A 71,083-nucleotide genomic window follows, 5' to 3' on the forward strand; every position below is an offset into this window, starting at 1 on the left:
TTCCAATTCCAGACTAATTTGCACTGGCTGGTTTTGGTATATGAACAGGTGGTGGCGAGTGGAGAAGGCAGTGCTGTATCTCTTGCTGTATCTGACCAACTTGGGCTCTTCCACCTTCCTGAAACGGTTGAGGTGAGGGCACTGCAGCTATTGGCCAGTTCAAGGCTTTGCAGGTAGGTCTATGCCCAGGGGAAGCACAGACCCATGTCACCTCTGGCCCCCTCTTGCAAAATGCCCCTTGTTCTGGCCTGGGCTGGCTGCCGTCCTCAGCAGCCATCGTGGGGCTTCTGGGGGACCGGGGGCAGCACGTGTGCCTTTGAGAAGTGATGCCACCCTCAATGCTCTTCTTTGTACTTTTAAACAACAACAAAAAAAAAAAAAAAAAACAAAAAGAAACCAACCAAAACCAACAAAACCACACCAAAAAAGCAAACAAACAAAAAGAAAACAAGAAACCCCCAAAGAACTTTTTTTTTTTTTTTTTTAAAAAAAAAAGGGGGGGGGGAAATTATGCCATTTGAATAGTTTTGTTCTGTTTCTTCTGTCGGGAGCTCTTAAGGATGCCCTCTAAGAACCAGGGTGAAGTGGAGGGGCAGAACGGATGCGTTTCCAGCCTTGTCGGCATCTTTAGAGCAGGAGGTTCCACCTCCCGCGTCCCCCGTCGCCCCGGCGGTGACCGGAGGCGGCGCGGCGGGGCCGCAGTACCCTCTGGCGGCCGAGGCCCGAACCCACACTCGCACGTCGCCTTTTTAACGAAAGGCTCTTTCCCTCGCCCCGGGTGGCGGAGCCCCCGCCGCCCCCCCGCGCTGTGCCCAGCCCGCCTGCGGCGGGGACCGGAGATGCTCCCGCTCTGCCCGGGAGAGGAGGAGGAGGCTGCTGCTTTCCCAGCTGTTTTGGGAGGACCTCTTCCTCCTCCCTGCGAGCTCAGAGCAGGGCTCGGTCACCCCGAGGTGATCGCTGCCTTCTCCTCTCTTCTTTGGGCAGAGAGCCAAAACCTCACTGCCAAAAATTGGCGTGAGCTAAGCAGGTCAGGTTTAAAAAGCAGAGGAATAGGTATGGACACGTCTGCAGCTTGAGCAAGGGCTGGGATCCCCCGGGAAAGCCTGAGCTCTCCCTGCTCCCGCACGATGCAGCACTGTGGGCAACGTTGCCCTTCCCTGGTGCTTGTGGCCGCTGTCACTGCCTTGCCACCCGTGTTGGTCCCCTGCGGTGTGATGCGGCACATAGGGGCAGCTGATTGTGGAGGGTTCCTTTACCTTCCCATCTCGTTTTGAGGGACGCCTGATGTTGTGCTAATTGTGCCTGGCTTAACTAGGAAAGCTGTGGAGCCATAACCTGGCTGATGGCTCTTTGCCTGCTAAAATGGGCTGGAAAGTAGAGTCTTCTCCTCTTCCTCACAACAGGGGCCGGTACAGAGGGTACACTGGCAAAGAATTGCCCAGGTAAGGTGTGCTCCTGCTAAAGGCAAAGGAGATGAAATGCGCTGTGCCATGTTCCTCCAGAGAAGCAGAAGCAGGAGGAGGAGCAAGGGCCAGCACAGATAAAGAGCAATACTAAATGGTTTTTATTGACAATAGACCAGCTTTTACTGGATTTCTGTTGTGGGAGAAGAGCCGACGTGATCCAGCCCAAGAAACAGGTCTGCACGGCACCTTTCCAAGTGTTGTGAACACAAAGGGCAATGTTGCTGTTTCAGTGCAAGGTTCCACCTGGCTGTGGTGTTATTTGCCTTCAAACTAGAGTGACCGTCACGGCATGCTATGGCATGAGTGATTTGTGGGAGCACAGGAAGGAGGGGAGAAATGAGAGCACTGTATTTTGTGACTGTATGGGAGGCAATAGGAGGCAAGCTGGAGAAAGGGAGGAGGAAGGGTTTCACAAAGAGGATCTGGTAGGTTGTGATTCTGAAGGCGGAAAAAACGAGGTATTTTCGTATCCCCTGCTCCTGCAAAGGAGCTCAGAAGGAGGCGGAAGAGCTGGTGGAAGGGTGTACCTCTGAGCCAAAATGCATTTCCACCACAATTCCACGTCAAGGTCAGTAGGATGATGAGTACCAGATGATGAGGCCAGAGGGAATGTCTTATGTGATACGAAAGGAAGGTTAAAAAAACCTCATAACCACTAGTCATCAAATAAAGTTTTCAGTTGTTCTTGAAAACGTTTCCCTGTGGATATGTTGCACGTTCCTACAGAGCCCCTGCTGTGAAGTCCCTGTACGAGGGGAGTGCTGCCTTCCCCTCTCTTCTTTGGGCAGAGAGCCAGAATCTCACTTCTAAAAACTGGCATGAGCTAAGCAGCTCAGTTTTAAAAAGCAGATGAATAAGTATGGACAAATCTGAGCAAAAAAAAAAAAAAAGAGCGAGCACTGGGCAGCAAGGTGCCTTTTGGTGGCTGCTTGGATTATGAGAGAATTCTTAGTTCCGAGTATAGGCATGGCCGCTGGGCACCTTGTGCAGCAAATGTGGTCTCAATGCCCGAAAAACTGTTTGCTGGATTTTAGATCCAGCTGTGCCGTGTATTTCCCTTACGTGGACATTGCCTGTGGTCTGTACTGGGCCGAATTGTTAGAACAGACCTGGAGTAACGTTCTCGTCCTCGGTGACCAAGTCAGACTGCCACACGCCAGCTCCCCCTTACGAGTGGGATTCGGGCCAGATTCTCACAGCTCGCTAGACCAGCATGTCACCCCATCAACTATTAAGCTTACCTGTGGGGCTTCTGGTAAAGGTGGTCCTGGTATGAGGAACTGGTAAATGGTTGCAGGTGCTCCTGCCCAAGCCTGTCCGTACACAGGCAGCATCCCTGAGTGCAGTGGGCTGAGCGACCAGCTCTGCTGGCTGCTGGAGCGGGTATTGAGCAATGAAGCACCAGGAGAAACCCTAAAGGTCCCCACAGGGTACAGCAAGCGTAAGGTCTGTAGATGTGGACACTGAGAGCCTCAGGAGAGAGATGTTTAACTCCCATACATTCAAAGGGGATTCAGGCACCTGCATCCCCCTGAGGGTCTGGGCTGGGCTCTTGGGGTAGCCCTGCACAGAGAGTCACCTGTTTCGGAAAGACCTATTTCCTCCACACGTCCTCCTATGACCTCTCCCTGCGAAACCTGGGTGAAGGCTTCACAACCCTGGAAGAAGTGAATGTAGTCAGTCCCTTGTCACAGGGACTGTTTGTTATCTTGCCGCTTCATCTGATGGCTGAGCCTCTTCAGAACCATGGGAGACGTGAGGTGTCCTCGTGGGAGATGTGAGGTGGTGCAGGGCTGGATTGACTTGCTGCTTGGTCTGATTGAGGTGGTGGTGGTGCAAACAGGGTGATGGAAAAAATAGGTTGAGGAAGGATAAGAAATGGAGAGAAGCAGCAGGTTATAAGTTTAGGAACTGGATCAAAAGAGGAACACTGGAGAAAGAAAAGCACTGTGACACAGGTGTGAGCTGAATGAGTGGGGAGGGGGCAGGATCCGGGAGGCAGGAAGGGTGGAAGAAAGGTGAACTCCAGAAATACAGAGGAAAGATTAGGAAACAGGGAAAAGCTAAAGGCAAACCAAAATGTATTTAACCACAGATATTTTTAGAACTTCAAGCTGGAGCTGTTCTTCCTCGGTTTGTTTCCTTTGCTGTCTAGCAAATAGCTGGGAAACTCAGAACGGCAGCTAAAATTCCTCTCTTGGGCCGGGCCGGGGGAAAGAGAATTGCTGCCTGCTGCCCTCCTCCAGGAGCCTGGGGAAGCCTCGTTCAGCCGTGGTGGCTGCAGGTGTGTGACGCGGTCTGCGATGGCTTATCAAATGGTACGCTGCCCACCACCATGCTCGGGGGCGGTTGGTCCTCACCTCGTCTTGTAGCACAGCTCTTTGGGCACAGTTCTGTCTGGGATGTCCTGAGCAGAAACAGCTCCGTTAGGATTTCCAGGTAAGCTCAGTGCACGTGTTGGTTACATCCAGACACACTGTTGTTCTAACATTTATGTATTTGCTAGATCTGGGATTAGAAACTGCATCTCTGCTCACAGCGAGGGGTCCTGACCTTTCCACCAGCCCCCGGCGCGTCCTGACAAGCAGCAGCTCTGGTTTGACTGGACTCAAAGGTGCGAGCACCACCACGGTCGCAGCAGTGACCAAAAAACTGGCACCGAGGGGAGGAATTCTGCTGTCGATCAGCCAACTACATGGACAATCTCAGGCCTCAGGCCCCGGGCTGATGGCAATAGCTGTGTACGCACGTGTTTGAGCCCACGGCCACCTTCTTCCCCGTGGCAACCCTCCTGGAGGCGACGCTTGCCCGCGCCGGGCCGGCTGACAGAGACCCCGCCAGCAGCTCCAGCCCCGAGCCGGATCGGCTTTCTCCGCTCTTCTACGAAATACGGCCCTCGCGCTTCTTCTATTCTAGAGAATACGCCCGTCGCCGGCCCGCCCTACGCTAGAGACGACGTCAGCGCGCGGCTGTGGTTGCGCCGCTACACGGGGCACCTCGGCCCGGCGGGGCGGCGCCGCTACACGCAGCGTTACGGCGGCCGCCGGGCTCTCCCCGCGCCGTCAGCTGATGGGCGCCGGGCCGGTCCCGCGGCAACATGGCGGCCGAGATCCACTCGCGGCCGCAGAGCAGCCGGCCCGTCCTCCTCAGCAAGGTCGAGGGGCACCAGGACGTGGTGAGCGCCGCGCTTCTCATCCCCAAGGAGGACGGGGTCATCACGGCCAGCGAGGACAGGTAAGCAGAGGCCGCCGGCCGCGGCCCGGCCCGCCGAGGCGCCTCACGGGGGGGTGAGGCCCCCTCAGGGCCCGCTCCCCGATGGGGGCTCGGCGAGAGGCCGGGCCGGGAAGCGGGGGGGCCCTCGGCGGACGGTCAGCTCCGCGCCGCTCCTCTCTCTCGGCGGTCTCCGCTCCGTGCGGGGCTGGGGCTGAGCCCCCCGGCCCCGGAGCCCCCGGAACTGGGGGAGCAGCGGGAGGCGGCAGCCGGCGGGAGCTGGCAGAGCCGGGGAGGGGTAGCGCTGGGGCGGGGGGGGGGAAGTCAGTTTTTAGGCTGTAACTTTGCCTGGAGGCCCGCAGCCATGACTCTGCCTGGAGCCATAAGGAAATAACCGAAGCTGCGGTTCGAGGGAGGAAAATAACATGATCTGCCCGCGGAGGGAGGCAGCGGCGGGGCCCGCGGGGCTGACGGCCTTCCCCGCCCGTAGGAAAAAGCTGCTGTACACTACGCGTGCTTTCCAGCCCCCGCGAAGGAGATGGGGAAAGCACAACTTCTTTGTGTGCGTAAAAGGGTTCTGCAGTGGTTATGAGCGGAACCAAAATGCGGGAACGTGTCCTCCTCTGCTTTCAGCTGCGCTGGCTGCGCCCCTTCAGGGTACGTTATTGCTTCTCCCGTCTGTTGGGAGAGTTGGGGCTCCCCGAGCTGCTTCAGTCAAAACAAGCCCGTTCTGATGGCTCAGTCTGAAGGTCTCAAACCTGCTTCGTCCTGGCTGAAACAGTTCAGGGAGTGAGTTGGCAGATCGGAGGGAGAGGTGATGATGGGCTGCTGAGGACGACAGTTTCTGGTTGGAAGGGAAAATGTCTTCAGGGTCTCATCCTGATACTCGACACTGGCTCACATAGCGTGTGAAACATCTGTGACAAAAGCTGGTAATGTCATTAAGCAGTTATTCAGACCAAATGAAAGTGGAAACGAGGAAGTAGGTAACACAGAGGGTTGTTGACTAGGAGAGAGCTGAGGGGTCTGCAGTGTAGCCACTGGTAGGAGCTGGTCTTTTAAATGTGAAGAGGGGTAGGAGATGCTTCTTAAGAGCTCCTGTCCAGAAACTGGTGTTTGAAAGGAACATGTTAAAGTATGAAAGCTCATTCTTTGAGAGGTAGCTTGGTGGAGAGATAATTGTACTGTTGTAATACAAAACTTTTACAATGGAATTGGCATTAATTTTTGCCTGAATTCTCATCTGAAAAGCCTGACCTTGTGAGACACAGTACGGTATGAGTGCTGAAAGTCAGCAGAGCTGTGGTGTTACCTCAGCTCGTAAAATATCTTTTTTTTTTTTTTTTGCATTTGTTGTTGGGTCAAAAAGAGCAAGCAGACCAGCTAGCAACAGTACATGTTAACTTTATAAGCTTACTGTTAGCGAAGGCATTCAGGATTTGAAGGGGAGTGGAACAGATCAAGTGCAAAGGATGTAAACATGTCCTAGTTTAAGTGAAGTTTTACCAGATATTGGTGGTTTTTAATTAGCTGGCATTAAAGCAACAAAATTTGTATAGGAGATGTCATGGTACTCTTATGCAGATCAGGTAGAAACACTGTCAAATTTGTCACGCTTCTCATTGATCTGGCAACGTAAATATGATATTAAAAATGTGAAGCTATAGCCTCACTTATTGAGGTGGATTATCAGCACTTCTGAGAAATCAGAAAGTGCTAGTCTGTTTTCTCTTTCTGTGGAGGGAGAGGTGGTAAGAATGTATTTTGCATGGATATGCTAAGAATTGTTTTCAAGTGCCAGTTGAACTCTTTAGAAAAAAGGCGGTAGAAGCAGTTGAATTTGGAAGAGCAAGACTTAATAAGTAGTTCTTTAATGTGACTAAATGGATTCTGCTCCCCCTCCCCTTTTTTTTCCCTACTGAAGATTAGCACCTGCCTCTTCAGAGCTTGATTTTGCAACTTAATGTAGGACTTCTTAGAGTTTAAAATGCAGTTTCCTGCCTGGTAAAGAGGCAAATGGCTTCCTTCACTGTAGTAATGCCTAGGTAAAAGCAGCAGGATTTAAATCTTGACCCTTTGAAGCAGTAGTAGATACAACTCCTTGTTGAGCCGTGACAGTAATTGTACCTAGCTTGCTGCAAGCAGTGACGCTTGGATGCATTAGGGGTGTTTTCTAGCTTTGACTGAAAGATGGTCTTGGTTGGTCTCTTCCCATCCTGTGGAAATGACTTTCTGCAGTATGCGTTGGATAACAGATTTTGAAAGAGACTGAGAAACTTCCTTTTTATTCTGCTCTTGTCTGCAGTTGTTCTGGTATCTTCTTAGTACTGTGCAAGGTGAAGTGGGATGCACACACTTTTTGGGTGCCAGTGTGGCCTGAATCTTAACATGTTTGTGTTCGGTTTGTTTTGATGTGCCTCCTGAAGGAGAGAAGAGGAAACAGCAATTTTCAAGAGTTCATGTCTGTGTTAAACCTGTGCAGGATTTCATGGTACAGGCTTGCAGAGGCTTGCCTGTAACACACAATGCCTGCCTTTAAACTTAAAGGTCTGATGCTGAAGGTTAGCAGTCTGTGTGCTTAGATGGCGTTGATAAGAGCCAAGGATGCAGCTGCATCTTCATCTGGGCAAGTTTTGATGTCAGATAGAGACCAGTGCAAGGAGAGCAGAGGCCGTTACCCACCTTTGGTGCGTGTAAATTTCTAAGAGAAGCTTTGGACTCCAGGCCAAATTCATGTAGCCTGCCTTACTATGGGAGTTTACTTAGATCTTTAAACTTGAAGAAACTGTTGCACTGTATTACCTCTAATCTAGGATACCTCCTACATTAGATCAAAGCCTACTTATTCACGTATCTGTCACCTACAGTTTTACTTGTTGGCAAACTACTTACTCTCCTGTTTGTTCACTAAAAATGGGGTGTAGGTGTTAATACTGCATAACTGATTATGCTGATAGCGGTAGGCAAAGTACAGAGTTCAAGAAGCAAAAGAGCTGCTGTGTACAACCCCTTTGAGCAGTGTACCAAAAGAGTAGGGCAAAAGTGGTTTCGATTAAATCTTAATATAGCTAAGGCTGTCAGGTATTTCATAATAACCAGTCAGAGGAATGTGTTTACAAGTTAAGGAGTGAGGAAAACATTGGTGCACAAATATTTTCTATATCCTCTTATTAGAGGAGTTGTAGTTCTTTCTATTTTAAATGATATTTCCTAGAATGTGAAGTAACATTTCTGTTCTTTGTGAGGGTACAAAAGATGCCATAGTAGATTGGTGAATACCAGTGCAAATTTAACTCTCTTTTTATTTGAGTTTTGAAGCCAGAAAAGGAAGCTAGAATACCTGCAGGAGTTAAATAGTTAATTTTCGCAGTCTAATTTTTCAGCAGGATACTTGCCATCTGTGAAGCTTTCTCAGAACTTACCTAGAAAGGATGATTAACTCTGTCTCCCTACAGGCATCTCGCATGACCCTGGCTCCAAGACAATATTTGGAATTGTCGCAGCCTGTCCCTCAGCCTGGGCAGCCAGCTCAGTTACCAGCTGTGAGTTGGATCTGTCTGCTCGAGGCTGGTTCGTGTTTTCTTGGAGCTGAGATAGGACAGTGTGGGCTGCGCAGATCTGTGATACAGTCAGATCTCTGGACTTAGCCTTACTGTCCTTGTTTTCAGCAGACAAATAACTAAAGCAAGATGAGTGTTTCCCAGCTGTGGCTGGGGATGCTGAGCTAGCATACAAGACCCTAAATGCAAGATGATGGTATTATATTTACCACAGGCTAACAGGATCTTTGGAGTCACGAGCACATCTGAATGCTGGTGTTCTTTGACTATCAGCAGCTGCTGTTGCATTGGAACTGCTGCTTAAATTGCAGTATTAGGGTTTTTTCAGTTATGGAACTTGAATATTAGTCAAAACTAATGTTTTAGTGAGCAGAAATTTGATAGAAAGCATGAACTGCAAGCTGTGTCCTTGAGCTTGCATTGCACTGTGATTAAACCAGATTCCTAATGCTGTTTTGGGAACACGGTCAATTACAGTCTAAATACTTCTGGTTTATTTTGACTACTAGAAAAACTCAGTCTTCTGTTTTTGTTAGGAAAACAATTGTTAGTGATTGATTTCAGATAGGAAACCAATTGTTAGTGGTTTGAAGGTGTTGGGAAGATGAAGTGCTTGGACCAGGGCTAGTATAGTTACGCAGTACTTGCAGCAGGACTTGTGTTGTAACAAGTTTCGATTTGCCTGCTAATCTTTCATCACTTCTTTCTCCCTGACACACACGCGTTTGGCTTTTAGGGGGCATCTTATGTGACATGAGCACAAATGGAACACTGAAGGATTTTCTCTCCTCTCAAATCCCAATTTTTTTCTCCAGTGCTGTTGGGTGCTTACTCACTCTGTAAAATAAACAGTAATTGAGGACAATGAAAATCCATAGAAATTGGTAAGGCCACCCTCAGTATTGCTTAAATATGGCTTTTGTGTGTGTTTGTCTATATTATGTAAAAAAACCCAACCAATCCCCCCCCCACCACCTTGAATTACTCTTCTATAAATGTGCATGCTTTCCAGCTGAAAGCAACTTCTTGTTCAATACTCAATGTTCGGGAAGTTTGGAGGTCTTTTTTAATCTTGTTTTACTTCCTCCTGCCGCTTTCAGATGTCTGAGTCTACGGTAACTTCAAAAGTGGGTTTCTATCTATGGGTGCTCCTTAATGAGTTTCAACATTTTTACATCCTTACTGAGACTGCCGTCAAACAAGCCTGTGTCTTTCTAGGCCTGAAATAGGGAATGCTTAAGGAGAGGAGAGTGGTAGACAGTTCTTCTCAGGTACTGAGCACAGGCCTCTTTGTTAAATAAAGACCAAGTTTTGAGAATAGTGCTGAAGACTCCAGGGTTGATATGGTGGTTCTCATAATAAAACAGTTTTATGGTAGAAGACAATTGTGGAAGTGGCATCGCTGGAAGACTCCTCTAGTCCTTTAAGCTAGAACTGGTATTTCACAAATTAGTGTGTCCGAACAAAAGGAGATGCACCACAGCAACAGGTCTGCAGGAGAGTCGAGAAGTGGGATTTTGGCACAGGTTATTTGCTGACTACTGTGAAACAATCTTTTCAAATTTTGCTCCATCAGAGCTTTGTATAAAGTTGTATGTCAGCTTATCTTTACAAGCATGAGGCTAGCAAAGTCTAAATCTTACTTAAACCAAAATAAGAAGCTTTCAGAAGTTAATTTTACTAACACTTGATTTGCTTGGGCTTTCAACTTTAGTGGGGGACTGTTGTTGATGATCAGTGCACAAATTATACTTCCTGGACATTATTTTCTTAGAAAAAGCAAACCCTTGCTTTCTTTATATTAATTCCTAATTTAGTGTAATCAACCAGAATACTGGGAGGAAACAAAGTCTACTTTGGGAAAATCAGCAATGCATGATCTCAATCACTACCATAACTCCTACTCTTTTTGTATCAGAACTAATTAGGTGGTTTTGGCTAGAAGTGAGAGAGTTGAATTAGTAAGGGTGGAAGCTACCATCTGAGATGTTCAGAACAGTTTGAGTATGATGGAGCTGCTTTAAAAAGAAGATTAAAAAGCCATTATAATGCATAGGTGATAACCCATTCTATTACTGGCATTTGCATCCTAAGAATGACTGGGAAACATTGTTTTTTTCCTTCTCTCATGTTACTAAGAAGTAGCAACTGCCCTTATGAAGTGGTAACTTTCTGATGGTGACGCAGGGTGTAGATTATTGTAAAGAGGAAGTGATAGCTTTTAAGAGAGAGAGTCTTAATGCAAAGTATTTAATGGACTGGAGCAATGTGCATTTGCCACTGAACTGGTGGAAAAGCTACTTGATTTAACAGCTGAAAATTCTTGTTTTGAGGCAGTGTGTACTTGGCTGTATTGATTTCAAGTTTTAGAAAAGGGAAGTAGTACATTAAGGGTGGTTGTTTTCTGCTTTATTTTTAGGTGGTCTTTTGAAGACAATCCCTTAAATGGATTAAAAAATGAGAATGCTACCTTTATATCTTCAACCTGAAAAGTTCTAGTCCTGATGCAAGATACCAGTCCCCTCCTGTGCTCCTTTTGTTAAACTGTTACTGGCAATCCTATATGGTGTTTAGCAAATCTATCCCCTAGGTTTTTTCCTAAAAAAATTCTAAATACGAGGCCTTATTTTGAGCTAAAAGTAAATGGAACAACTCATCTCAATGAAGTCTCTTGACAGTGTTTCTAGGTACACATGTTTACAAATCAATTACTTTTCCATTTAAGAATGAGGAAGTTGGATTTAAACAGTAACAAGAAGGCGAACAATGGTTTGGAGAGGAAATTTCAAGTAGACTTAAAATAACCTTAACACTGTACACGTGTGCTCTTAGCTTCTTGATGTAGATTCCCTTCAAATGTGCTATTGTTGGAATGTTTTTAATTGGCAATAACTTTCCACTTCCTTGCTGATTCTCTTATATCCATAATGCTAAATGTTCTCAAGACTGTTTTTCCTTTCCATCCAAGGCCTGATTCTGGAAGGTCACAAACTAAAATCAATTTTATAAAAAGCCTTAGCATGCTTCCAAGTCATCTCGTCACTTCCTCCAATTCCTATTTGACTGGCTAATAAATCCTGTTCATGTTTAGGCCAGAGGAGCAGTGGTACTAATGTTGCTTGTCCGTTGAGTTCGTACATGAGGGAGTAGAGGCATGGCTTAGAAGATATAATCCTGAAATAGATATGATGTACTCTATGGATCCATACATCAATATTTTGGGATGGAGTTTTCAGTAATGTGCTGGTCCGGAGGATGAGGTGTTTCTATTACTAATATTCAGTACCTGGCTTGCTGAAGGATGAGTTGCACAGAGAAGCTGTGAAAATTCAAAAGTTCAAACTTTCATAACAGAACAATTTGCGTTTCTTTTTTTTTTAAACATATCAAACACTTAATCTGCTATAAAATGATCTGTGGTTTGCTCTGCCAAAGCTGGAAAGTTCCTGAAACTTGAATTTGACTTAAATCAGCCAGAGCCAAGGAGAAGGAATTAAAGGAATGCAATATGTAGCAATTTCTGGGGCGAGCTGAAGTAGTATTTCCATTTCGTACTTACTGAAACTCAATGTATAAATAGTTTTGAAGAAAACTCTTCAGAATCCAAGGGTGGCTATTCTTAGCACTATAATTTTTGTTATGTTAGAGTACTATTGGAGTACTTTTATTTCTGTTATGTTGTTCCTCTATTATGTTTGAGTAGCACAAAAGCTAAGAGGATTGGAGCTGATATATAAGTAATGAACTGGTTCAGATGCAAGGGATGATGTATGCACTTACAGCTGTCTTCTCCCCACTCTCCCCATGACACAGGACAATACGAGTATGGCTGAAGAGAGACAGTGGACAATACTGGCCCAGCATCTATCACACCATGTCATGTAAGTACAATGCTGGAGATGGTAAGGGATGGCCAAGCATAGCATAGGTTTTGTACCTGTGCTGTGTGGGGGAATACCTCCTTCCCATTTCCTCAGGTGCTCAGTTCACTCAGTGATCTTGAATTTGGGAACTTTGCAGCAACTCTAGCTCTAACTTTAATTTGAAAATAGCTGCATAGTGGGTGAGATTTAAGACAGCATTCTGTCAGAATCAGATCCTTCACCAGGTAAATCACTGTGTGGATCTGCAACTGAAGATGTTTCAAACGCTGGCAAATAACTCATCTACTGAATAAGGGAGCTTTTCAAACCACTGGCTGAAAGTTCAGACAAAAGAATATTCTCTGCTTTCTAAGGTGTCCATCTTTTTTTTTTTTTCTTTTTGGTATTTTTTAAGCATTTAGATTATTAAGAAAGCAATACTGAGTAGCAGCTTCAGTGCTGAGCAGATCTTGAGTGTCAATGTCCTTTTTTGATTTTGAAACGTGACTCAGCCTGGATGCTTTGCTGTAACTTCTTTAATGTAGAGTTGCTGCCTAGACACATACCACGTATAAAAAGAGGGAATACAATGACAAAATAAAACATTGTATAAACAAATGGTAGTCTTTGGGATAACAATTTCTGAAGTAATTTGTATACAAGTGTTGAATGAAGACCAAGGAATTGGACTCCTTGGCGTTCTGTGTCTTTTCAGCTGCAGGCTGAATAGCCTAGGATCTAGATTAGAAATGCCAACTGTAATCTTTTTTTTTTTTTTTTTTTTTTCCTAATAGGTGGTCTAAATTACAGCAGTTGCTTCATTTATCAATTTTCTAGATAGACTATCCAGATTTTGCTCTGAAAAAGCTTATACAGAGTAAAGTGTGCCTGTAGGTAGTTCCAAGGGATGGACTTGGAACAGTCCTTATGCAGTATGACCACTGTAATATTCCAGACTGTCCTGTCTGGCTTTAAATTTCTAAAAACACCTTCAAGGCCACATTTTCTGAGGGTCTTTGAGAAGAAGGTGTTAGTTTGGAACACTGTATCCTTCTCATCCTTGTAACTTGCAAGTCTAATGAGGACACTCTTCAGTTAAATTTTTCTACAAAATTTTCGTTAGGACACTTCATTGTAATTTTGTTGTCATTGCTTTTCACGTCTACTTTTAGCTCTTAATTTTAAAAAGGGAAGTAGGTCTGTAGAGGCTTTCTGCTAAAAGAGATTGTATGTAATCTCAAAAACATGAGTCGTCTTAAAGTTGCAGAAGTTGAGACATGATTCCATATGAGGTTGACATGCAATTACACATTTCTGTCTAGCACTTTACTCTCTCTAATGATCCAGTCCTCAAATGTAAAGAACAGAATATTATTCTTAGTATATAGTATATAACTCAGGGTTCCACTTGAGATAATTTTAATGAGCTCAAGTTCTTAAGTGTAACTAGCTGCACGTGTTGTTGCTGCTAGCTAGGCTTTCAGCCTGTGTAAAATTCCTCTTACTGAGGTGCACCTTGTGGCAGGAAATCATGTTTGCATATGGTTCCTAATCGTGTATCTGACTTACTGTAATAGTGTACCTTTCCTCAGCTTCACGTATGCGAATTTAACTGTCTTACCAAGGGATATTATCTACGCAGACTAATTTCTATTGAGTTACTTAATATTAAACAGTTTTTGTCCAGAGTGAAAGAATTGGGTTTAATAAGTCATGTGTATCCTAATACCTCTATTTCAATACCTGTAATGTGCTTGCTTTTTTTGACAGCGCCATGTTCAGCCATGGCTTATCATCATGACAGCAGACGAATATTTGTAGGCCAGGATAATGGAGCTATCATGGTAAGCTGCTGTGACTTTTCTTCAGAACACAGATTAGAATTGCTTAGATTGTCTGTGAGCACCAGGTGTCACTGGCACCTGATAATTTGTTTTCTTTCCCTTTTCGGAATGCAGCTACTACTAAATGGCTGAACTTCTTGGCAGTTCATCTGCGATGCCCATGGGAGGACTGCAAATAAACAAGGGATTTTCTGGCTAGATGTGAGCCAGCTAGCCTCAAGAAGTCATTGAGCCATTAGTGTAGCAACGGACCCAAACTCTTACACTTCATCAAGCAATTATTTTAAGGAGTACATTAAGCTGGGCAGAGTGCCATCCATGGTGGTGGTCTAACGGGGGTTGTGAACTGCAGCTAGCTTGCATCTTGCCATGCGTGTGTCTCTGCCTGTATCTTGCCATGCGTGTGTCTCTGGATTTTCTTGCTGCAGATCTTTTTATGATGTGGAAATTTCAATGCTAGCTCTAAAATTGCAAGAGGCAGTATTGTTTGTTTTTTTTTCTTTCTGGAAAGTTTTCCTTCTGTCTTTCTATACTCTTGCTGTAATTGCTTTCCCTCTCCTGCTGAGTAGAAATATATGGCAGAACAGAAAGTGGGTCTGTATTCTTCCCCTCTTTTTTCTTGGCAAAAGAGGGGAATCTTGTGACTCTCAGATGCTTTAATGGTTTCCTTGCTCTATGAAAATAACATCAAATTACTAAATGTCCTATAAGGAGCCAGGGTACTGCATGAATGTCATACATAGTGATTCTGCTGATAACTACTGTGAATAGCCTACACAGAACTACATAGAACAGTGATTCTAGTGATAACTACTTGAAATTGTAAGCTGAGACTTCTAGAATTTCAATAAGCCTAATGGATCAAATAGAGAATACTCTCACTTAAATCGATTCATTATGAAGTCTCAGATACTTAAATCCTAAATTCTGCAAGATACAGTTTTGTTTGTTCCTACTGGGGACAAATGAGAGCTTATCTCTTGCTATAATTTGCCTTCAGCAAACTTGATTGTGAAAGGATGCTCCCTGTTGAAAATGTAGTTCACTAATAACTTTAATTTACAGTTGGTGTGTCAGTGTGCTGTGCTCCAGCCTGAGAAACTGCTGGGTTTTAGTGAGACATATTGCTGCTGTGCAAATTTTGGCCTCTTCTTTGCTCTTGGTTAATGTTCTTTTTTGGCTATCAATATTGCTTATATCACTGCTGTATCTTTTCTAATGGTTCCACTTTGCTTTTAGGAGTTTCACATTTCAGAGGACTTTAATAAGATGAACTTTGTGAAGACCTATCCAGGTAAGCTGTTAACATGTCTATAGTAACATTTGTGGGAAGGGGAGGCATCTAAAATACTTGGGAAACTGGGCACTGTTACAGATTAATCAAATCCAAACATGCTTTAAATCTGATTGTCCTTCTAGTTGTCACTTGGCTGGGGCTAACTGCCGTAAGATAAATGTTCTGTTATTGAGTAATCCTCATTCAGCTGAGTCTGAGTTGCAGTCATTATAGTTAAATTCAGTACATTATTAGCCTGCGAGTGTGATGAGCCAGAACTAGTGAGTTCAGATTTTGCTCTTCAAGTGGAGTAGTTATACTGCTTGAATGTTAGGGTAAGAGCTTTCTAAAGTTGCATTTTCATATTTGCAATTTCCACCCTTACTTTCTGTAATCACTGGGCTTTATTACTTCTAGCTGAAAGTAAGAATCCTTGCCTTCTCCGTCGTCTTAGGAGAGCAATAGGGATGAAAAAGATCTTATTTTTCTGGTACATGGGGAATAGGGATTGTTCTAATACCTATGGAGATGCCAACTTCAGCATTTGGCTGCGCATCTTTTAAAGAAATACAAAACCTGATTGCGGGTTAAAATTGGAATATTAATGTGAAAGGCCCGAAGGAGACTCTTAAAGACCGCAGATTATGTAGCAAAACAAAGTGCAGTTTGTCTTATGACTCCCTGACACTGATAGAAGCAATGTTCTTGCTTAGGAGAAAAAGACCTTGTTCTTAAAGCAACAAACCCCTCCTTTATCCTAAGGAAGATGACTTGACAACTCAGTCAAGGGATGTACTTGCGTCTTGGGGAGCAGGAGGCGCTTCTCTCTAATGCTCATGTAACTTCTTGGTTAGTGGCAGCATTATAAACAAAGCTGGATGGGCTTTGGTTGCTGCCTCAGGCAGCAGTTTGAGTGCTGTGGACCAGATACACTTTCTGGTGCTTAAAAGCATGAACCATAGAACCAATGAATGGTTTGGTTTGGAAGGGACCTTAAAGATCGTCTAGTTCCAGCCCCCCTGCCATGGGCAGGGACACCTCCCACCAGCCCAGGTTGCTCAAAGTCCCATCCAACCCGGCCTTGAACGCTCCCAGGGATGGGGCATCCACAGCTTCTCTGGGCAACCTGTTCCAGTGTCTCGCCACCCTCACAGTAAAGAATTTATTCCTCATAGCTAAACTGGAAGAGGGTAGATTCAGATTAAAACCATTACCCCTGGTCCTATCGCTACACTCCCTGATAAGAGTCCTTCCCCATCTTTCCTGTAAGACCCCCTTTAGGTACTGGAAGGCTGCTGTAAAGTCTCCCTGGAGACTCCTCCAGGCTGAACAACCCCAGCTCACTCGGCCTGTCCTCATAGGAGAGGTGTTCCAGCCCTCTGATCACCTTCTGAATCTGAGCATAGCTCCCCTGGGGTCAGGAAAAGAGGGACTTAAAGAAAGTAATTAAGGTTTCTAGATGTGTTAAATTCTCCCCAGAAGTTCTGGCCTAACTAGAGGAAGCTCAGGGTTTGTCTGCTTCTTAACCAGAGCATCTTGGGTATCCGGGCTGAACTCAGCTTCTCCCTCTGTGGGAGAAAGGCTTAAATTAATTGACTGACATGTTTGATTCACTTAAGCTATTCGGGAGGCAAACACCAAATAGAACAATGCTAACCTTTTAATTCAGCCTAGAGGCAAGTATAATATGATGGTAAAAATGTCTCCTTGGGGAACTGCTTAGTTATGAACTTCAACCTACGTCTCTCCAAATTAGAACATAAGAACACATCACTTTGATTTTTAGGACAAACTAGCCAGAATCTTTTTCTTCCCACAGCTCATCAGAATCGAGTGTCTGCTATTACTTTCTGCCTGGCATCAGAGTGGGTTATCAGCACTGGTCACGACAAGTGCATCAGCTGGATGTGCACCAGGAGTGGGACTATGCTTGGGAGACACTACTTCACCTCTTGGGCTTCATGTCTACAGTATCCTTCGAAAACTGATTGCTACCCTGAAACTGGAGGAGTACTTTGTTCCTTTAGCTCAATTTGTTCTCTCCTTTTCGTGTAAAAACCTAGAGTGAAATCTCTTGCAAGTCTGCAAACCGTTATTCTGATTAGATGTTTAATGCCTTTATTTCTGTTGGCTGTTGTTAAACAGTAGAAGGGGATGTTGTCACCTTGAGTTACAGAGATTGCAGTGTGTTAGTTCCTAATTTTGAGATGTTTATCTGTAGCATCTTGTGGAAGTGACTAGTAACTGTATTTATACCCTGCCTCCTAGGCAAGGCACTTTGTTCAACAGATGCAAGTGTGCATTTGAGTCCTTCTAGAGCATAAAACATAATGAAAACCCTCTGGACTGATTTAATTTTTCTGTCTTTGCTCATGTTAATCTTTTCTATCTTTAAAGTACAGGGTATGTTGAAACTTTATTCATTACTAGTAGTTAAAAGCAAATTGCTTTCAACTACAGTAGTTGTAGCTTAAGAACTCCAGTTGTCTGTTCAGCTTTAAGTACTTCAGTGCATTCTTTATTCTGTGTAAAAGACTTACAAATGCAGTAGCTTAAAATGTAGCTCATGTATCAAAATTTTTGAACATGAGTTAAGTACTTTAAATTCTAAAGCTGTTTTTTAGCACTTGTTAATGGTGGCAGTTTAGATGTGGCCTGACAGTAATTGGAGGTACTGGTTGGTGTATGAGGATTAATGGCAGTAATGTAGAAGTGGCATGATTCAAAAGCTGAAAGAGGTCAACTACATCTCTTGGGGAAAAAAACAAAAACAAACCCCAAACAAAACCACCTCTCTAGAATTGCTATACACCTGTGTAGTGCTAAGAAACTAGGAGGAAAGCCAACTGCTTGGTTGCCAGCAGCATGTCTAGCCTTCTGAGGTCTCTCACCTGTGCAGACCCTGCCTTACTGACTGAAGAGCTGACAGGTTTGTATTATTGTATCATTGCTCTTTTTTGCTGTCCTTGTTTTAGAGTACAGGAAACGTTTTGTGAGATGCAAAGCCCATGTACAGCTCAGCACAGAACTGGTTAATACTTGGGGGGGGGGAGCACGTTAGACTAGTTCACAGAACAGTCTGGTGCCTCTGAGCCTCACTACTTGAATTCAGTGAGTTCTATAGCTAATGCTATTGCAAATAATGGAACAATTTATTATGAAAATGGAGAAAAGAATATGACCTTTTTGTCAAGATAAAAATAAATTTCCACTGGCATTTGAAAATGCATTGTAATTGATCCTGCCTTTAGACTTGTGTTTGGAAGAACTAGCTTTCTGATGTGTGTACTAAGTGCTTGGTCTCCCTGTCAGGAGGTTCCTTAGGAGTTATTTGTTAATGATCCTGTGTGTAAGCACAGTGCCTATTCTTTACTGGATTAGCGGGGATAATGCTAGCCTGAACTTCCACAATGAAGAAAGGATCACGTGTTCAGGGACTTAGTGGATTTGTTGAAAGTGAATTGTTTATCTCAAGATTCTGAAGGCTTAAGAGATTTCAGAATGTCATCAGATGGCAAAACCTCTACTTTTTCACTTATGGTGGTGAGCTTTTTGGTGCACTGACTTTTTAAAGTTAGTCTTTTCTGTTGTGTAGAATAGGCTGCTTTCCTAGCTGCTGCTCGTGTGTTTGTGTGGCTACAGGAGTACAGGTGAGTTGATACACAACTCTTGGGTTATGTGGTGTCAGCTGCCTGGGCTTTTGATTGCTCTTGCTTATATCCTGAGTAACAAAACCCTTCTAAATGTTGCAAATGGTCTGGTGCCATCCAGCTTGCTATGCTTTGGTTTCTGGAGACAGCCGTAACATAGTAACAAAAACTGAATATAAGAAAATTGTTATGATGTATAACAATTTTGCCAAACGTGCCACCTTGTTAATGTATCCCATGTTAGGATGCGGCGTGGCTTTTATGTCAGTGTTAAATGACAGAACTCTTTCTGAAATACTGTTCAGTCTTCGATACCCTGCTCAAGGACCTGCATCAGTAAACTTGAAAGTGCAGAGAGCAGAACAAGAAATCAGATGGTCTCACCTTCTCAGTAGCTAGAACATGGGGAGTACACTTACACTGTAAAGTAAACTAGCTGTGAAGGGTCAACATCCTTGTACCTTAGTTTTCCTGTCCTGGGGGCATTAACTAGTATAATATGCTAGAAAACTAAGAGCTTATAGGTGCAGATATTAAGTAAGACCAAATGCCACCCAGTGTCCAGTGAGGTACTCCTAATGGTAGCTCTGCACTGCAATGAGTAGCCTGAAGAGTTCTGGCATCTCTTGGAGAAGATCATGAGTGTGTTCTGTAAATATCTGCTAGAAATTGTCTAAATCTACTTGGCTTGCCTTAAACTAGGGGATGGATTATCTCATGGCTTCTCCAATGGCTTTCTAAAGCATTTCTTACTTGGTTTCTATACTGCCTTACTTGCACAGGTAGGGAAGGGTGAGGAGAAGAGAGGAATGAAAAAGGTTTAACTATTATGGTCTCCAACACCTTTAGAAGTAGTTACATAAATATGTCTGGCATATTAAAATGTTCTTTTCCAATTTGTTTTACTCTGTAGCTGGCAGCTGTGCTATCTGTTTCAGTTCCACAAAATACTCTTGAGAGCAAATGAGGCTTCTCCTTGACTGGTGTTCAGATATGATTATGAAACTCGGCATGCATTTGTTGGTGATTATTCTGGACAGATCACTCTCCTGAAGCTTGAGCAGAATACATGCTCAGTTATCACAACACTCAAAGGGCATGAAGGTAAAGTAACTCTTCCTCTTAATTCCACTTGACCCAGATTATAGTACCTCTTTGTAAATTGGGGTGAGATCTTCAGTTGGATATCTACCTTTTAAGGACAGATACTGGATAAACAACTAGTGCAGGCTAGTAGTTATCAAAAGCTGTTCAAAGCAGTACATATGACTATTGTTAAAGAATAGACACATTCTTGCTGGAAAGGGAAATCTTAGCCTTATAAATACTGACAGGTATTTTTATTATAGATGAAAAATAAAGGTAAACATATGCATTCAATTATGCACAAGTTATCCACTAGATGGCCACCTTTAAAAACTTTAGTCTCCTTAATGTTAAAAAGAAAGGATGAGAATGTGTTACATCTTGTTTTCCCCTCTCTGGAGACCTTGTAATTCTATAGAATCTAGATTGGGGGTTGCTAAAGCTGTTTTAGGTATTATTAAAGAGCCACTTAATTCTTCCCAATGCAGACTTTGATGTTCTGATCAGTCTTTATGAGACTTTAGTTCAGTTTCCTGAACTAAACTATGTTTAGCTGAAGCTAGGCTATATGCAAGAAATCTAGAGAGCCTTTTAGAATCAAAACTGTCTAGTCAAAGACAAATGTCTCATCCTGTGTAGTATAGCTGAAGTCCTTATCAGATGAAGAACCAAATAGTCTGTTACATGATATGGAGCCACTGTCTGCTGTAATAAGTAAGGCAAGAATGCAAATCGCTGAAAAATATGTAGTTAAATAATATGCTGAGAGAAATAAACAAGACTTAATGCCTTTTCCCGTGTGGTACTGGCAACTTTAAAATCAGCTGACTAGTTTGCATTTGGCTAGGTGTGAATTACTGGGTCATAAGTCTCTGACCCACTGGAAAAGGCTGCTTTGTTTAATAGCTGTAAGTATAGAGTAGACTTTGTTAAAGCTGCGTAGACTCCTGATTTACAGATGACTGTAAAATGATAAAGCTGGCTTTGAAAGAGAGAGGCAAGTTGAGATTTTCAAATGATAAATGCCTCTTCTGCTTTCAAGCAGAGTTTCAGATTGTTTCATTACAAGCAAAATAATTCTCCAGGCCCTGGAAACTCCTTTACCCCTGTATGCTTTTGCACTTGTCTGTTAAAATACAACTCTTCGGTAGATATTATTGTTAGTCTGAAATCAGTATGTCTTGACACGGCACTACATATAGTGCATATTCTATCTATTGAGTTGTGGTGGGCTTCCAAGCACCAACTTCAACAGTGCTGTCCGCATAGCAAACAACTTTGGCTTATATGTAAGTTCCCGAAGGGGATTGTGATCCTCAAAACAAGAATTGATCTAGTACAGAAATCAATTAAATTTGACAGGCAGAAACAGGTTTTTCTTCAATTGGTGTAATAGTAGCTCCTTCATCTTTTTTCTTTTTTCTTTTCCCTTTTTTTTAAAGCAAAACCGATTATGTGTAACCTTTTTTGCCTCCAAAGTATTTGCATAATATTCTCAAGGTGTGGTAACTCTAAACTTAAATGGCATCTGGCTCTTCTCTGGGTGCAGCTGTTTGCCAGACTTCAAAAGTCTGACTTCATCTTGTTTCCTTTCTAGCTCTTGCCTGACTGTGACTTCATAAGCAAGCAAGGTTTGCTTTGCAATTTAAATGGTTTTAGGACTTGTCCTTCAACAGTCAGCTTCCAAAATTCTTCATATTTAACAGCCTACTCTGTGCAATGCTGAGATAATACTTAAACCGCCTTTTATGATGCGGATGGTCACTGTTTTCTTGGAGACAACTGTTCCCAAATGGGTCAGTCTGAAAACAGTGTAGCCCTAAAGGAGACAAGAAAAATCTCTTGCTCCAGAGAGCTGGAAAGGACTGATTTATGCTGTAATTACCATTCATCTTGCTTTCAGACTAACAAGGCTTTTGATGACAACTGAGCAGTGGCAGGATGCTCTTAAAGGCAAGGCTGGCTGTAAGGGAATAAAATGTTCTTGCAACTTCAAAACTATAGGCAGCATGAGTGACAAAATTACTTCTTTAGTCTCCTGACTACATTGCCATGCATATGGCTCCAGTATAAGACTGTTACTGTCAGATGACTCGTTTCTTTCTATGTCTGACTCATGACGTGCACAGCTAAGTTGGGCCTTCTGAAATCTAGTTTTGTAATTTAGTACATAGTGGCCAGATTTGCTAACAGCAGTGAAACTCACTCAAGTTTCTTATTCCAATGATTCTGAGATTGTAAATGGTTATGTAAGGGAGTTGGTTTACCTGTGAACACAGCGTGCTGTCCTGCAGCCACTGACCAAGCACCTTACTGTATTGTAGATACTAGCCTCTGCTTGGCAAGTTTTAGTACGTTTTGTCTTCCAAAGATTGCATAGCAGTCTGCCGACTCTTAACAACTGCCAACTTAACAAGGGGCAGAAAGCTAGTAACTTGAACTTTCTGGCTTGTTCTTTGCATCTAGCTTTCTTCTTAGAGATGTTTTGGTCTATCATCAAATGTTCTCTGCCTCTCTAGTAGGACTGTATCTTGCTGTTGCATGCTGTCCTTTGCCTTAAAGCTTTCAATATCTGTTACTGTAGCAAGGGAGTACCTCAGGTTTCACATTAATAGCCCAGAAGAGCATCATTATGCTGGGGAGTGACTCCCTTAGATCTAACTGCAGAATGTTCTTTCCTAGGAAGTATTACTTCCCTGTGGTGGGACCCTGTTCAGCGACTGCTCTTCTCAGGTGCCTCTGATCACAGCATTATCATGTGGGATATTGGTGGAAGGAAGGGGCGAACACTGCTGCTCCAGGGACATCAGTATGTAATGGTGTCTTATTTTTCCTACATGTTCTGTAATGGACACAGAGTCCCAGGAATACTAAATAGCATGGCAAGATATTTGAATCCTTGTGAATAATGGAGAAAATAACCTTTTGCAGAACTCTGAAGAATTTGAGCAGGAAGAAGCATAATCAGTACTAGGAAAGCGTTACTGATAAATCTTTTTTTGCTCGTGTTTGATACTTCTAAACCATGGGTAATGAGAATATAACATAAAAGTAGGTTATAGAAAGAGGTGGGTAAAAATCCTAAATCATCTTGCTTGGACTTTATGTAAAAGTTGCATGTTTCTGTATTGCAAGTACTTCACGGAGTTGCCTGTGAGGGTGGGGCTAGAAACTTAATGTATAAGCATGTTTGTGTACCCCTGTAAACTTCAACATGTTCCTGTTCTCTGTCTCTTTCTATCAGTGAGGCGATAAACTGATCGGCTAAATGACAGGGGTGGGTCTCTAGACTTCAGAAAAGCATGTCACATCTCCAGTGTTCTGTGGATTAGGTAGTTAGTTGTCTGTATTTAATCAACTCTTTATTTTTACAGGGACATAACACTAGCTGCCGTTTTTAAATTTAGGGCCTTAATTCGGTCTGAGAGGCAGTTCACCACTGAAGATATGTTCTACTTAGAAATGCAGTGGTACTAGAGATCTTGTTTATGTTTAAAGATGTATTTGTATAGTGCATTCTCCTCTTGTCTAATTCCATAGATGCCTCCATCCACCTTTGATCAAGACTGATAGCCTTAGCCCTAGAGCTCTTGTTAAATCTTGAGGATTTAGTTTTATGGCTAAAGAACTAATAATAGAGTACTGGTTACAAAAAAGTAACTGAAGTCAGTGACTGGAGGACTTTATACTGCTGTTACTGCTGCATCATGTGTCCTGGTGAAGACTTATAACACTTAGTTTCTCTTCAAACATCACACTTAGCATCAAACTTCATACTGAATGGGAAAGTAAGTTCTGAGAAGCAGAATGGCTTTTTTAATTCAATTTAGATGTTGCAAAGCAGTCTAATACCATTGAGATCCTTTGTTTAGTTTCTTAGGGTAGACTTACTTTGCCATGACTTTATTTAGGATTAAACTGTGTTATTGGTGAATGCATGCTTTGCTTTGCAGCTACAGACTTACTTACTGTGCGTTGTTGGCAGAAGTGGAAGCTCCAGCTGCTTCCTAGCTATATCTTGAAACAAATATTTCTCTTTATTTTTCCAGTTGTCTCTGTTTTGATAACTGGCTCTCCTTGCCAACACAGAAGAGTATTTGCACGCACACTCTGAGCCAGTTGACACTCAGCTCACTGTCAGTGCTTACTGCCAGCAAATGTTAACGTGGAACTGTACCTCTGGTATTCTGGTCAAGCCTGTAAGAACACTGTTCTAGCCAACATCCTGATGCTAGGGTAGTGCTTAGGTGACAGCATCTGTTCTCTCATCTTCATAGCTCTACTTAGTAGACTTAGCAAAGTGCTTGGAAATCAGTTTTGTCTTCCTAGGTAGCTTACAAGGATAAATTGGGGTTTGCTGGGAAACTAAGCTTTGTTTAAATAGCTATGGGTAAATAGTGTCTATTTTGTTTGCAGTGACAAGGTGCAGGCTATCTGTTACATCCAGCTGACACGGCAGCTGGTATCTTGTTCAGCTGATGGGGGAATTGCTGTTTGGAACATGGATATTAGCCGAGAAGAGGTAAGATCATGTCCTATGTCAATGATATTTTTTTTTTTTTAATTTTTCTTTTTCAAAGGTTTATGCGGCTTTGCTTAGTCAGTTCTGCAGGCTGTTTTCCTCATATTGCCTGAAACTTTAAGGCTGAATGATATTATTAAAACCTGCTCTGTTCTAGTGGCTGTCCATACTGCATTTTAGTAGATGGATTCCCAGGACAGGAGAAGTGCAGGACAGCCTTTGGACTGCTTAGAGTCTTATCTCAATGGGACAACATGTTCATTGCAATGGCTACTGCCCTTGCTGCTGGAACACTCTAAAGCAGGCAGGCCTTTGCAGTATAGAAACCAATGGATGGTGCTTCAGCAGTCTTGAAATAAGTTCTCAACTCATGTCAAAGCAGGTAAAGAAGTGAGATGCTGGTTTTGAGATGCAGTTCAGAATGTAGAGGTTCAGACAATATTTTTTAAAGGCCTTAGTATGCAGCAACTGAGCCTGCCATACACATTCTTTCTGCATTGGTTCATATCCATCATAGGAGCTGAAAAAATGTATATTACTACTATCTTTGATTAAACCATAATTACAGGAGTTAGTTTTGGTTGCCCCCATAAAGCAGTATTTAAGGCTCAGCCTTCCTTGCCCTGTTGCTTTTCCGTAAATGCGTCATGATTAAGAACTGTTTTTCTGACATGTGTTGAGCTGTTACCTTAAGCACACTGAATGCTGCATGTGACACTCCTAACATTTTCAGCATGATGATCTCTCTCCAAAACTTCTGTGATATTATGAATCTTTGTAGTTGCAAGGAACTGATTTAGAATACAATTGGGAAAACAAGATGTGGCCTTTTCTCTTCTGGATCTGCACATGATAATTAAGGGATCTTCTAAATAATAGAGAGTTTTAATACAATTAAAATGCTATGGTTAACTTAGAACAGCCGTGATGTCTCAGAACTTGTAAAACATAATCAAGCTCAGTCCAAAAGCAAAGAAACCAAATGTTTGAAGAATGATGAACATACTGCCTCTGAAGCATTAGCTAGCGAGTCATGTTATAGGTTATTTTCAAATATGCACTAATGCATGTAAGACTAGAAGACAGACTTTTTTTTTGATTTAAAGGAATGATAACTCCACTGATAGCTGTACTATCTTGGGCAGTTCCAACTGTATGTTGGTAATGGTTTTAGTAGTGTTGGCAGGTTTTTACCTCCTGTTTAATGCCTGAATAGGAAGATGCCCTGTTTTTCGGTTAGAGGCAGCCAGAAAGTGGATTCTCAAAAATGCTATTAAGTGAAAACTGCTATTGTAAGTAACTGAAAGAAGCAATATGGAACATCTCACTTGGTGGAGAGGTGACTCATTTCCTCTACTGTCTTCCCCACACCCCATGCTGGACTTGTTACTACCCTTTACAATATTTTCTACTAGCATGGGGAAAGGAAGGACATGCAATCAAGGTTGAAGATGTAGGAACTGGACATCTGGTATTAATAAACATTCATGGTGAGATGGTGATACAACTGACTACTATTTTATTACTATCAACAATGGATGTAAGTGAATTGAGAAGAAAGGCTTTCCTCCTGTTGTGTTTCAGAGAGACTCCCCCATCAGATGTGTAAAGTTGTATAGAATACACATGTTCTAATTCAAGTCTAGGTATAAAAATATTGTGCCTCTCTTTCTGTCCCTTACAAGGATGCTCAGTTGAAGTATCTGAAAGTGTTGAAATGTGTGAAAGCTCTAACTATTTTCATTTGGCCTAGTCTCTTTATGACAGAAAAAATATGTGGGTGGGAGAAGGGATGCATAATGAAGATGTGGGCAGGATGGAAAATGCAGATGAGTTCTTAATTATTTCAGACCGCGATCCTACGGAAGCGGAAAAGATACTTACTTTTGGACCCCCTCTCTTAGAGAGGATGACTGCCTCATGGCTTCTACAACTTGCATTACACTAGCCCTTAAAAATCATCTAGGCAACCAGAGCAAGTGTCTTTGAATGCCTGCAGCAAATTTAATAACTTAGACGTTTGAATTAGTTTTCTTAAGACAGGAACATAACATACTGCTGTGGGCTTAAGAAGTATAGGTGGTGTGTAGGTAACAAATAACTATAGTCTTGGATTTGGTTTTTTTTGTACTAAACTCCCTATATACTGTACCGTAAGCAGTCTATTGTTGTAATGTCCAGAGCTGAGACAGGGCATCTTTCCAAGTAAAACTTTACTTTGGATTCTTAAAACAAACTTCCTTGACTGTGGTATGAGGAAAAAGAATTCTGATTGCTTGCATCTCTTGCTCTTTTGTAGGCTCCTCAGTGGCTAGAAAGTGATTCCTGTCAGAAGTGTGAACAACCTTTCTTCTGGAATATAAAGCAAATGTGGGACACAAAGACATTAGGGTTGAGACAGGTGAGATCAACTGTTTGAGTGCTTAGCTGTACTTGAGCACTTAAGCAAAATGCAAACAGAAAACCACTAAAGCTGTTAGATCTTTTAAACTGTTGGTATTTTTGCTGCTTTGAAGTGAGGGTTTATTGAGATCTCAGAGCTTCTAGGCAGTGCTAACAAATTTCCAAATTCTATGGGAAGTCTTGCATCAAACTTTCAGCACAAGGCAAAGCAGGCTGTGCTGGGAGTGCTCTGTTGGGTTTCTCTGAATAGTTCTATACACTGAAGCTGTGGACAGCTAATCCTCAAGTGTTGTGTGAAGTGGCACACAATGCCCCATAACTGAGCAAATTGCAGCCTATCATGTTGTAGGGTACTCAGTTCAATGAAGCAGTGATGGCCTTGCTCTTACTGGGCTTGAAAGTGAAAGCTTTCTGGATAGCTTTCTTTTTGGAGGGACTGGACAGGCACCAAGACACTCATCTGTTTCTGGCTTTCTTAGACTGTTATTTCCTTGATTGCTTGTTCAACCCTCTTTTTCCCCTGCTCCCAGAAAGAGCTTGCAAAAGTAGAAGAGGATGGACAGGAAGAATATGGAGGTAAACCCATTAATGACCAAGACAACAGTTCAGGACTCCAGAGTCCTTGGTCTTTGCTTGATGTAACAGAAAACTTCCTATCAGGTTGCTTCCTGACAGGTTGCAAAACAGAAGCTTTGTTGTTGCTGCTCAGTGAACACTTGATAACGTGGTCAAGTGGCACAATATATATTGATTTTTTTTGTTTGTTTTCTTTTTCCACCATGAAGCATCATTGCAGAAAATGTGGGCAAGCAGTATGTGGCAAGTGCAGTACCAAACGGTCAAGCTACCCGATCATGGGCTTTGAGTTCCAGGTCCGTGTCTGTGATTCCTGTTTTGAGTCAATCAAGGATGAAGAGTGAGTATTAAGGAGTAATAAAGTAATGCTGCTGAGGTGCTGAAACACTTTTGCTTGCCCCACATCCGCCCGCAATGCTACAAAAACATGCCAAGCTGACTCGCTGCTAAAAGGCCATCTTTGCCTTGGGCACTCAATGCACTACAGTGGCAGAGATCCTTCAACTGGCTCTGCAAGCGGATTTAGATCAGATGTGGTATTACAACTTTTTTATCCACTTCATTTCTTCTTTTCCATGAGCCCAGATCTAGAGTTGAAACATACTTGTCTCAAGATTTCTGTTCAGGTAAAGGCTATTGATTGCACTTAAAATGGCTAAATGGGTGCCTGACAGTGCATCACAGCTGCCAGGATGTATATGCATTAGTTCATGTACACTTGCTGAAAACTGTTCCTACAAGAATATTCTTCACAGCCCAACATTATTTTCCCCATGCAAGCAAACTGGGTTAAATGTAATTTGCTGTTTCATTAAACCCTTAGCAATGAAGGAACCCCCTTTTTGTCTTGATATGAACAAGACTTTACTAGACAGTAAATTATCCATGGCCCAGCAATGTGCCCTTGTCGCCAAAAAGGCCAATGGAATCCTGGGCTGCATAGGGAAGAGTGTGGCCAGTAGGTCGAGGGAGGTCATTCTCCCCCTCTACTCGGCACTGGTGAGGCCACAACTGGAATACTGTGTCCAGTTTTGGGCTCCCCAGTTCAAGAGGGACAGGGAACTGCTGGAGCGAGTCCAGCGAAGGGCAACTAAGATGATTAAGGGCTTGGAGCATCTGCCTTATGAGGAAAGGCTGAGAGAGCTGGGACTCTTTAGCCTGGAGAAGAGAAGGCTGAGGGGAGACCTGATTATGGCATACAAGTATCTAAGGGGTGGGTTGAAGAAGGATGGAGCCAGGCTCTTTTCATTGGTTCCAAGTGACAGGACGAGGGGCAATGGGCACAAGTTGGAACACAGGAAGTTCCGTTCAAATACACGGAAACAGTTCTTTACGGTTCGGGTGACAGAGCACTGGAACAGGCTGCCCAGGGAGGTTGTGGAGTCCCCTTCCCTGGAGATTTTCAAGACCCGCCTGGATGCAGTCCTGAGTAATGTGCTCTAGGCAATCCTGCTTTAGCAGGGGAGTTGGACTAGATGATCTCTAGAGGTCCCTTCCAACTCTGATAATTCTGTGATTCTGTGATTCTGTGATACTGTTCACTGCCCTGTCACCTCCTTGGATGCTTCGAGTGCTAAAGGACCAAAGTAATCAGATGCTAATTTTGGGGGTAGCGGGGGTGGTGGTGTTTGATTTTTTTGGTTGGTGAATTTTTGTTTGTTTGCTTTTTCTGAAAAAGGGAGGTGCTGTGCCCTACTTGACTCACTATAGCTGGCAGGAAAAATGTAGCTGAACTTGACTTTATAACCAGGAGTAGAATTATTTACAAATGAACTGTCCCACTTCTGCTCTAGTATTATTAACAGTCAGGCTGCAGAAGGCCAGGAAACGTCACACCTGTATAACTATACAAGTAGTGCCTTAGTGTGATTTGCTAATTTAATTCTGTCCCCTTTAATATGGCACTGCAGTTCTCAGGACTGATTTATTAGCACTTAGGCAATTTAGTTTTGTTGCAAGTTTATTTTGTACTGGTATAACTATGCCGTCAAGCTTCATCTGATGGCTGGCTTCATTTGAATTGTTCTCTTGCAGCCGTACTTCCTTGGCAACCTTTCATGAAGGAAAACACAACATTTCACACATGTCCATGGACATCTCCAGAGGGCTAATGGTGACTTGTGGGAGTGACCGGATTGTGAAGGTATTCATGTACCTCTTTCCTGCATTTGTTTAGAGATATTTAATCGAGAACTAATGTTTGTATATACTTTTTTCTTTCTGACAACTGTTGCTACAAAGCTAACTGTTGTGGGCAGCAAGAATCATATTTGTTGCAGACTATTCTTCCTGCAGCTGAAGGAGGAAATGACCTATAACTCCACTGTATGGAGTCTAGCTGTCAGTTGGTTACTGTTGGTGTCCTTTGGACAAACAAAGCAGGCATCAGCAGCAGGAGAATCTGCCAGCAGCCTTAAAGACACAGACATGATGAAATGTGAAGGCTTCCTTTACTCTGAGCTCCCTGGCCTCTTGGAGCATTGCCACTAAAAGCCCTGCTTGTAACAGTGACATGGAAATTGGACTGATGTAGAATCTTGCTGTGCTTAAGTTATACATCCTCCATGCATGTCAGAACTGAGACTGTTCCAGTCTGTCCCTGTTCTTCCGTAAACATGTTTATAACAAACTGCCTAGCACTTTTTAAAACAGACCTACAGAGAACAGCTAGAAGACTCTTAAGCCCTAAGTTTGGCTTTTGGTTTGTAAGGCTGTCGTAACTCTTCGTGACATTTTCCTCAAGTAGAGTTTAAACAGGATTTGCTGCCTTGTGTCCAGGGAGGTGTCTTCATATTTGCTTCTATGCCTCTTGCAGAAATACTTCTTAGGTCTTATGTGCTATGTAATTCTCCACAATATTTTCTTCCAGATCTGGGACATGACGCCAGTAGTTGGTTGCAGCCTTGCAACTGGCTTCTCTTCACGCTGATCTCGTACCTGACAGGTTTATGCACCTTATGTACAGCAATATGCACCGAATGAATGGAATCCTTCTCTGAGAATATTGCCGCAAACACTGGTTGCTTGATTCTTCTCCTGCTGCTGTTCCAGGATGGACAGTCACCTTTGTAGAGCATGGCTTTTCTGTGGGGTTCACCAGGAATCTCCTTGGTGCGGAAGCGCAGTTTCGCAGCCTCTTGGACTAACGTAAAATGGCTTACCTGCAATATGACACCTTGATGAAAGGACCTGTTGTTTCTTGGTTTACATATGTAGTGTTAACAATGTGCGATCTCTGCTGATATATCTTGTACAGTTACCTTGTAGCTAAAACATTATCAGAGTAAAATGAGTGTAGTAAATTCAATCTGTGCAAGTAGTAAAATAACTTATTTTCTCTTCCAAAAAGCAGTTCTGTAGAAATACTTTTGAGCAGTCACTGTCTAAACTGCCTCCAAAAGGTATGTTGGTTATTCCTATGGAAGGAGGAGATACTTGAAAGTGGCAGGCAGCTTCTTTCAGATGAGGTAGTAAGAGAAGCTTTGATCACACAAGATTTCCTTTATTGGCTTTCTTGTAGTGTTTGTCTTCAAGTTCAGTTATTAGTGAAATCAGTTTTGTGGGACAGCTGTTCTGTTTAGGTAGCTGGTGAGTCTTTGAACAATTCTAGGCTCTTTAAGTAGCGTTTTAGCATAGCTAATAAACTTCTGTAGTTCTTAGGAAAACGTGCAGCCCAGCTACTCTACTTTAAAGACAGGCCGTAGGTATGAGCCGTGTACTTTGACAACTCTGTAATGCTGTTAGAATGGGAAGCCAAGCAGATCTGCCTTGTTAAATGTAATGGCGAAGAAAAAATGGCCAGCTAAATTTTAGAGACTTTTTTCTGTGGAAAGGCTGATATTTCTTTAATGGTATGGAACCTGTCTAAGTGCAGCATAGATTCAAATACTGCCTTGGTGTTGCTTATAACAGATAAATACTGAGCAATAATTACTGAGGTACAGAACAGCTGCTTTTTTCCCTGCACCTAGGTCTGTTAATCCTGAGATATCTGTATTGATTCTTTCCTGTTTCAAAGCTGAGAAGTATGAAGAATAGCTGGGAGGCTTTTATGACTGTGCAGTTGGCACGTACAGGAAATAAACAGTGAGATATTGTCAATAAATTGGTCAGTCAGTTGTGTGAATTTCCTACATTTGAACATTGTATGGAGAACTTATTTTGAAACTTTGAAAGCTAAGGTAATATGTCGCAGAGTTTAAGCTTGGAGCTATTGAGATTTTTCTGAAAACAGATGCATGCATGCGAGGACAAAAAAATGTGCATAGGTCAGCTGGCCCACAACAGATGGTGTTGCGCAACTCTCAAAGGTAATAGGCTTTTTCTGGCAGAGGACTTAAGGGTTAGACTGTCTTTATTTACAGCAACAATCAAACGGTGCTATGAGTGTTAGTGAATTCCAGTCCTAGGTGTGTAACTTGACACTAATAACCTGCATTGGACCATGCTGTAGGCTGAAATAGATGAAGATCGTGGTATCGTTAATACGTCATGATTCACTTGCATTTTAAGCCAAAAAGCTGATAGTCTCCAAAGGGCATTAGAATCCAGAATATAATAGTTACTGTTATTTTGGATCTGGCTTTGTCTACCTTTCCATGGGCCTTCTCTGGAAGTTTTGCGAAGACTCTTTTAATCTGCTAGGCTTATTGGGCCACTGAATAATAAACAAATCCCTTTTTTGTGGGAATCCCAAAACTTGTCTTACCTTCAATTTGGGAATTAGCACTTGTCACACTGATTTGATTCATCCCTTGCTACATGCTGTATAGCTTATGTTTTTTATGAAGGCTTATTTCTAAGCTACTGAGAAAATCACCTTGTACTGGAAAAAAGTTGCAGCTTTCTGCTCTGAAGGCTTTCACCCTTGTAAATTAGGAAGCAAACTGAGTGGTTGAAGGGGTAAATAAGTCCTGATAATGCTTTGCATTCACTTTCAGACTTCTTCCTATCTGGCTCTGGAAGACAATGGAAGCCTTCTTCCTCACAGTGTGTAAGGCAGAACACGACTTACATTGCTAGAACTGTTTAAGATCCTACTGTGCTGTGGTAAGGAGTGTCTAGGGTCATGAGTTAAGGCGGGAGATTGATGTAGAAATTGGGATGAACAGCATATTTTTCAAACCAGGCGTTCTGAAACTTACACCAGTGATACTGAGGTGTAACTCCTTTGCAGCTAGCACTCCTGAGCTTCAGCTTTTTTAGTTCTGATTAGTCAACGTACCCCCTGATCAGTATGCAGCTACCCCCCTTCCCTGTGAATACTTCCTCTGCTTCTTGACAGCCACCTACCTAACTATGGTTTTGCCACTAGATAATATATTCTCTACTACATATTGTTAAACCTATGGAATCTATTTTCTATAATTGATATACTTAACAGTAGTGTCAGTTCAGATATAACAAGACAATTATGGCTGCTAAATTATTAGTCATTTACGTATACTCTTGGTGTTGAATGAGTAATGCTTACAAACCACTAAAGAGATAGTGTTTTTGTTTATAAACAACTATTTTGAAGGCACATACTCTCTCATGAAATTGAACATACTTCAACGATGTCAGCTCAAGTGTGCAATTACTGAGAAGGATTGATTTGAAGCATTACTAGTCTCGCTTGTATAACCTCCTTCACTGGGGCAGGGAAGGGGAGCAAAGGGTACTAATATGTGCTAATTCTTTACTAGTTGTGTTTCTGTACCCTGCATAGTTAAGAAATGCTAGATAAATCTGTCCCTTGCTCCTTCTTGTCTGTTTTTTAAACTTTGATTACATGTACAATAAAATATTTCTTGATATTCACTTAGTCTATTGGATGATCCATCTTTTCTTCCATTCTCTGAATGCACGACCCCTGTTGTATGCTCTGGTTCCTCCTTTACATGGCCCATGTCCAAATTCTAGGTTGGAGGTAGAGCTTGTTAGCTGTGTTGTATTGGAACTGAATGAGCTGGAGCAGTGGGGTTACAGGCCCATGATGAACCAGTGAGCTGAGAGACAAACAACTGCTGCATGGTCCCAGCTAGGGATGTACAACCCTATCCTGTGTCCTGCTTGCTAGCTGGTATAGACCTCTTACCTGGTTCCCCTTCAGAGGTCTGCAAAGGTTCTGACAACACAGAGTGTCAGAGGACACTTCCACTTCCCTGAGATCCCTTGGACTTGTCTGAGGTATTAGAGAAATACTAATTTATGCTGGATGGGATGAGCAGAGTCTACAAGACGATATATACAGAGAACACAAACTGCAGCCACAGGAGGTGGTTACACTTGTCCTGTGATACTTTCTCACAGAGAAAGGATGGGGACAAGCTGGGAAGCATCCTTATCCCTCACAGTTAAGCCTTCACAGGCCCAAATGCAGCACTGGCTGGCTTTTTGACACCTGGAATGCCTGAATGTTGGCCTGTTAACATGTGGTGTGGCTCGCTGCGCCCTAGGGTATTCAGGAGCAATAGGAGGAATCTGAAAGGGTTTCACAAACTCTCTATCTCTAAAGGGTGGCTGAGTAGCCTATATGGTGTATAATACTGTAATTTTTTATTTTTTTTTTTATAACAAGACGTGTCTCATTTTGATCAGCTTAAACCTCTCACCTTTCCCAAGGCAGAGTACCCTGTTTTCTAGTTCCAACGAAAACTGACTGGAAACAATGAAGCTGTTACTGATCTGTAGTCAGAAAAGCCTGTTTAGACATCTGTGTGGACCATGTAATAGAATGTTTTAAATAAGGCATATGAACTCTAGCTTAGTTGAGTTTGAAAATGTCTTGAGAACTGCAAATGGCGTCCTTGTAGTGAAAGCACTAAAATACATGTATTGGTTTTCTAAATGAGAATGCATAGTTGATCACTTCTTACATTCATTATCTTGTAAACTTCATATAAGTTTCAGATAAGCTGTGTGGCAGGTCTTAGCTGCGAGTTTTTTGGTGTGGTGTTGACTTTAGTCCTTGGGGAGATTTAGAATATGCTAGATGTAGGAAAGAAACTGATTTTTATGTTGATCAGATTTACTACTACACACTTCAGAAGGAAAGCTCTCTAAGGCTTTTTGTCTTTGTGGACAGAGTCCTCATGTTCTGAATGACCTGGCTAACGGTGAAATATCATGATCAAACTCTACAGAAAATGATGAATTTCTGCCATCTTAACATTTAAAAAAACCTTTTTTGTCATCAACTAACCACTTTTCAGTGAGCTGCAATGTGGCCTTTGAAGGCTTTCTCTGCTTCTCTCGTGGGTACAAGGCAAGCCTTCTCAACGATCTCTTAAGCGACTGCTACTAAATGATCCCGCAAAGTTTTTTTTCCCCTTTAGGGGAAGTAAGGGCATGGTCTCTAGGTAGCTGTGTGTGGTCTACTGAACTCCATTAATATGTAAGAGGTAATAGTTGAACAGATTCAAAGACAGTTTTATTACTTCAGCAATGGAAACAAGTATTAAAATTATATTGGTCATAAAATCTATACAATTTCTTTTTTGTAAAATTAAATATAAAATATTTTATCAAATATTGAACTGAAATATATGGGGTCATTATAAACTTTGCTGTTTGCTTCTATAGCGTGAGCCTTTTTCCCCCCAACATACAGGCAGCTCAGAGTTGCTGTAACTCACTTGTGTACCCAGGGTCTCTTACCAGTTTTACTGCATAACCTGTGCTCTCACAGAGAAGCTGAACCATATTCTTTGATTCACTCCTGATGTGTTATACTAATTTGCCTGGGATTAACTGGCTTGCCTGCTGAATATTTGGTACATTCATTCCTAAATTGCTTTTTGTCACAAAGATATCATGGGTTGCCTTATGTCTCGCTGTTATAACTGAGTTACTAAGTCCTGCCAATTTTGTTCACAAAGGCCCTGGTGTGCTATGAATCATGCTTTCTGTGAGACGCACAGAGGCTTAGGTATCTCTTAGCATTTATCCAGCTCAAAACCAAGATAAATTTATGTAGAAATACAGGTTGACTGTAGGATTTCCCATCTGTATTTTTATACGTGGTCTTTCCATTTTTCCTCTGAAATGCTTTATATTACCCTGTTCTTCAGGAAACTGGCTTGCAATAGCAAATGTTACGGAGCTGGATGCTTTTCTCCTCTTTATCTTGTTTATACGAAAAGACACAGATTAGGGTTTAACTTGCTCCTAGGTTTGCTACTATAGCTGTCTTTCAAAGAAAGAAGATACCATGATTTCACTATCTATGTTGATTTTTATTTCTGAAGCCAGTTTTCATTATGGTTTCAGCGCTCTCAAAATTTATATGCATGTATCTGTCAAAACTCTTTAAGTTTTCGTGAACTGAAGCACACCCCTGTGCTGCTGATCAAGAGTGGGCACTGCTTGCTAACATTCCTTGATGTTGTTGCTGCTCAGCTACAGCTGTTTTTCTGTTCTAGTACTGTCCTTTGTCTTTTCTCTGTTCTCATTCGTTTCTCCTTCTTTCTCTCTTAGTTTATGGCTCCTTCTCCAGGTTTCCTCTGCAGCAGCATGGCCATGTTGGAGTCAGCTCCTTGAGACAGGTCGTAGCGTCTCTTGAAGCACAACTGAACTGCTTGCCTGATCCTTCTGCTCTGTAAGAGTGAGCTGGTCTTGCAGCGGCTGAATTAAGGATGACTGAGGAAGCAGACATGGAAGGTGAGTGTCTTTTAGGAAACAGCCCATTACCTCATCCTCAGTTACAAGACTCCATCCCGTTAAGCACCCGTAGCAATGCAGCCATAACTTGCTCTTCTGTTGGCTACAGCCTTTGTAGACTGGAAAACAATACTGTAAAAGCCACTACCTCTTACAACCCTGACTTTTTAATCCTGGTGATTGGTAGGGAAGGTCAGGGATCAACGGGATCAATAGCACTTACAGGTTTTGGAGAACATCAGGGTGATTTCTGTAAGGGTAGAGAAACATTGAATGTGTCTAAATGGTGTCTGTGGGACACTCGATTTAAAATTTTATCTCACAGGCATTATCTAAAAGAGGGAAACAAGGCTGTAAATTGTGTTCATTACAGTCCTTTTATGGAGAAGAAATGCTAGGAATATAAGCATGCTTACAGGCAATGAGGGATGTTGTAGTCCTCCTACTCTAAAACAGCAGTTCTCTTGTTTTGCAGTGAGACTATACCAACTGAGCACTCTGTTGTTTTGGAGCGTGGTCTGAATATATTTAGATTTTACAACCAGAATGGAAAGAGGAAAAACACGAAATAAACTGAGGGAAGGTGGAGAAGGCAAAGAAATGAATGGCAGTGTGGTTAAAGCATGCAGAGCCTTGATTTAAGGGGTAGTAAGGAAGGACAGTGTAGATCTAGTAGCTGTTAATCCAGCTGAACACAAGAGGGCTACAATAACACATTTTTTTTTTGATAGAGGGAGAATTCTGGATGGAGCTTTATTAATGTCTGTCTACCTTTTGGCCTGCTCTTAGTTTTATACAGCTGGGAAATGAAATAAAATGCTACTTGACACCCTTTAAGTACTTGTGTACACCTGTTGCTTCACTACAGGCTATGTGGATTTGAGACTACTGTTTTTAACACTTTTCTAGTACTTTAAACTGCTTAAATGTTGGGACTACTTACTCAACATGCTACTGGTGCTGATGAGGTACCAAAATCTGTGGCACAGATAAATGATTCGATATGTTCTGTAGTGATATGAATGCTTTGTTCTGCACTTAAATTGTAGAGAATCCAGATTGTGTGAGCAAATGAGGAAAAGGCAATATATGAAAAGCAGGGGGAAATTGTCTGGAAAAGTACAAACCCCTGCCTAGTAACCAAGAACAAGTGTTAGATTGCTTCTCTATTGATCCAAAGTGCAATTAAAAGCTACCTCCTGCAGCTGAATTTAGATTGGGCTTTTAAAGTTTTCTGTTTCCCCTACGGACCCAGTATCAAGTGGAAAAAACCCTGCGCAGCAGGTCTCCTGTAAAATCACCGAGTGGAGTGTGCATCAGCCTGAATTCCGTGGTTCCCACGGGACTACTTACCTGAAGTAGTCGGTGGGTCCATGTGCCTGCCAGCAGCTCGGTTCAGGTGCTGAAAAATCCCACCAAGGCTAGGGTCAGTGCAAATGACCAGTGTTCTGCATATGTTGTGGTACTCAATGACAGTAAAAAGGGTTCTTTCTGCAATAAAATGGTGGGAGGTTTTTTTTTTCAGAAGGATTTTTTTTTTTTCATATTTTAGAAGGAAGAAAGAATGCTATATTTTGTTCTCTCCCTGCTGTTCTTTACACAGTGGTTTGTATCATTTAATTGTAGGTGTCAGGATTTGTTTGTTTCCCTGGAAATGTACGTGAATGTAACTTTCCAATCAATTGTAAATCATTAGTGAATGTATAGCTTTACTTATATGGTCCGGGTTTAGCTTCTGCCATCCATAAAGCTTGCAGAGATTAGGAGGGCCTAATATATAGCTTGTTGCAGGTTTAGGACTCTGTCAGTTGATGGCATCTGGCATTTTAGCAATGGCTTATTTTTGAATAAATAATGTCCAGACTCACCAACACTTATAGCTAGGAGCTAGAGAAGCTCTTCCCAGCAGCTGTAGGCACACAAGGCTCACTGAAGCCACTGTAACTCTTGGTGTGAACATTTTCTACTTCTGAATGTGATGGGCTGCTGGAAGAGTGGAACATAAGCAAAGAGGGTGCAGTGTCCAGTAGCAGTAAAAAGCTGCTTGCCTCACTTTGCTTTTCAAAGGGCCCTCAAGGAAAGAATACAAGCCTTTTCCTCCAGGCAGAGACAGAAGCCAAAAGGGGAGGGTCTCAAAGCCTTTTGCAGCCCGTTTGGAGTTAGAGAAATAAATTTGCATTACTTTGCAAGCTTTTGTGTTCAGATTAATTAACTGAGCCTGAGGGAAGGATCCGAAGGAGTCCATGGCATGTCATTTTTCTGGCATAAGATCACCCCACCAGTTCACCCGGCACAACTGTGTGCTACAGCAGCCTCCCCAACTCCCATTGACGTTTGACATAGATAACCATCAGTAGTTCCTACCTGGGAAGTTTGAGCTATCTTTATCACAACATTATGCAAACACGTTGTGCCAGCAATAGAGGGGGGGAAGGGAGGAATTCCAACTCCTTACCACTTCTAGTTAGCCAGTCATTAAGTACAGCCTGGCTTTCTGTGCTGGAAAGCGCCTAATTTAGGCATGATCCTGTATCTGCAGCCTTGTTTCTGTAGGGTAGCAAAATTCTCTCTGCTAACCTGCAAGATTGGCCATTATGGGTTGATGTTGGCCACCGCTGTTAATGTGCACTGTATGCATGATGTGTTTGCTGCTGCTGCTTTTTTTTCTAATGTACTTGCAAAACCACAGAAGCGGCAGGCTAGTTCTCTCGAGTTCAGGGGCCTAATTAAGAAGGGCTTTGCATAGAAAATATAAGATCATTGGGAAAAGATTGTTCAGCAAAAAAAATTGTTGTTCATCATCGGAATATATTACATAGCTAGGTGAGATGTAGGCTGCTGAAGAGAGTTGTTTTCATGAAACTATTTTTTTAATTAATTTTGAACATGAAAGTGTCTAGTTCATCTGTGTCTCTAGTTCATCTGCTCTGTGGTGTCCACATTCTTGCATGTTCGGCAAATCCAGTTCCTAGTGCACACAGAGAGGTGGCTTTTCCCATGCTGCAGTGGTATCTATGGACACTCCCCGTTCACCAGCAGCGAGGAAGACTTGGGGTTGAAGCGCAGAGCCAGCTCTCTGCTGTTCTGCATAGGCCACAGTAGGTAGAGCTGCAAGGGACAGGATCAGGACTGTCTTTGTGGGGAAGCCAGATGTTTACCTCCTGGGGAAGGCAGCATGGGTACTGTGGCACTTCATGTGGCCTGTTTACTCATCCCAGCTATCTTTTGGAGAATCTAGCCAGAGGTTTTGGTCTACTTTATCAGATGCTGATAGCAGTAAGCACGGATTTGGCAGGCTTACTGAAAGCAAGATGATGCCCCAGCAAAACCAGCGAGGCCAGCGCTGTCTGGCAGCGTGTGCCGCACCACAGCTGTGCGGTGAAGGGAGAGCATGTCGATGCGTTCTGTAGATAGTGCTGCTTCCTGGGGCCGGGATGTGTGCTCAGGAAGCAACAGAGGCCAGAGGCAAGCGAGCACATGAAGTACCAGTGAGATCTGTAGGCAGCTTGGACTTGTGCTTCTTGTGTTGCGCGCTCCAGAAGTGAAACCAGAGCGCTTGGCAGCTGGCAGCATCAGCACAGCACGCGTTGTCCTGCTTGGTTGGATGGGGTTGGAACATACAGAAACCAGAACTGAGCAAGCAGCAGCGGAGGGCTCTGTGAACAGCCTGTCTATATAGACCAGTTGAAGCGTACAGAGGCGGAGAAGAGTAGGCAAGCTTAGGGAAAAGCAGAAATTACTTCCACGCTGTTAAATGAGTGTAAGGAGCACACCCCTGCGTATGCTCTCTGCTTGCAAACAAGCATTTGCAACTGGGAGTGGATTTCAGCCCAGTTGCCCTCTCAGCCATGCACGCACATGCTTTTTTGACCGAGGGACCTCTCCCCCTTTGCTGAAGCCAGAGGCTGAAGAGGGGTTCTACCTGTGTCAGCCATTGACACCAGTGTCCCCTGGAGTCCCTGATCTTGTTCGGATTTCCCTTCCTCACGGCTCAGGTGCAGCTAGCACAGCTCTGCTCGCAGCAGGAGGGAACTGTGTCCAGAATCCAGACACACCATACTCGGGACTGGATGCACGCTGTGAGTTGGAGGGTGTCTCTCCTTTAGACTACCAACATGGGACTTCAATGTCCAAAGTTTTCATGTTTTATGCTCCTGTGGCAGTCTGCATCTGGATCAGATGCCTGGCAAGAGCTCGAGAAGCCTTAGGCCTGGATTTAGAGCTTTTGATTCGAGTGCTGAGTCTGTGGATGTTGTGCATTCTTTGGGCACCAGCTGCTTATCAGCAAATCCCTGCCAGGGGTTACAGGGATTTGCTGATCTACCGGCAGAGCTGCTCACATCTTGCTCCCTCAGAAAGCACAGGTTAGCAAAGCCCCACCATGTAAGGTATTTAAACTATCCGGGCTTCGTTTTGATGGAGATGGGCTGCGGAGCAATCATGCCTGTAGCTCTGCCGGGGTGACTTTAGGGTGTGAGCGCTGGGCAGGGGAGCAGCTAGAGCCAAAGGGGGACACGAATTGCGCCTGGACTGAACTCGGGTTTCCCTTTGGGCGGCTGATGCGGGGACACGGTGACAGCCGGGGCCACCCCGTGTGCCGACGGGGGTCTCCGCAGCGCCGCTTCCCGACCACGAGTGCCCCGGGGCGGCCGCGCAGCTGCCCCGTCTCTCTGCCGAATCGCTGCCCCTCCGCTCCCCTGCTCCCGGGTGGCCGCCGCCACACAACCGCCGTCGAGCGGCCTCTCGCCGCCAGGCCGCGGCCGGGCGAAGCCCGACGCCGCAGGGAGGGGGGGATCCCGCGGCCGCCTTCTGCCCACCGTTGCCGGCGAAGGGAGGGCGGGCAGCCCGCTCCCTCTCACCGACCCGCTCCCGTCCCCCCGGGGCCGGCCGCTGTCCCCCGCCGGGGAGGAGGCGCCCGGGGAGTTCCCGTTCGGGGCATTGTGGGAAGGCGCGATGCGGCCGCGGCCTCACCTGGCGCGGGGCGGGGAGGGAGGCAGGGCGGGAGGCGGCCGGCAGCCAGCCGGGCCGGGCCGGGCCGGCTTCCAGCCTGCCGCCGCCGCCACACCATGGTAAGTGGGCCGGGGCCGGGCGGGAGCAGCCGCCACCTGCCGCGCCGTCCGTCCGTCCGTCTCCCCCGGGGCGGCGGGCCGGGCCGGCGGCGGACCCCCCCTGGACGGGCGCCTCGCCCAGCGGGGCTCCGGAGCTGCCCCCCCTGCCCCTTAGACGGGCCGGGCCGGGCCGGGCCGGGGGACACCGCTGCTGCCCGCGGAGCCGAGAGCGAACAGAAACGTTCGTGCGCTGCCCGGAAAAGCGAAGTCCCCGCGGAGACGGGCTCAGAGCGCGGCGGGTCCGAAGGCCCCTGTCCGGGCGGCCTGGGGACAGCGCGGGCCGCCAGCGGCCCCTCCGTGGCGGGGGAAAAGGAAACTTGCATTTATTTATTTATTTGTTTGTTTGTTTTTCTCTGAAAAATCGTTCTGCTGGCATAATCCGAGTTGCTTTTAGGCGGAGGTGAAACGTCCTCTTCAGAAAGCCCACGCCAGCCTGCCTGCGAGGGCTGCGCCGACCGCCCCGACCAGCAGAAATGCTGTTTCCAAGCGGGTTTGAAGGAGGTTTGCACCTGTCTTGAGGAAATGAAAGTTACATTCCTTTCCTTTCTGTCTTCTGAGCCTTGGGGTGAGCCCGGGTCAGGCGGACAGCCGTTCCTAGCCGACCGGGAAAACAGGGCCGGTACAGAGAGAGGTTTCGTAAAGTCTTCCTGTAACTTGAGGAGCTGAGGTTCAGGTCGGCTCCAGTGGCCGGAGGAGGATCGAGTGTGGCTTCCTACGGATCTCTCTTTTGGCTGGCTCTGGTGTCAAAGCGGGGCAGCGTTGGGCAGTGGGTTTTCTTGTGACGGGAGCATTGGGAAGAGCTTTTCCCCGGCTGTATTCCCTGGTTCCGGGTAAGTGGAGGGCTTGGTCAGCAGCCTTGCCTCCAGCTCGGGTGCCTGTGCCCCACTGCCTGGGCTCACCGGGGTTGTAGGAACTTGGCTCTGCCTCTCCATCAAGCCGTGCGTCTGTAAGAGCGTATGGGTCTGGTCCTGTTCCTTGTACGTTGTCTGTTGGCAGCCAGCCTGCGTGTGCCACCCGGCTCCATGGCTGGGTAGAGGCGGCAGCAGTGGCTTGTTTTAGCTTGGAGGGAGGCAGCAGCCCTTCTGGTTAAAGGGCGACCGGGCTAGATGCTGGGAGGGAGGCCCTTTGGCTCTCCAGTGCTGTGCTTGGTGGTGGTTTGCTGGGATCAGAAAAGGTTGCCGTGGTTATTCTCTTTTGTTAAGCATGATGACCAATATCCTCAAAATAATGGCTCGATTTTCCCCAAGGAGGACTGCAGGCTCGCAAGCAGTAAGATGGTCAGTGATGCCTCTTAATTGAGAAACCATCTTGCTGCTTGGCAATTCAGGCTTGCGGCAGGTTCTGCGAGCATGCCCCGAGCTGCTGTCTTGCACAGTTTGCCTATTGTGTGCATCTGTAGTATCGGTTACTGGCAGCGCAGCTGAACAGAAGTCTCTCAGCTCCTTTGGCCGGGGCCAAGTTTTGTTGTTTGTCTCTATCCTCAAAGGCAGAGCTATGTTGTTTCTTTTTGGTGGTTTAGCCAGAATGCTAAATGTGTGTTAGTCTAGTGTATTTAGAAAGGCGTACCTGTCATTACATTTGCAAGTAGAATATGCACAGTAATGAATTTACAGACGGCAACAGCCTCCACACCTTAAGTCCCCATAAAGGTATAGCCTTTCTGGTTACACCCCGAGACAGCCCTACATATCCATTTCCCTCAGGTAAAGCTTATGTAAACAACTGAAGTTCCTATTCTGCCCTTGAAGGTCAGTAAATATGGGAGCTGATTTCAGGGAAGCTGATCTCAGAACTCTCCCTGATGCATGCACTTCACAAATGCTGGTTTTCAAAGCACTCACTGTGGTCCCGGGGGAGCGCTGCTTACAACAGTGCTGCTTATTGACAATTTGGAGACTGTCTGCTCTATTGATTGGTACAATTTTATAAGGTGAGTGTGCATTCTTACTATTAATAATAATTTTTTTTTTCCTTTTTTGAGGTCATAGTACAAATCCTTGCTGGTGTTACTACATTAACTAGTGCCGTCAGCCTTACCCCATTCTCCTGTTGTAGAACCAGTGCTGATGAAAGGGTGCTTTTGTCAGGGTACTCTTTTGCTTAAAATTCCACTGTCTGTCATCCAGTCTCTGGGAAGGGGTTGTAACACTGGGTTATGCGTCAAGAAATAAAGGTTACTGGGGTGCAAACCAAGAATAAGGCTTATTCAGGCTCATGAGCAAAGAACTTTCAACAGGTCATTTAAACTCTCCGTAGCTCGGTTCCTCCGGTTTGGAATGATGTAGTTGTGCTTGCCACTTTTTTTCTGTGTTTTGAGATCTGAATGGAAGGTACTTTTGCAAATGGTACCCTGTCTTGGCAAGAGGCTGTTTCAATTGTTTGCTCCGTTGTAGATTTCCAGGGAAGTTTCAGGAAAGTGTCTGTTTAGCAAAGCTAACTTCACATCCTCCTGAGAAAGACTGCTTTTCTGCCCTATTTTTTTTTTTTTTTAGAAAAGACACTAAATTCGGCTCCCGGACATATATAGGTGCAGCAGAGAAATACGTCCCAAAGGATTGCTTTCTCAACAAAGTCAAAGACTGGGAAGAGAATAGAGAGGGGAAGATGATTAGTTTTCCCCAAGGACACGTGTTGCTGTAGTCTTTCATACCTGTAAGTGTTGCAACAACTGGATTCTACTGCCGCCTCAGTGTTATCAGTATTACTTTGGTGACAGTACGTGACTCTGCTTGCATAGCTTTGAGCGCAGAATTGGTACCTGCGTAGTAAAGGGCCTGCTTCCCTCCTACCTGTGCTGCTCATCCATACAGTGAGGAAAAATTAGTACTTGTGGGCATGATCTGAAACCCTGGAGAAAGATCAAAAGAATCCCGTCGAGCACAGAGGCTTCAAAAATGTACTTGGCCTGAATAGAAAAGGAGTTGGCCAGCACTGGTTCCACTTAGCGAGACATCTGATACCAGTCACTGACCTAGGAGCATGGGTGGAAATATTAGTTGAAGTAACTGCAGCTCCTGACACCTGCCAGGTGTTTGGAAATGAACTCTCAGCTCTTCTGAATATTGACCTCACCAACAGTCTCAATGCCCTTAATTGTTAGACTAGACACAGATCTGCAAAAGATGTTTTCAATGCTGCACAGAATTTACTATCTACAGTTTGAAGAACTGCTTTTTTCCACTCTGTGATACAGATGTGTATTGGCCTAGCAAAGCCGATGAACTGTGCCTCTAGACATTTACCTCTGAAAGACAGGAAAGGCAGCAGGTTAGAATAGATGAGGGAAGGAGAGAAAATGACAAATAAATGATTCTTGTTGTTTGATGCAGCTGTTCTCCATGGACAAAAAACCCACCTCCATGTGGTATTTCTTTGTTTCTTTATCTTGTAGTGAACTATTAGTGGTAATGGAACGGCATTCTTTTTAGGAGATCCTGAGTGAGTAGATAGACTTTTCAGCTCAGAAAGAGATGACTACAGGGGAAGCAATAGTAATGCATGCAATCATGAATGCTATAAAGAATGGTTGCTACAAGAAGAGTCAGGGTACATCCTGTGAAATTTTTAGGCACTAAATGTAAAGAAAACAGAAGGGAATACTTTTTCACACAATGTAGATGAATGTTTTTAATCCACTGCCAAGGGTGCTGTGGGTGCCCTAGTAGTTAGGCAGTTCGTAGAGGATGGGTTCGCAGGTGGGTTGTCTGGATCCAGCGTCTGGCCCTGTAGCCTTAAACCGGTGAATCCTGGAGACAGGGCTACCAGAATGATTTTACACATGCCCTTTTACTTATGCTCCCCCCCTTCTGGAAGCTGCTCAGATCAGAGTACTGCTCGGAGGGTGATCCGTAGTCTGGTATTCAGTTACTCCCTGTCATTCAGTTGGACTCTGGAATACCATTTTCTGGAATTTGCTAGGAAAAATGTTTTTTAGGGTTCTTCTCAGGAAGTCTGTAATCTCTGACTGATGCGATCCTCTTCCAGTTTTGGAATGTTCTCTCTCAAGTACTCGCTATCATTACAGACTGTCACTGTTACAACAGAGGCTGCCTGGGACTGGCTGGCTGTGCAGTAATTGCGATGCAGACTTTACTGTCTCTGGGTAATAAGCTCATTTCTGGAAAGCGAAAGAAATGTTATGATAGATCATCTGCTGATTCTTTGCTTAAGACTTTTTTTAATATATTTTCACTCACAAATAAGGAAATTGTAGGCGTGTCTCAGAGCCAGGAGTTACTGGGATGTGGAGTGCCTGGAGGGCTTTGGAGAAAACCATGGCATCTGGGGTAGGCAAATGCAGAGAGAGGGCTGGAAGGGTAAGGGGCAGCCCGGGCTATTAGGAGGCAAGAAAATACTGCCAAGCATGTGGACCACCTGAAATGTTTGCTGCTTTTCTGTATCTTTAATTACTTCAAAATCCCATCCTTTATAAACCATCCCATAGACCTTCTGCTTTCTGAAGGCATCAGTTATGTGCAAAAGCAGCAAAGGGACAAAACGATGAAAGCACTGAGGAAACCGATGGGTCAGGCAGGGCAGGTAGAGCTGCTCCCCCCCAAAGTTCTTACAAGATTTATGCTTTGGCATGTACATCAGGCATTTATGTCAGCCAGTTGTAGTCTTTCCAGTGATGCCTAAATTAAAACTGTACTGCTCCTGTAAAAAGAATTCTTTCTGTATCACATATGCACAACTACTAATTACCATCCCTGCCCATTCATTTCCCTGCTGTCCTATTCCTACGGGCTGTCCTCTGCATTTACTTGGCTTCTTTGGGTGTATGCTTTCTCGAGTGGCCACCCCAGGGCCTTTGCATTTTTGCAGATGTTGCAGTTTAGAGAGGTGCGAGATCCAGTCATGCACAAATGATATTTCATTTGTGAGCAGGAATATAGCATGCAGAGTCACTGGGGTATGGGAAAATAAAATTTACGTTTGTGTGTTTGAAGGCAAGCTTGACGTGTCTTTCTGGCCAGACATGTCTTTCTGCCCTAGTATGTCCTAGATTTATTATTTCTCAATATCACAGATGTAACCCCAGGTACTCTATGTACCAGTATTTTTTTCTTCTCTTAGCTTGCTGAATTTGTATAGAATGTCCAGCTGCTCTCCTCTGTTCAGACCTGAGAAGAGAAGGCATTAAAATGCCTCTTCACCAGCCCTTAAATCCCTGTTGTTGCCTTGCTGCTTGCCATTGAGCTTGAAGGTAGTTTTGCTCAGACACTTGCAGTTCTCGATGGCTCGTTAACCAGCGATGGCTCGTTAACCAGCGCAGGAACTCCTGTATGGCCATCACCCTCTACTTAGACACAAACCACAAAGGAATGAGACATGGAATAGTTTTTGTCTGAAGAAAATGCAGAAATTTACCGCGTTGTTCCTTTGTCTCTTGCGACACTGCATGCTGGAAGGAGAACACGCGAAGCGTTGGGCGAGTGTCTCCCTGACTGCTCTGAGCTCTAGAAGAGCCATGGGAATGGCTACATGAAACTCTCACAACTCAGCAGCCACCAGGCTCAGGGGATGGGGAAGGAGCAGTACCTCAATCATTTCCTTCCCTCCAAGTCTCATAACAAGACCCGGATGAGTAGCAGAATTAATTTTTGGTCCATTTTTTCATTCTAGAGGCTAAATTTTGGGCCAACATAAAGCATTTTGTGAGATCCTGTACTGCGACCCTTCCTTCTGTAAATAATGGTTGCTTCTGTTATGTTTAGGTTATTAAATCCATGTTGTTTTTTTTACCTTAATGAAAAAGTGCCATTTTAAAAGGGAAAATTGAGAGTTTCTGTATTAAAAATGCCTAAATGAAGTGCTTCAGCATTTCCAAAAAAATTACTCCCATGCTCTCTCTGTGATTCGGATTCACCGGTATCTTCAGTCCTTCCAGAGCTCAGGTTTTCTATGAGCATCTTTGCTGGGAACTGGAGGAATGGGTACGAGGCCGCTGCAGACCTGCAGTGCTCCTGCGCCACCAGGCACGGATGTCCCTGGGCTGTGGCACTATCTGTCAGCTGGCTGAGGAGACGGGGAAACTCTTCACCTTCTGGTGTGCCCACAGAGCAAAGCTTTTTCACTTTGCTCCTTGAAAGGTCAGAGGCAAGGGAAGGGCACTGTAGTGCCTCCACGTAGGGATTTGCAAATAGCTGATAAGACAAACTGGAAATGAGAATAAAAGAGGGTGCACCTTTTGCCAGAGTCATTGGCTTAGATTTTAGCTCTGTTTCTTCAGCTGGTGTTCAAGGAACAGACTGGGAAAATGTCTTCTTGTGACTGTAAAGTAGACAGGGGCTGTACACAGTTAGGGGTAGCTCTCGGCAGCTTGTTTGGCCTCTCCTCGGTCTCCTCCTCCTCCTTGTAGTAACTTAATGAAGATTTCCACTACCTCCCAAAAATGTATAAACATTTGTACACGTTTATATAACTCTAGTTAATAATTGTTGTGAATATCTTCAAATTGCGGTGCATTCTGTCAGGTCAGCCAGCTACCATCCCCGCAACTGCCCGGCCCCGCAGCTGAGGCAGAAGGTGTGAGTGCTGTCTCCCTGGTTCCCGCGGCCGCAGTGCGGTCACCGGCCCGCGCTCACGTTGCAGACTTCAAGGCAGGTTTTATGCAAACTCCCTGCCTGGATTTGTTCTTGCTTATTGCCTAGATACTGCAGTTAATTCCACTTGCAGGAATAAAAAAGCACTGATTTAAGAAAACTGAGAATAATTATCTTCTGTAAAAAACGTCTGTCATTGCCTGCGTCTACATCTTAGGATCTATCTTGGAAAGCTGCACTGTCTTCCCTCTCTGGAGAGGTGCTGGAAACCTGGCTTTGCTGTTGGTGGGACACCCGGCAGCCTGCAAGGAGGAGGCACAAGCATGCCTGTACTGCAGAGAGGACATTGAAGAAATGCCACCGGTTTATGGGAAGTGAGCCGAGTTCCAGATGACTAGACCTGCTAGAGCCAGCTGTGAGCAGGAGCAGAGCTGGAGGGAGCCTGTGGGATGCTTACGGCTTCCTTGAGCTTTGTTTTCCGATCCTTAGGTAGGCAGCAGAAGCGAGGAGCTTCAAGGTGTTTTCAGTTCAGAGCTTGAGCTCAGCTATACTGTTTTGGTTATAGTTTTATTTAGCTCAAGTGAGGCTATCGAGAAGGTTGTTGGTTGGATCGATACTATATGGTGTACATATCCTTTAAATGCTAGTATGCTGGTCAATTTTAAATCTTAAGTAATAAGATAAGGGTGACTTCTGCATCATGCAAAGCATAAAATCAATGTGTAACTATAGTCACGTGTGCCTGTAATGATCTGGCACAGCTTTTATTGCATGGACTTTGGATGTATTGTTTAGCGGAAATTGTTCAGAAATGTTCCTAATGGAGATTAAGCGAGAAAGAATTCTGTGCCAGTTAGACAGCACTACGCTACTTCAGTATTTTTGTTTTACACTTTTTTTTTTTGCTTATATCATACAGACTAAATACGTGTTTTAAATTTTAAAGCTGAGATTCTACAGTATTTAACAAACATATCTGTCAGCTTCTGTGCTGCTGTGAATAAAAGTTTTAGTAACAGAGTAAATAAGTAAGGAAATTAATATTTTTAATAAAGTAGCCTGTTTTGGGGTTTACATAATTGCTTTAAAAGTCCCTAAAACTCCAGTGTATATATATATTAAAGGTCAGTAGCCAGGTGGGGACTTCGTGCAGCAGCAGCATACCAAAATACCTATACTTCAGTCTATTATTATTCTGTCTCTTCCTGATGTGGCTAGATTGTTAATACATTAGGTCAATGGTTGTCTGTTCAGTATGTCTTTTTCATTTCACCGTAAACGCCTGGCATTCCGAACCATCTGTGCGTTCACAGTATAACTATTCATTTTTTTTGGAAAAATTTCAGTATTTACTTCCCTCCCTCCAAAAAAACCCCTAAGCAAAGCAAAAACTAAACAGAATTTTTTAGTCTTCAAATGTTTTGGAGGAAAAAAAAAATCAGCTAATCGCTGGAATAATTTGGATGTTCATACTTTTTAAAAGAAACAATTTAATGAAAGTAGGTTTTGTTCATTTTCAGATGTGATGTAAAAATAAATACTAATAAAAAAAATTCTGGACAGCTATCTATGTTGAGAAATACATTCTTTCATATCGGAGGAAAGAATGAAAAATAGTAAAATATAGGCAGAATATGGACTCAACTAGACCAAAACAGTGCCAGAAGATAGAGCAGACTTCAAGGGAGTCAGAATAAGTTAAAAGAGAACTTTATGATAAAAAGTGGCTTCCTCTGCACCAGGTACAGCCAGTCAGTCTGGTTTTCCCCAGGCTCTTGTCAGCAGCTGTTGTCATGTCAGCAGCCGAAGCTGTGGCTTTTTTCATCCCACTTCCTCTTTTTATGTGGTCCATGAGTTTTTCTTTATTAGCACATCATACGTTGCCTGTTGCCCTCCTGGCAGCAGCAGGCTTAAACGGAAAGCGTTTAAAGAAATCTTAGAGTTTGAGTTCTGCCAAGCTGTCTGTTTTAGGAAAGTAATTCCTAATTTGCAAATTTTAGTTGACATGTCAATTTCAGGAACCTTTCTGTTTTATAAAGGTGACTTTCAGTTCAGAGCCCCTCCCAAATCAATTTGGAAAGGTTACAGCTGAAGCAGAGGCTAAACCCAGTGCTACTTGAGTGGCAGAGCTGCCCAGCCGAGCAAATCCTCGCCCAAACCAAGCACCCAGGGAAGAGAAGGATGCTTGCTTTTCCCAGTCTGCCAGCTGCCGTCTCCTCTTCTGCCTTCCGTCCCCTTAGGCTTCCTGTAGTCCTCCCATTTCCCTGTCCTCCTCTCCCACCGAGGGACCTGGAGCCTCCACAAGCCACAGAACAGGTTTGAAAGCAGTCAGCCAATGTTATGCAGGTTGAATTATGGGAGGAGGAGAAGCATTTCTAGCGCACGTTCCTCTCGCAGGGGAGGCGAATTAGAGCCTTGCTGCATTGACCCCTGGACTTCACCTCGTAGGAAAAGAGACGTGGCATCTTTTAGATGTTTATGTCATTGGACACTAAACTGGAGAAATGACCCTGACAGTCAGGAAAGCCGCTTTGTCTTCCCGTGTAGTTGTCTTTATTTGATATCCCTACAGGTGCTTTGTTCTGTATGTAACAGAATATAGTCTGGAGACCTTTAGACAGTTGAACTAAATGTTGCAGTACAGGTTAGGTTAAGTTTTAAAACCTCTGTGAAAGCTACAAATGATCCGAGTTTGAAACCAGTGAGCCAACTATGAAGTGTTTGATTGGTCTGGAGTGTGAAATGGCCAAACGCTGGGGAAGACTGCACCGAAAGAAACCTCTAGTCTTGGCAGGGAACAGTCCAGGAGACAACCTTGGGTGAGCTGCTTATCAGATCATGACAGCCCATTAGCATAAGGAGGGAAAGGTCTCCCAGGGAAGGTGAAAAAAAATCACCATGTGTGTTAGTTTTACACATTTCACTTATATTTGCTGTTTGTGAACATGTAAACCTTCTGTATTTTGCATTTTTGATGTCTGTTCTATTTACTGTTGAACTATTTCATGACAAAGTCTACCATTTGATTATTTTGTAGCCCTGTAACTTGGGGTGTTGTTTGTTACCCTGGTACAGGTCTGTAGATCTCGATAAAAGAGAAAGCCCTGTAACTTTCCGACCTGCTATATAACTTACAGCTGCAATTGATTCAGAGATGCATGAGAAGGAGATAGAGTTCAGGTTTAGAAATCTGGTTTAAATGCTCGATTTAAAAAAAAATCCTATTTTTCCAACTGGGAAATAATGGCCTACAAATATAACATGCAGTCATTTAGGCTACTTCCTGACGTTTACGGAGATCATTTTGCACAGTGCTGTAGGTGGTTGGGTCTGATTCAGTAAAACAAGCTAATAAAATTACACTCAGCTCCCAGACCAAAGCTTGTCTCCTACAGACTCCGCATGCGAAGGCAGCCGAAGGCAGCTGATGCTCTCATAGGAACTGCACTCCTCATACCGACCCACTCAGGCTTGGACCTAAAAATTCCCTCTGGCGTCGCCCCTGGGTCTGGTGATGGTTAGTCACAGCCATCACGCCCTGGAACAGGAAGGGTAGGAAAGGAAACCAGGCACCCTGGTTCAAAGGTATTTTGCTTGAAGCAAGTCATTTGCCTTTGTTTTCCTCTGAAATTAGAGCTTCTGAAGATAAGTAAAACATTGCAGGATAATCTACCTCAATTTGTAGTTTGGCTGCTGAAAATCCACCAAAAATTCCTTAATCAACATCCATCTTGTCATTAGCACTATAGGAAAGCAAATATGTTTTCACAGTCAAAGAGCAGATGAGCTCTTAGATCTGTGTTTGTGCAGTACTTCAACATTTCCAGGTTTACTGACGCATTGAAGTCTTTCAAATGAGCTGTAACAAACAGAGCTATGAGAGTGAGGAATGTGTAGCATCATATCAGTGTGGCTGGGCAGAGCAAATCTGAACTGGATGAAACAACATCTATAGTGATTGGATGCTTATGCTTATGGGAATTAAGCCATTTAACCTCTTGAGAATGAAATATTATTTACCTCCTTGAGAGTTCCCCAGATTGAATGGACCTTAGAAATTAGAAAAAGGAAGAAGAGTCAAAAGAGGGGAAACCCCCCCCACAATATTTTCTCTTCCAAGTATCTGCAGCTTTCTGGTGTGTTGTTTTGTTACAGAGCTCTCAGCTGGCCAGTAATTCATACCTGGGCTTGAGTGTACGCTGTTTTGCTGCAGACTGTAAAATTAGAAATGGACTGCAGTAGAGGCTCTTATCCGTTTTCTAGCTGTATTTATTTCTATAATAATAAAGTTGCCTTATGAAGTACACCGTTATATTCTGCATATGAAATAGTGTGGGATGGGAGACCCAAAAAATGGGATTGTTGAAGCTTGTATACAAATCTTGATGCGTTTAAGAGCATTCATGGATATTTTCTGATTGCAAAGAATGTTGCCTTTACTCATGAAAAGTGGTGGTGAAACATCAGCTGCATCTATGTAAGAAACTGGAGTTTTTAAAGCAGTTTTAAATGGAGAGCAGCTCGCTTTCCTGTGGGTGAAGTGTAACATACTGAAGTAAACTAATCAGCAGAAAATAGTAATAATATTCACTATTATTGATATCTAATATCACTATATTAGATATTGATATCTAATATCACTAATAATAGTAATAAAATTCCCTGGCTTGTTGTTATTTAACCTTTTAGAGGCATAAGGTTGCTCTCCTGGCAATATAAGTATTACTGGCAGGCACTCAGATTTGAGGTCCTTCGGGTCCGACAGGTGATCTTAAACCAGAATACTCTTTCATTATCTGCCCCTATTGAAGCGCTGCAGGCAAATGTGTTTCTTCCAGAGGATGTCTCAAACAGCATGATCTTGTCATGCTGAATATTCTGTCAGCTTTTGCTAGGGATTCATTGACTAATTCCCTGCATTTTCAATCGAATCTGATCATCCACTCCTATCGGGTTCACCATATTTTTAGAAATTTATCAAATATCTGCTACCTGTGCCTGATTGCTTTTAAATGGACACCTGCTGCTCCTATCTGCAGAACCTACGCTCTGCTGTTTGAAACGCACTCATCTTTACAAAGTCTTTGGAATTAAAGTGCTGTGCAGCAAGCAAAATGGTCTGTCATTCATCCAGCTCCTCTCTGTGGACGAGTGTAGGGCCATAAGTGCTGTCCCTTCACCCACTGGGAAGGGGTAACCCTGACAGCTGTAATATTACCATGTCAAAACCCAGCTGGTAATATGAACAGAGAAAGGCAAGAACATGGTGCTTTGATCTTCACTGTAATCAGGCCATGTGTACTGCCAGCAGCATAATTGTTTTTATTTAGCTAGCTCATCTGGAGAGTATTACAGGACTCGACACAAGGCAGCTACAAAATCCTTGTAATTTTATCAAGCACATTAGACTAATGATGGCAAGAGCCATATTTCCAGCAGTAGATCCTGCCACGGGCACATACGAATAAAACAGTCCACCTTTCCCTAAAACGATCCCACATTTGAAGTCTTTCTCTCTTGTTTCTCAATGTAGTCAGAACTCTTATCTCTGGATTACTCAGCAACTATGCGACTGAATAGCTAGAGAATGGTCCTCAATTATGAATGAATGCTTTGTTTAAAATCCAGTAGCTTTTTTTTTTTTTTTGGCTCTCTTACATAGAAGCTTCTCTGGTGCACTTCTCTGCTTGGATTTCACCAGAGCCTGGGATGATTTTGGCTTTACAGAAGTCTGCGTTGTAATATTGATAGTTATTGGGAATGTTAACTTTGATCCTGACTGGGGAGATGGAGTGACGGGGAAGTATAGGTACAGCAATGAACTGGAATACAAAAAAAGAGGGAGACATCCTTCCTGCAAGTCCCTGGCCTGCAGGCTTTGGTACTGGTGAGAAGAGCGATGGGGGTGCCTGTCAAGGACAGGGCAGTTCACAGTGTCTTCAGCCATTGGAAGCGTCTCTAGCCCTGCTAGGTTCGTTGGGTTTTTTTCCATTTAGCAGAGGACGTCCCATCCCGTTGAGATGGATGTCATCCCTAAAGAGATTTCCTGCATTCTTAAAGCCATTTCCGTGCTGCGGGTAGGTGACTTACGGTACTGCTTAAAGACTTAGTACGGTCAGTTATTTTAATCTGCTAATAGAAGTATTTGTATAAATGTGAATTGATACTTTTCTCCCAAAGGCCCACTGGCATTTGAAAGCTAGCACTTCTGTATTTCAGTAATACTGCTAATGCTGAGCATGAACAAAATAATGGGTCAAAACGTGTAAAATTATGACTGGCTTTAAAGTTGAAATTTTAGAACACTGTCCTTATCATGCTTTATTTAACGTAATATCCTCGGTCACTGAGGTCCGCCCTTTGTCATAATAGTCATCTGTGTTTCATAATCTGGTGATTTCTTTAGTAAAATAGTCCAAGTTCCCTTTCCAAAGTAGTTGGTTTCTTCTGTTCCTTATAGCCTCTTCCGGGGACATGCTGCTTTGTTTGTGACCTGAAATGGTGCAATACTACAAGTGTTGTGATTATGATTACTATCGAGGTATTCATGCTTCTGGTTGTGTGCCACACTGCATCCTTGATCTCCTTAGCCCTGTTGTACAGAAGTCTTTATTGCCTTCACTAAAGTCTCTAATCTTGCTGGAGGAGGGGCTGGGGCCCTCTTCTCACCACTGCAGAGTGGTGATGCTCCTCCTGTTCCCCAGGGAAGTGGCAGAATAGGAAGCAAAGCTGCTGTTTGCACAAGGTAAGGGAGGGCGGGTGGGAGAGGATGCAAAGGGGAGAGGTCCCACGGGGAGGGGAGAGCTGCCGGGGGAAGAAATAGGAGAGGGGAGAGATCTCTGCTCCCACGCTCAGCCTCCCCCAGACCTCGCTGACGCCACATCCAAACGTCACGCCAGGGCTGGAGATGCCTTCGCTGAGATCTCGCAGATTTCTGGCACCAGGCACAGGAATGCTCTTCTTTGGCCATGGCCCCAGCGTTAACCATGTTGCTTTGTTTACTCTAGATACACTTTATACTGCTGTTCAGTCGGCAGGGGAAATTAAGGCTTCAGAAATGGTATACGACGCTACCTGATAAAGAGAAGAAAAAGATCATTCGAGAAATTGTTCAGATTATTTTGTCTCGCAATCAAAAAACAAGTAGTTTTGTTGACTGGAAAGACCTCAAGCTTGTTTACAAAAGGTGTGAGTAATTTTATGAGAACGTAATTGCTATTCATATAAATAACACACGCTAGAAGAGGAAAAATAAAGGCTTACTAAGAAAAACGCCAAAGAAACCCTAAGTGCTAGACTAAGCTGGGCTAAGGAGCCCGCCATCAGCAATCTAATGGTGTCGAACAGCGCAGTGTCCCTGGATAAACCGGCAGGGTAGATTGTGGGGTGAAAAATCTGTCAAACGGGAGTAACCTAATAAGTATTAGTGGTTGAGATGCTGTTAGAAGGCTTTAGACTTCACTGCTCCTTCTCATTCCCCAGGGCAGCCTGCCGAGCCGCGTGCTGGGCTTTGCCAGGCTCTTCAGGAGGCACTGTCAACATTTTGTCAAATTTTGTCTTTGAAATAACTGTTGCTTTGGAAAGTGTCAATTCCCATTTCCTTTTCCAAACAAATCACTGGTCCCCAGTTACATGATGCTTAGCATTAATTACTTTTTAATTCTTGTAAAGTTGTAGCAAGCAAAAAGTAGCCTTAAGGTATAGCACACTGGATAAAGCAAGCAGCATCTCCCACTTAGCAAAAATTGGGTTCCTTGCTGTGAAGTGATGGATGTAAACATCTGACCAGATGCTGTGACAAGCTGGGGCTCCAGCCACAGCACCAGAGAGTTGAGGTAGATCATTAACTCCCAACTGGGGTTGATTTAAACAAAGTTTTGCTGCAAGTAAGTTATGAAGATCGTTTGGCCCAAGCAGTTCCATGCTTTCTGGCCCTATGTGAAACACTGTCAGTCATTTGATAGCCAGCAGGCTTGCTGAGATGTAACTCCTTCCACCTTTATTTTTGCCTTTATTTTTATTTCTTAATAAAGAGCAATAACTCATTCTACAGTTTAATTAACCCCATTTGCTGTAGTGCTATTGCAGCAGGTGAGGGAGACCTTTAAAGTACTACTGATCTACTATTCATTTTATTAAGACCAGTGTTGGAGGTATCCTGCTTTGCCAAGGCTGCACTTTGTTTTTCTAACAAAATTAATAATTTGTTTAAATTATGTGATCTTTTTAAGTGTTCTCTGGGAAGCTATGAGAATGAAAGAAAATTATTATTTTAGAGACAAGGTAGACACTAACTGTCATTTGCATAAGTTCTAAGAGACGAGCAGAGCACTGAGGATCCAGCTGTTCACCCTCACGTTTTTGCCTTTGTTCCCCTAGGTACGCTAGTTTGTATTTCTGTTGTGCAATAGAAGACCAGGATAATGAGCTCCTGACACTAGAGGTCGTTCATCGATATGTAGAGCTTCTGGACAGATACTTTGGAAATGTAGGTTTTACTTTCTCCCTTGAACTGCATTCCTGGCTCTCTGACAAACAGTTACCTGTAGCTGTTTTGCTGCGTGTTTCCATCTGCACTACTTGCCCTGTAGGTTATTCTCCATCCACAGTGAAATTCATTATTAGAATATTTTATAAAATAGTGCTGAAACTATCAAAAGATTTTTTTTCCCCCCCATCCATTTTTTCCCTGACAATTAATTCTGATCCTTCGATCTGCAGAACCGATTTTAGGGGGAAAGCTTGAGGAAAAATACGTAACACCCCCCACCCTGGGTGACAGTTCTTTAATTCTCCCTCCTGACATCTTCAGATACACTCGTTTTGTTTGTTTCATAGTATTGTGTAAGACTTAAGGACATATAAAGAGGAAAAAGGTGAAGTGTTTTGTTTGTTTTTTTTTAAAGAAAATACCTGAAGAGAATCCAAATAAGTCTTTCAGTAAGCCTGTAAAGACTACAAGAGACCCACCTTTTCTATGGCTATTTTTGAAATCGTCCCCACTACCTTAATTCATCCCTTATTTAAATCACTGTGCCATAACTCACATTTGTACCGCCTCAAAACAAAAAAGCAGTTGGTGACTGTAAGGTCACTAGGACAGGGAGTCTGTCTTGCTCTGTGAGACTGTACATGAACGTATGTAACCCATATTGCAAGTGCTATGTAAGACCTATTATACGGTTAGTAGGCTAGGGAGGCAGCCTTGTTCTTTGAAAACCAGTATGGAAGTACTGTACCATATAAAATACAGTTAGTGGAATATCTTTGCTGTAAGTCTAGGCTATATATGTGGAGAGAATACGTGCAGAAGCTGCAATATTGCATAATACGCAGTATCTTTCTTCACCCTGATACATGCCACAGGAGTGCATGTGTTGAATACATTTGATCATCTTAACTTTTGGCCCAGCAGTGCTTCGAATGCTGTAAAAGTCGTTTAAATGTTGGGTGTCCTTTTGTTCTGGCAGGTGTGTGAGCTGGATATTATCTTTAATTTTGAAAAAGCTTATTTTATTCTTGATGAGTTTATAATTGGCGGAGAAGTACAAGAAACTTCAAAGAGATCTGCAGTGAAAGCCATAGAAGACTCTGACATGTTGCAGGAGGTAAGGCAGAGGGAAGACAAAAGGCAAACACCACATCTTCCTACATCTTCTTCCTTTGACAGGAGCTTAGAGTACAGCTGAGCACTTCCGGTACTCAGTTATCCAGATGTGTCTTAAGTTCAGTGTCGATAGGTACAACAGTGTAAGCTTTCAATTCAGCCCTCTTGCGTCTTGCCGAATCACCTAGGGGCTCCTTACACGCTGCTCTCTTGCAGTTTAACTGCTAGAGCTACTCAGCTATTCTATTTATAAACAGCGTAAGACAAATCTAAGGCATTTATATAATATAAGAACATAATCTAAGACTACATTTTATGTATACATATGTGTATATAAATAGAGAAAAATCTATTCTGTTCCACTAATACATTGGGAACAGATGACCTCCTGTTAACATTTCAAATTGGAAAGCGTGCGTGCTGGCAAACTCCACTGCCATTCATACGCATCTGTGTAGTTTTTCCGCAGGGCACCGACATGTAACCTTTATTCAGAACCGTGCAGGAATTCTCTTCTGCAACTTGTGCCGTTGAGCCAGGAATTGCAAAAACAGTTGAATGGGATGGATTTACTGAATTTTTTCCTGAAGGAATGGATCCTGAGGGGTCCATTCTAATAGCAAAGGAAAGGGCGTGCTGGTGGAACTAGCTGGGGGCACACTATGCCAGTCGAACGCTTTTTCAAAGTGCTCTGTCATCTGCACGAGAAGCTTGGCCAGCTACGTGCAAAGGCCAGCTAGACACGAGGAGTTTAGCCACAACCGTGGCACGTCGTGATTTGAAGCTCAGATTTCTAAAAGGCTGCTGAAGGTTTTTAAGGCAGAGTTATTTCTACATTTTAATTAACCTGGTCTAATTCCGTGCAAAACTACAACTGTCTTCAAAGAGGACAAAAAGGTTTGTTTGAATATTACTGTACCACCCCATAATGCATCAATTGTTTGTTTGTTTGTTTGTTTTTCTCCAGACAGTGGAAGAGTACATGAACAAGCCTGCATTTTAATGTTAAAACTACCTGGAGAGGAACTGCTGTATGCACCTGTAAAATGCACTTCCTGAAATTGCTTCCCAATGTGCCAGATCCTCAGAGAAATACCAAAAACCAATAACTAAAAGGGTTTGTTTGTATAATGGTGAAGATGAAGGTCAGCTAATGTAGCACGGGGTTTAACAATTCTGTATTTGCATTACTCTGTGTATGAGTTTCTCAGAATTGTTATTACCTTTGATCTAGTTTCTCTTTTCCTTGCTGGACTAAACACTTGTTTTGTATCATGTCTTTTAGCTACGGGTTTTGTCATCATAAAAAGTTACTCTGACAGTACTTTGAAGAGGTATTTTAACTACTTTTGGTCCACTGCTGACCGTATGACTCTACTTTTGTACAAATGTCTGTTATTTTGAATGTAATGATTATTCTGCTCCAATAATAATTTTTTTTCTAAAAGCCAAATAGTTGTGGGCCCTGATTTCACAAGTTTGTTTTGAAAAGATCAACCCCCATCTAGTATAAGAAGAAATATCCTTCTCTTTGGACCAGCCCCTTTCTTTCACTATCTTCCTTCTATTTTCTGCTCTAGTCTGCTAATAATAACTCCAACCGCTATTAGAGCACACTCCACACATCCATTAAATCCAGAAGACTCTGCCGACTCGAGGTAGGCTTCTCCCAGGTTTAATGAATCCTTTTTGCTGCTGCACGCGGATGGCCTGTTTCTGTATTTCTCCTCATTTTCATATTCCCTTCCTAAATCCCCCAGACCTGGACAAAGGCTACAACCTCTGGAATTGTGCAACTTGAGTGCAAGGGATATCCTGAAGAGAAGAAATTAGTCTTTGGGATTTTCGGGTGAAGATCATCTTGATCTTTTGACTCTGAATCCACCAATAACCATCTTTCCCAGTAGAGTTTTCCAGTCCCCAGTTCACACGCCATTTGGGATGATCAGCTTTCTAGTAGTTGAACATGGCCCATTTTTGTGAAGGTTAGATAATTTAATCAACCTTTTATAACTTTGCAAGCTGCACAAAGGGAAAAAAAGGGTAAAACAGTAGAGAGGAGAAGAATCAGCTGGGCTGTACATCTCGCCGTGTGTGATAAAGCATCGGAGCTGTGTGTGTGGAGCCAGGTGTGTTAACTTGCCTGTCTTTCTCTCAGAGCAATTTGGACTCTATAAACTGTTTGAACTGCCTTCCTTAGAGAGATTATCTCCTCCTTTAACAGAATTCAAAGCTCAGTGAAATTCTATTTATCTTAGCATATAACTCAACAGCTAGATGTTTTGTCTGCCAAACCATGAAATCATCCTATACAAAAATGAGGTGAGTTTTCAGACAAATATGCCAGAACGATCTGAGCATCGATTCACGTTTCCCTTCAACGTATATTTCTGTTGATTTCTGGGATGTGTTTTCTGGGATGTCAGTGTTTTCCTCCAGAGATTTTTCTAATCTTTAAATGTCCTGCATGCTTATTCTATTTTTTTCTTTGCTCTTTCCTTTCCAGTCTGTTTGTATCTTCCTGGGGAGAGGTTTGGGGGTTTGTTTTTTTGTTGGTTTTTTTTTTGTTTTGTTTTTTGGAAGGTGGGAGCACTTTGACACAGCACGACAACTTTGCTAATTGTCAGCCCACTTTTCTGCCTGTGTTATCTAGTCTGTTAGTAAAACCGTGACAAGCTGGTTCATAGCGTCATGCTGCTCTTTTTATAATTACTTTATCCATCTGTTTTCTCTGTATTGATGTCAAAGGCATACTTGCAGCATTGGAAAAAATAGTGAAATTGCTGAAGGGCTTTTAATAGCTCTGAAGACATGCAATTTAGCAGTAAATTAATGAAATTGTATGAGTTGTATATTATTTTCTTATGGTTTGAAATGAAGTTTTTTAAAGTAGAGTGTTTAATTGATTAAGAAGCCACTTCAGAATGTGCAAAGAGGCTCTTTCCGCTCTTTACTTTTTTATAAGTGACTTCTATTCAGTGAAATCATCAGTAGTTTCATTTGCTTTTACTCTTTTTTGGAGCCATGCTGTGATTCTGTGACTTTTATAACTGTAATGTTGCTTGAATTCTGCAGTGTATCAAAACAGGAGGTCCAAAAAGATTTCTTGTTACAAGTAAGGATATCATAAGCCTGTCTTTTCAGTCATTCTAAGAGCTGTAGGACATCTATCTCTCTCTTTTCAAACGAAGAAGAATTCCGTATGGAAAAAAATAATACATTAGCTAGGGGTACTTATGCCAGCCATGTCGATTTAGCATCCGGCATAAATAGCGCTGCCAAACTGATGTATCCAGTGTCAACTTGAGACGTGTGAAGGAATTAGTATGGTTTCCTTGCCCTAGTGCAAAAGGTCATTGGAATATGGTGTGCCTGTTGTGCCAGCTGCCTTTGTGCTACCAAGTTGGATGGAAAGTATGTGTTAAGCACTCTAAAGAACTGCTAAATTATATTTTTATATATATATATATATATAAGAAACATCTGCAGATTCCTGTTGCTTTTGTCTATAGATGAGCTACACGAAGTGGGCAGGTGAGCGTTACTTAATGGGACTGGTGCAAGTGTCAGGCTCTATGTATAGCATACTTAAGAACAAATTGGTTTGAAGCGTAAAGCCTGCATTTATACTTTTTACAACCTTCAGTGAGAAAGGGGTGACTCACCTAAGTGGTGTTATGATGGCATTCAGCTCAACCCAGCTCTTTCTCCAAAGGGAAAAAGCCCAAACGAAACCCAGTTATTGCCAGGTTACCTTTAGGTCACTGTGCCAAAATGCCCGTGCCTCCGTCTTGTGGAACTGCATTGCCATCAGCAGGACTCTACAGACATCAGTGCACTGTGGAGTAGCGCTCATCAGAAGATTTATGTTTCTCTTGATATCTTAATTCTTTGATTTTTCTTAAAGCAGGAGATATGTATGTCTTTGTACATATTCACACATCTCTCTGAAGCATTGCCCATTTCATTTGCGTTGGCTGTTGATGTTTCTCTTTCCAACCTGCCTGACTCTTCTAGGAAATGCCCAGTGTAAAGTTTTCTGAGGTTACTGTATGAAATTATTGTCAAAAAATTATTAGAAAGCAGGTTCCTTAACAGTTTTCCCCATCTCACTGGCATATTTTGGGGTTACCTAAACTCTCACCTTGCTGACAAGCTTCAAGCACGTATATCCTAGTTTGCAAAATTGCATTTACTAAAATAACCTTTACTCACGGTTGTGTTGCTAGCCTAGATTCCCTTCCTTGCTTTCCCCAGCTGCGTGTAACGAAAAGCTTCTTGGTTTTTCTTATTAGCATCTCTGCCTGGAGGATTCTTACTGTGATCTTACTGCTTACCAGTTGTGCCAAGGCTGGTTCTCCATCTCCATTCACAACTCGTGAGTTGTGACACCTTTGAACATATCATGGCAATTAAAAAGAGAGAGACAGACATTAGACTGGGATAAAAATAAGTGTGATAATGTCAAAAGGAATATTAAAAAGTATGACAAGTCATGATGAGTGAGAGGCAAGAGTGGCAGGATCTCACAGGATTCATGAATTCTTATCATTTCTGTTTCTTTTTTTGTTCTTCATTTCTGAGCGTTGTGGCTCATTAAAAGGTGTCAACTTTTACAAATAACTGTAGGAGAATTGGCATTTAAGCTACCTCCTATCAGCCTTTGTTTGACAAAAAGCCACTGAAAGTGAATCTTCAACACCTCCCCCTAGCTGCTCCTAAAAATAAAACCCTGTCTGACAGAAACCCAGGTGGGAAACTTATTGTAAAGTTTAGGTATGGTTCTGTGTCTGAATTTTTGTTGGACAGAGTAATGCTGTACTTATGAAAGGATGAATTACTATTTTTTTCATTTATTTTACCGTCCTTCCAACAGATCACACAGTTTTTTATCCTTGGCTTAGCACTGTGCTGCGTTGGAGTAATACAGCAGGCAGTAACGGTACGTCAGGGGTCAGGAGGGATTGGTTTATAGGGGAAGATTAGAAGAGTTTAACAGTGTGAGTGCGGCTTTCAGAGATACCCAGAGACATTCAGTCAACAGTCCTCTCAAAATAACAAGGCCTAATGCGGTTCATAAAGAGAGAAAACTCCGATCCGTGCCTGTTCATGACGTTCTACTCCACTGAAAACGCGTTAGAAAAGGCTTCTGTTAGCACAGCTCCGGTGTGAGGGGGACGCTGCTCTCTCCCTGCATAAAATGACTAAACCCTAAGGTCTCGATTCTGCGGTTAATCCCTACGGTGGGATTTTCATTAACTCTATCTGATGCCTTTATGAGCATAGGGTCTGCATCATCACTTACATCAGTGTATTTTTGGTTTAGGCAGTTGCCAAGAACTTGTGAGCTCAGACCAGGTAAAAACATCCTTCTGGGGAATTCGATGACATTCTTAATGGATTCAATAGTGTGCGTGTTCCTTAGCAAGATCATAGTACAAATAAAATACAGCTATTGATTTACATGTCTATTAGGATTTTTCAGGGATTGTTTTTCATGAAGATGGCAGGTCTATGTTGAAATACGGCAGTGAAAGCCCAGCGTTTATAGCAGAAATAACGGGCTGTGCTGCAAGAGACTTAATGTTTGCTGTCATGGAAACCTGTTGCCTTGGAACATGACTAATGAGACCCAGGCTAAGGGAAAGGAAGAAACTATTCTTGAAATTACTGTTCACGGAACCCTAAGGAAGACCAGCAACATACGTTATCATAAATTATAGTTATTTCGAGTTCCATTGCCCAGTCCACTTAACCTTATCTTTTTATTTACTTATTTAACAGCTCTTGTAACCAGATGATTAAATACAGAGAATGCTATAAAATAGTTCAAAGCTAATCTCTTGGCCATCTAGAAACAAATAGCATCTTATTTGCGTTCCTCTTTCCCAGTACACTACAATATTTGCCCAACTTCTATGGAAAGGACACACTGAAAACAAACTTGTGGCTGGTCCGTAATGCCCTGTGAGCCAGGGGACAGCAGTTTAGCTGAGGATTTTTGGCTCTGGTTGTAGTTGTTCGTTTTAAAGACAGTCCAGGTATATGAGGTAGGGAACATTTTGGTGTACATATCCGTACTGAAAAATCTGGTTACCCCTGTGTATCAGTTCTCTAATGCTGAAAGGAAACTTGGGGGGGGGGGGGGGGGGACACACACATATAGAAGGTGTCTTAAAGTTTACTTTGCCCTTCTGTCATCTCCTTTTGCAATTCCCGCTGAGAATTCTCCTCTCTTCTGGAGCTTCTTCCTCCAAACCCAATAGGTATGGTTACACACCAGATTCTGCAATGCAGAAGACAAACTTGCTAAGGTCTTCTGAGTGCTGATGGGGTTTTCCTGCAAAGGTGAATTTTGTGCGCCTGTTGTAAAAAAACAATGCCGAATATAGAATCCCTAGATACACAGGGTGACAAATTCATTACAGCTTGCTGTGGACCTCAGCTACTCTCCGGACTGGGATCTTGCATGAATAAATTGCCAGCGGCTGTGTAACCCTCCCTGCCTTGTGGAGAGCACGATTCAGGGTCCTTCTGGAAGCGAACAGTGAGAAGTCAGCCTTAGCTGAGCGGAGCCGACGATGACAAATCACAGAGGAACATCTTCACAGAAGTTTCAGGTGAAAGAATCTGTTCTTTTTTATTTCTCGAGAGGGCTTGGGAAGCGGTCCTAGGTGAGTACTGTGCTGGATAACAGCTCTGAAAGAACAGCCTGACAATGTGGCAAGAAAGGAATAGTCTGGGAAAAAAAGAACAAAGAACTGGCTGGGTTTGTAAGCTGACAGCTGCATTTGGGGCGAAGGAGGATTTTTTTTCTGGTGTCTGTTGTCAGTGACAAGGTGGTCCTTGTTCTCAGAGGAAAAACTGGCTTAGGCAATCGGTTCTTGTTTGGCAAGCACTGACACAGAGTGTTATGTTGGCAGCGACAAGAATGTTCTGCTGGCAAAAAAGGTACTGCAGAGGGCAATGAAATATTATAAATTATTTTTGAATACAATAAAACATTGATTCATTCCGGCTGGGTTAATATGGGGAAAACTGCAACGTTTAGCATGACGGTTCTGTCTGAATGATAATGAAAATAATTAGTGTGTCAATAATGCTATGTAGTAACGTATATTCTAATGTTTGTGTCTAAACCTGGCATAAAAGTAGAACGACTAGGACCTCGAGGAATCATATTGCTCACCCTTCGGTCCCGGGCAGGGTCAGCTGCACTTGTATCTTACCTGAGTGATGTTTTTCTAACTTCTTCTAATCAGTCTGTGGTGCGGATCCCAAAATGTTCTTGGACGGTCTGCCCTGAAACTCAGCTCCCCCTCCCAGTTGAAATGCTCATCCTAATGCCAACTCTGCGACATAAGTCCGGGACCACTTGTGGTTTTAAGCACAGATAAAGAAATCCCTTTTGCTGCCTTTCTCTTTGCAGCAGCCTTTTAAGGGGTTCTGTGCTTTGCTGTCTGACTCCCAGGTAATGCTTAGGGAGCAATGGAGTAGGAGGATCGCTGTGCCTTTCAGTATAAGGATATTGGGTGGGTTTAACCTTGATTCCGTTGCGTGAACCGTATCCAGTTGTGGCTCACTGATGGCTGGTCAGAAAATCTAAACAACAACTATATTGATGAAAAGCAGAAGCAGAATTCCTTTGACTTCCTCCTATTTTCTTTCACTCTGTAACTGCTGGTAACAGCTGTGCCTGTGCCTGGATGCAGCACTTCGGGGTGTCCTCTGTTGCAAGCGCATCTCAGACTGCTTTAACGGGGCCACCTGCATTTTTGAAGTTTAAAGGAATCCCCCTGCTTTGCTGGCTCAGCACTGTGGAAACAGCTATTTCTTTTCGGATGTGGAAAGGGGGAGTCCTCTTCACTATTACAAGCTCCAGAGTTGTGCTTTGAAATAAAATCAATGAGAAATTAAGTTTGTTTGAATTCTAACAGAAGGTGGGTGCGGGTGGGAGGTTCCTGCCCGTCATTTTCCAGCTGGAAGGCAGCAGAAGAGCTCACCCGCCACAGGCAGGCCTCTTCTGGAGGCAGGGGGGGGTTGTCAGAATACGAAACTGGGTGTGTTTTGAAGCCCAGGCAAACAGGGAAGGGAGGGAGGCATTACAAAAGGGAGGATTTCTGCCTTGCCCGGCTTCTCTGCCGGCGTGCCTGGAAGCAGGGCTGGGAGGGCGGCGATGCGCTGAAGCGGGCACAGCTGGGCACAGCTGTCCCTGGGGGCAGAGGTGTGGTTTAACAAGACGTGGCCATGCTGCATGCAGGACTCGGCTTTGAAAAAAAATCTATCAACTTGAAATGCTTTTACCCTAAACTGTCAGTGTTTGGCTGTGTGGGAAGAGCACGCGTAGAGAGCTGATCTCTGAGGCAGCGTGGTGGCCGGGTCAGTCGCGATCGGCGTGTAATCCCCCAGACGGTGCCCCAAGCCGCTGCGATGGCTTCCAGAAGCAGGGGGAGACCAAGCGCTTTGGCACCCCCGGAGGAGTGGAGGAGCGGGCTGGGAGACACAAGGGTTTGCTGTTGGTTGACTTCTCCTGCCACGGGCTAACAAGCAGAGCGGGCTCTGCGTCCTGGGTTCATCAGGTTGCCCCAAATATTATAGCCAAGTTGGAGCATCCGGTTCTCCCCTAAAGAATGGGAAAAATCTGAGACCCCAAACATTCGCAGATTACTTGGGTAAAAGGAAAAACTAACAGAAAAGCAAGGGATGCGTAGAGAGGGAGGAGAGCCTCTCCTCCCTTTGTTTTATACTTTTTTTTTAATGAAGTTTAGTCTAGAACAGGGAGGTATGAGAAGACATTCAGACCTAATAAATAGATGTCATCTTCTCTGAATTGCTATAAATCCGGGAAAACAAGGAAAAAATGAGGACATCTTTGAATAAGGGTTTGTGGGCCGGGTGTGTGACAGTGTTTCCAGAAGACACTGTTATCTTCCTTCAGCTTTGTGAATGAACTCCAGCACTTGGAAAAAGAAGTGAGCGGTGTTTCTTAACGAAAATGCAAGGGCTGTATTTGCTTAAAAGAAGGTACTGATGACAAATGCGTGGTGGTTTGGGGTTTTTTGGTCATTCTTTTTACTAATGACTTCTCACAGCTGCAGCATACGCGAGGCCAAGCAGTAATAGCGCGGCACAAGTAAAGAGGAGTATGAAAGTGCTTACTGCTCCCTTTCTGCTCCAAGGTGATCCTGGCCAGGAGGAGGAGGGAGTCCTCCGGGGCTCTGGCACGCAGCTTCCCCTTTGCACAGCTTGGGGAAGCGGGAGATCTCTTAGCCGGGGATGGCTGCCAAGAGCATTAGAGAAGTCCTCAGTGCCAGCTGGCGGCGGCAGGGAGGGCAGCCGCTCCTGCTTCCAGCATCCCTGCGGGAGCAGGGAGCGGGGCAAAGACAGGGTGAGCCATCCTACGGCCAGGAGAGAGTTTTTGCAAGAGGGAGGAATAAAAAAAGAGGTCCTTCCAGATGCAGTCTCCACACCGTTTGGAGAGGAATGGTTTCAGTAGCGTTACCCACAGCTTTCCATTTCTGCATGGGCTGACACCCCCCCCCCCCCCCCCCGCTCATTACCACTTTTTCACAACCCTTTCCCTGTTTTCTCCAACCTCATTTTCCTTCCTTTCCTTTTCCGGCTGCCTGCTCTGGCAGAAACTGCCCTTCGTATCCCATCTCTTCCCGTCTCCACTCGCTTTTAACTGACTTCCCCCGGAGGGGGTGAAAGGGTCTGTCTCACCGGGGCGGGGGGAGCGGTGGGGCCGGGGAGCCCTACCCTGCTCAGCCCTCTGCTCCTGCTGCCGCCGCTTCTTCCACCTTTTCCTCTCTTCTCCTTCCTCTGTTTGTTTCCGCCAAGAACGCTAATTCTTTTAGAAATCCTTGTTTGAGGAATGCCCATATTTCTGGCATGGTGTTCCCCATTTCTCCTTCGTAAGTAACCGCAGCGCCCAGCCTAGCGCGGATGCTCTGCGTGGGGCCTCGCTGCCGCTCGAGAAGACGGCAGCGGGGTGCTGCTTCGCGGGGAAATGCCATTTAGGGCCTACGCTTGAGATTATGAGGCATGTGCAAAAGTCAAGTCTGTTAGCACTTCGTTGCTAATCGATTCGAGAAAGATAAGAAATAAGAGTGTTCGCACCTCCGTTATAGAGTGCTGTGTAGCCTGGAGTTAGCCTGGACACCCAGGGGCCATTTTTGCTGTGAACTTTCCATCTCTCTGCTGCGTATCTATGTGAGAAAACAAATTCTGACTCGGACTGCAGATAGACGGAGACCCCAAAAAAAAATAAGCAGTCGAACTGAGTCGAGGCTAGGAATACTACCAGAGCCAAAAGGTCAGACAGTAAACCCGTTTCTGCAAAGTGACATAAAGACGATTTTGATTTTTTTAATTTTATTTTACTAGAAGAGTGGGTTGGGCATTGGCTCGTGCCATGGCAGCTCTTGGCCTGTGTGTAACTCTCTCTTTTCTGTACCTTTTCTGTTATATATGTTTGGTCAGTCCTTTCAGTCACCCTCGGGCTTTCGCACCGTCTCTGTGGTCCAACGCGGTAACGGGGACAGCAGCGCGGGTGGGGGCGCAGCCATACCCCAGCGGCGTTTCCCACCTCTGGCACGAACCCCGTGTGCGCCGGCAGCCCCCGCGTTGCCGCCCGCTCTCTCCAAACCTCCGCTTTCCCCCCTTAATTGACCGCCGCCGCTGAAGAGACTGAGCTCACAGCAGCATTTCTGCTTCCAGCGGCGCGCTGGGGGGTGTCGGGAGCGGTAAGGGATGCTGCCCTCCAGGCAGCCGGCAGCGCACCTAAATATATCTGCTGTCCCCCGCTACCGCTGTCCCCCGCCACCGCCGTTCCCAGGCGGGGCGCGAGCGGCTGCCGCCGGAGCTGGGCTCGGAGGAGGCTGAGGCTGGGCTGCGCAGCCTGGAGCGAGCAGAGACAATGAAGCATGGCAGATGTTAGTAATTAATCCCATGTAAGAGCTAAATCTCGCATTACCCGGCTTGTGCCCCTCTGCGTTGCTTTGCGGATTTTCAGGGTAAAATGCCGTTGTCCGTGTGACAGAAGGACTCGCCGTCTGGAGTAAAAAAAATGAGTTTTAACTACAGCGAAACAGCCCCTTTCTGGGTTACTTCTTTTGCTTCTGACTTTCATGGCACTGCGCCCAGGTTTGTTCGCAAGGATGGATAGGGAATCATGGCTCCATTCACAGCATTTCTTTTTCATGTGGGTCATGTCAGCACACTTCAGCGCCACCTTAGCAGGGCATGGAGGCAATGGGGGTGGGGGGCTTGAATTTGGCAGCAGCGGCGTAGTCAATGCTTGCCTGCATGTCTGTTTGGGCACCCTCGTGGGGCGTTACTGGGAAGTGTGATTTGGGCAGTTTCAAGGACTGCTTAACAGCTACTTTGGGTTGTGCAAACATCTTGTGGAAGCACTCCCAGCTGGCTACCAAGGTGGGGAGCGCCAAGGCGCCGAGCGGGGCGGCGTTCCTGCCAGATGCACAAGCAGGGTTCCGCAGAAAGCCTGGTGCCGGGGATTTGGTTTGATTTTTGAGTCAGTATCTAATAAATCAGCTTGCCCGAGGAAGCACGGTCCACCTTTTTTAGTATTCGACAGAAAAGTTTGCCCTTTGAAGGAGCCGTGGGTGCGTACGCCCGGCGTAACTCTTCGGGCAGCAGCGGCAGAGATGACCCCTGGCCAAACCCCGTGTGGTTGGGAGGAAGTTCAGGCTGTTATGTTGATACCTTTTTTTATCTTTTTAATGAAACCTCCTTCCTGCCATTTCAGAGGAGAGGAGGGTTTGACGTCATGTGCTGATGAGTCACTGCTTTTAACAGGCCAGCAAGCAGGGATTGAGAGTGCTGTCTGGAGCAGCTGCTCTGTTAATCATTCACAAAAAGCCCAGAGAAAGCTCAAGGGGAATGCTTGTGAATAATTAAATTTCTGTTTTCATTATGAAGACGCAGTTGATTTACCTGGATCTTCCAGAAGCCAGGTATTGGGAAGCGAGGGAGGAGGACAGTGATCTCATCGATTTATTGATACCACTGTAAATAGCTCTCGGATAGTCATCGGTGTCAGTCAAACATATACACGATTTAACAATTTCATGCACAGCTTTTGTAATACAGCTCTGACCGTCCGCTACGTCTTGCTTGCAGCAGCGCTCCAACCATACCCATGTTTTCTAGAAAGGAGTTCTTGGGGAAGCAGATGCCCTTGACAGGGCAAGACAGGGATTTTACTGAAAGGCTGAAGATCTGGCACACGTCATAGCCCAAAGTCATGTATTCTCAAAGGAAGCAGAGTTGTCCAGGTTTGTTCACTGACGGTTCTCCTGCTCATAAACACCTTTCTTCTGGGGATGACTCCATCATTTTGAGTTGAGGCTGAATCAGATCTTGGCAAGATATGTTGCACTCATCCTTGTTGTGGTGAGCTTTACACTTCAATTGCCAACATGCAATGATCAGAGAGTTCATTAGATTCTGGTTTAGATGGGTAGGACTGTTATTTCAGCAAAGGTCCAAACTGGATAAATTCCTCCATGGTGAATTATTCACTTCCTCTTCGAGGTTGTTCGAGTGTCTTAGACAAAGACAAGAGCTGCTGCCTCTTACCCAGAGGTAGAGTTAGATGGGCAGTTTAACTCCCAAAGCAAGCCCTTCCCCTGAGTGGCCAGTTGAAGCTGTCTTAGAACCAAAGCATGCCACCAGGCTTTGACAAAATGTTGGATTTAGCTTCACCTACACAGCTGGAGTGCTGGGACTTGTTAGGGGAGTAGGATTGCTTACAAACATTTACTTTAATTATCTATACGATGTGAGCAGAAAGTTGTTATTCCGGCTGACAGAGGAATAATGAGAAAAGACCCCACACTATGAAACCATTTGAGTCTGAAGAACCTTCCTGTCTTTGGGCATTGTTTTTGTGGATTTAGCATATCCCACCGATGTGTAGGCAGAACCTAATTAGCTACTGCCATTGAAAGAGTAAACTTTTAAACAATTTGTTGAAAATGGAATATATTTTTCTTCTTTCAGCACTGCGGCCAATTTACTGTGGATTTACCTTCTTGAATAGATTAGTAGAAATCACATCAACTTCACACCCACATTAGCCCCAAATTGTAAAGCTTCTCACCACAGTAAAATGCACTTATCTGATGGGCTGCACTATTCTTGATAGATGGAAAAAAATGTTGATAGCTGAAACCAGATAGTATCGCTGTGGAAGAGAGAGTTGTCCTAGAAATGCAATAGCTGATGATTTGCCATTTCTGTAATGAGATACTTTCCAGAACTCAGCCTGCAGATACGGTGGCCGGTCTGGGCCCTTTCAGAAGAGCTGACCTTACTCCCTGAGCAGGTACGTGCCTCCTGGTGGGGTAGGAGAGTGGGGTGGCTATGCAGATATTTAGGGGGCATAGTGGAGGACCAGAAGAGATGATACGTGAAATCTTATGGGGGGAGCAGGGGCTTGAAATCTGGGATGCCAACAACAGACAGACTGTCCTGGGCTGGGAAACCAGAGCCAGAAGGACGGGGAGAGTAGTGAGCTAAATAAGCAGCTGAGTTGTAGCTCTTCTGAAGAGCAACAGAAGTAGGGATAAATGAAGGCCAGACTAGAGGAATGTTGGAAAGGTTTCTCTGCAGAAGTGTAGGAATTGGTGTTGGTGGAGAAAGCGGGAGGTCCCTGCTGAGGAGTTGGGATGAGGAGGATGTCTGGACTGGCACTTTCCCAG

General features: G+C 43.9%; 2 protein-coding genes across 3 annotated transcripts; both read left to right on the forward strand.

The window, feature by feature from the left end:
* Positions 1–4,535: 4,535 nt before the first annotated feature.
* WDFY1 (WD repeat and FYVE domain containing 1) lies at positions 4,536–33,258 on the forward strand. 2 transcript variants are annotated; one of them, XM_082487316.1, is made up of 12 exons: positions 4,536–4,700; positions 12,050–12,117; positions 13,870–13,943; positions 15,183–15,237; positions 17,039–17,189; positions 19,861–19,973; positions 22,638–22,764; positions 24,354–24,477; positions 26,777–26,878; positions 27,666–27,796; positions 29,491–29,599; positions 30,326–33,258. In XM_082487316.1, exons 1-12 carry the CDS (start codon positions 4,564–4,566, stop codon positions 30,383–30,385), a joined length of 1,251 nt encoding a protein of 416 aa, XP_082343442.1. In that variant the 5' UTR covers positions 4,536–4,563; the 3' UTR covers positions 30,386–33,258. The 2 variants fall into 2 exon arrangements, with proteins under 2 accessions (XP_082343442.1, XP_082343443.1); XM_082487317.1 differs by having other exon boundaries at positions 24,372–24,477.
* A 20,514-nt stretch (positions 33,259–53,772) lies between these two features.
* AP1S3 (adaptor related protein complex 1 subunit sigma 3) lies at positions 53,773–58,804 on the forward strand (the record flags this gene model as incomplete). Its single annotated transcript, XM_082487233.1, has 5 exons — positions 53,773–53,829; positions 54,760–54,938; positions 56,132–56,240; positions 57,223–57,360; positions 58,327–58,804. 5 exons carry the CDS (start codon positions 53,773–53,775, stop codon positions 58,360–58,362), a joined length of 519 nt encoding a protein of 172 aa, XP_082343359.1. The 3' UTR covers positions 58,363–58,804.
* Positions 58,805–71,083: the final 12,279 nt, after the last annotated feature.

Source organism: Vanellus vanellus, assembly GCF_965231255.1.
Source record: "Vanellus vanellus genome assembly, chromosome: 8".
NCBI classification, from domain to species: Eukaryota; Metazoa; Chordata; class Aves; order Charadriiformes; family Charadriidae; genus Vanellus; species Vanellus vanellus.

Excerpts from the sequence above, each read along its gene's own strand:
- WDFY1 (XM_082487316.1), top strand. The coding sequence starts at position 4,564 with ATGGCGGCCGAGATCCACTCGCGGCCGCAGAGCAGCCGGCCCGTCCTC. Across the intron at positions 13,944-15,182 it reads AGGATAATGGAGCTATCATG|GAGTTTCACATTTCAGAGGA; the intron begins GTAAGCTGCTGT and ends CTTTGCTTTTAG. Across the intron at positions 24,478-26,776 it reads TGGATATTAGCCGAGAAGAG|GCTCCTCAGTGGCTAGAAAG; the intron begins GTAAGATCATGT and ends GCTCTTTTGTAG.